The following is a 72089-nucleotide window of genomic DNA, read 5'->3' as shown; positions in this document are numbered from 1 at the left end:
TCATGCACATGTTTTATGATGGTTTGGTTATATTGGGCCATCATTAATATGATAACCTTTTATTCATTATATTTGCATCTTTTTATTACTTTGTAAATTTGTGGTTATATAACAAAGATCAGCTTATGTATGTATGGGTATGGATAATGTAACTTCTACAGGAAAACATGACCTTCCAGGTTGGTATTTTTGTTGGTATGAAAACATGCCAGGCTGGCATGTAGTGGCCCATATTAGCTTGGAATTAAAAACCAATTCAACAAAACCGGTCATAGGTAGAGCCATCCCATAAACACTAGTTATTGAAGTGGTATCATATTATGTGTCACAGTGTTTGATAAAAAAATGCTAGTTTCAATTGTAGAACCATTTAAAGGATGGTCTACCATATGTTGATCAAAATAATTTGAGCTCACATGCCAGTCAAGTATGCCAGCAACTGTTATCGTATTATTGGGTTCATTGTTGATATGATAGAGAGTAGACACCACAAACATGAAAACTTTCTTGAGCAACAAGAAACTGTTTATGGATTGCATTCATCTGCTGGCATCTTGTCAGAACTGGCGATTTGGCCAACAATAGAATGTGTGTAAGCCACAGAGCTGCCAACTCTCCCTCTTTTCGCAGGAGACTCCCTACTTTTAAACCTTAATTTTTGGTCATCTCCCTGAAAAGGAAATGGTTTCGTCCATTAAGATGTACACATTTTGACAAATCTCCCTGATTGCAACAGGAAATCTCCCTTTTTTCAAGATTCAAATGTTGGCAGCTCTGAAGCAGGTTGTGCCAGGGAATCGGTTGGGTTTTGAAGCCATTACACGACAGCAGTATGCTGGTATAGAAATCAAGGTATGGTACATAATGCCATATGCTTCCAGAAAGTGGAGAGTATGTGGTACAAAGTATAATTTGATGTAAGTTGTAATATACATGTATTATTTAGGACTGAATTATTTTCAATTGTATTCAAAATAAGTTACAACCTTTTCAGTCAACTGAACAGTAACTTTTATAATGAATATAGAAATGAGAAAGGTTTATAAAAGAATGTTTCCATGCGGCAGGTATACTGTCAGCATTTTGATAACAAGGGAGTGTGTTAATGCTTGCTGTTAGTTAGTATACAAATCATGAAGTAATTATACAAATATAAACTGAATTATATTTGTTTGTGTGCTGTGATCCAGCCAAGAACAGAACAAAGGTATAACTGCATGTACACAGGTAGGTAGGTTTCTTGGTCAATAAACCATCAGATGCAACTGCACTTATCATGTGTAATGATGCTGACTGTGTGTTGACATTGTCAATGTTGTGTAATTAGTTATGATCCCGCTCCACCAGTGGAGCACCATACTGCAGGGGATGTACCACTACCACAGGCCAATTTTAAAAAGAACACTGTATTGAATGAAAGTTAATTCACTATTCATATACTTCCCCACCATCTTATCCCGGGAAATGTGAGGCACTGGTGAGGATTGTAAGCAATTCGTAAACACTTGAGAATGTTCCTGCAATCTTATTGGTTCTTACCCATGTGATATGACACAATATCACACAGGTTAGCGCGTGTGCATCAACGCGATACGCGTACTTGCTATTTGAACCAATCGGAGGCGCATATCAACAACGGGACTGATCGATTTTAGGCCCTAGGTAATTCCTTGTAAAATGTAGGTTTTAATTTGATTAAAATTTGTAATACTTAGGATATTTTTATTTGAATTGAAGTGTTTAAGAATGAGAATAAAGGTATTGTTTTTTAGTCGCTGTTGTGCATCTATCGTCTCATATAACATGGGCGACATTATTTTTGGCGTAAAATAATGAGGCGAAAAAATAATGAATTCGCCTGTGTTATATGAGACGATAGATGCACTCCAGTCGCTAAAAACAATACCTTTATTCTCTAAGTATTTCATTAACCAGTTAATGCGTTACAGGGGTTTGCAGCATTTTGTATATTACACTGCAACCTGGAGATTGGATGGTAGCTACAACAGGATATAATTGTTGAATCCCAGGATTTGTATGTAGGGACTGTATTATTGTTTGATGCTGGGATATACTGTGTTATATACCTCATATATAGATTCCTGTCATCTGATTGGTTAAAAGTGCAGTCATTGAATTAGCTATGCCCTCCTTTTTAAGAATTACGTAAAAACTGAACTATTCCCGGGCAATAGTCGTTTAAAAAGACTATTCCCTGGGAATAGTCATTTTCACTTCATCAGTGTGCGTCCCGATCAAACTCTACGCACATGTTCGCGTTATGCACACGGCACCGACGCGCTGCCTGCCAGTTGCGGTGACGCGATCGGTTCATAACAAAAAACTTTCTTGGTAAATTTTACCATGGCATATGAACAATAATATAAGCCTTTTAAACAATCAGGTGACAAAAATCTATATTAATGAGGTATATAAAACAAATATTGACTGCTTTATTCGGGTCATGGTTAAATATATAGGCCCGCTCTGATCTCAAACCATGCTATGACCCTCGGCTGCGCCTCGGGTCATAGCATGGTTTGAGATCACCTTGGGCCTATAATATTCACCATGCCCCTCATAGCAGTCAATATTTGCATATTATTACTAGACATCAAGACCAGCCATTTTGTGTGCATTCTTATATCATGTTATTATCATTGCATATTATACTTTATTTTTTTCGGATTATATCTACTGTTTACATCACTCTGTAAAGACAGCTATCATAGAGCAGCGTTGTAGCTGTGAAATAAAATGCTTATTATTGTACAGTACATTTAACCTAAAATGCCACACCACGCATGGTGTAATTTAGACAATTGTGTAGCTCTGGCTCAATTATTGCCTTACTTTATTCATGAAGTGTATGTAATGTTGTATTGGCTTCCAAAGGAAAATTCACTTTATTTACCTGACTTGTTATGTCAGGATGCCACTCTTGTTAATGTGACAATCTGCCATGTACATGGGCGTAGCAATCGGGTGGACAGAGCGAAAATGAAATGAAGGCTGATAAAAGAGATGTTAAAAAGGCCCCGCACTGCTCCTTGTCAGCTCTTGTCCATGGGCCCGAGGCTCTTGCTGCGCTCCTGGTCATGTATCAAGGTGGTCTTTGTTTGGCTGCCCCCCTCCTCCTAATATTCATGTATCCCAATCAAGTAACACTAGGGGTGGTGGATGTTTTAAAAATACTCAACAGTTGATGAGTGTTATTTGTTGTGCATCAGTTGTGACATAGTCGCATTCTAATTATATATATATTCAGCAAGTACATGCATGCATGCAAATAAGAATCTATATGCCTATATGGCTATGTTGTGCATGTACACCATGTCCACAAACTATGAAGATTCATAACATACACTGTGAGTAGTTGCATAATTAGGGTTACTCCTTCATGTAAAATATCACCAAACCTAGTCTAGTGTGAAATCTTCATTGAGGGATTATAAGCTTTATTCCCTATCGTCCCTAGATGAAGTCTTTCATCATCATCATTATCAGTCGGCTGCGGAGCAGGCGATTACAAGCTTTCTACAACTATTGCGATCTTAGGCAAGCGAAACAATTTTGTTTGGCTGCAGCATCCTTTCAGTATCTCCCAGGAGGTGCTGGACATACTGTAAGTACAGTGTGCGCGGCCGTCCCGGTTTCCTCTTCCCATGTGGTGGAATATAAAGGGCATATTCTTTCACAGGCTCTTCGTCTTCAAGACACAGTCTTTACCCTAGTCTAAATTGCATGTCTTACATGAAGGAAATGCAATCAATGACAAAATTGTTAGACAAATATTTTGTATTCCTGTTGTACATAAAACGATCTTTTTTTTTTTCAATCATTTACAATAATCTTCTTATTACATTCATTATTTATAGTTGGTTAGTAAGTTATGCAAACTATTGCCTTCATTATGAAGGAAAGCAATTCTCCTGTATTAATAAAAAGTTAGTCCTCATATAGAATATAGTCAAAAATAGTTGATGTGATAAAATCACATCAACCAGAATAAATTTTTTTGCTCTATTTTATTGCCATTTAATCTATAAGCAGAATACCTACTATGCAGGCTGTATCAACATGATTGGCATTCATTTAATTAAAAATCCTATTTTCCTTTTTGACTAAATAACTGCATTGTACGTAATACATTGATCTTATAGAAAATGGATGAGTTAAGACCAATAATATATCAAAGTAAAAGTTTTGGATGCTTCTCCCTCCCAAAAAATCATGCTCATGGGGTGTAAATGACACCCCTTTATCATATAACCCATACCATTCCTCTTGTGTGTCTCCTTTATTTGTTTAAATATTAACGCACAAACACTGCAAGGTCATGTGAACACCTCTGACCCACCTTACAGATTAGTTTTTGGGTAGTTGTATATCAACGCAACTTGCATTCAGAGTTTAATTTTTATTCAGACAGTAAACTTACTGTGGTAACATCTGTGAGGGGGGGGGAATAATAATCAAGTGTACATTGATTTCAAGCCATAATGTATAATTTCGGTCTAATTTCGGTTTAATTTTGTTATTCTTTGCCAAAAATTATTACATAATATTATTAGTAACAACTGTCTGTGAGGGGAAAAATAATAATCAAGTGTACATTGATTTCAAGCCATAATGTATGATTTCGGTCTAATTTCGGTTTAATTTTGTTATTCTTTGCCAAAAATTATTACATAATATTATTAGTAACAACTGTCTGTGAGGGGAAAAAATAATAATCAAGTGTACGTTGATTTCAAGCCATAATGTATTATTTCGGTCTAATTTCGGTTTAATTTTGTTATTCTTTGCCAAAAATTAAAAAATATTACATAATATTAGTAACAACTGTCTGATCATGTTAAACTGAAATAATGTGATACAATTAAGAAAATCACTTAGCTGCTTAACTGTGGAGATCTACGTTAGTATTAGCGAATAAAACCGGGGATCCCTGATTTTATTATTAAAACTCTAAATTTTACTGTAATTAACACTCCAGGCTCAGTCTTTCACATGGTGTTTAGTAAACCATTAGACATTACAATCAAGAAATTCAAGAAAAATTGAGGGTGTCACTGTGGAGTAAATCACACATTATGGCTTTAACCTTACACCATGAAAAACAAATACTATTGTCATATATTACAATTTGCAAGATAATATATATAGCAACAATAACACATGTACAATGATGTTCTACAAATTTGTAATCTTTTTTAACTGCTGACAAGACAATTGTGATGTGATCAAAATTTTCATCATGTCCGTATACAAAAATAAATTAGTGAAAGTATCTTGGAAATAAGCACTTGCAGCTCAAATTTGATGCTAATTTTGGGTTATCTGGAGAAATATTTAGCCAAAAGTCTCTGGAATTTAAAATAGGGAGTGTGTAATGGAAAAGAGGTTGAAAAGAGGGTATTCAAGGATGGCGCTTACCCGTAGTTAAAGGTACATAATAATAGCGCCCCAGCATTTACTTTGATGACATCACAATGCATTGTAGTTGTTAATGCTATGTATTACTCACTGATTCCAGCACAAATACAGCACAAATTTGTTGGAATTAAAAAAATTATCTTGTTTTGCCAAATGAAACTAAATCATAATCTTTTAGTTCTAACTGGCAGTAAAAGTTAAATTTAATATTTTTTGTTAATTGGAGGGAAAATATTCCAAAAACATGGCAATTTAGCATGTTTTCTAACAATTATAGTCACAAAATTTGAAGACTTGGCATTCAATAAGTGGTTATGAAAAAGATTAGAATATTTGTTATCCAAAATTTAGAATGCTTGACTGTTACAGTATACGAAAAACACCCTAAAAACGCATATTTTTGGCTATTATTTCCAAAAATTGACCAAAAATTAAAATTAAAATTTTACTTTCATTGCCAGTTAGAACTAACTAAAGGATTAGGATTTAGCTATATTTCAATTGGCAAAACATAATATTTTTTAATCCAAAAAAATGAGTGCTGTATCAGGTAGCAAAGGATAAACATATGTTTTGCACAAATGTAATTTGTGTCTGAACATATATATTTGTAATGCTGATAGGTTATTATTATAGATATCATGCACATACTCTAATGCTTACAGTGTATTTTACGTGTAAGATATATTTATGATTTAGTTCATTAAAAGTCTGTAATATTATCTCTTCTTGTTATTTGTGTACTAATTATGACTGCTTTATAAATCGGATGTGTATCTAAAATCAACACTCATTCATACTTCTCATAGGAAACATGATCAAACAGAATCACTTATTATTACGATGTCCCTAAAACAACTGGACTGTCTGAAACTGGTCTTGCAGGAAATTGGGAAAGCAATTTGGTATCATTATTGTTTTGGTTTTGTTTTTCCTGAATGATTTTCAAATTTTTCTGAATAATTTTCAACTTTTTTTCTGGCTTTTCACAAAATAAATATACTTCTCTGCATGATTTTATGAACGTGGGAGGTGACCAGATACAACCCTATATTTGTTTGCCCAAAACCAAACATGACTGAATACTTGATGCTATTAGCTATAAGATTGCTTTCATATACTTCATATTTACTTGAAAGTATATTCTTGAAATATAATAATACGTCATTTTCAATCCGTTACATATATTTCTTATATTCAAAGATCAGTCTTTGTGTGAGGTATAATGCACCGAATATGAGATATGTGTTGTTCAGTAATTCTGTTCAGTTTCAGTTTTATTTACCAATTGAATCGTATAAGTCAAAACAAACGGTATTGCAATGGAGGGATGACCAAATAAGAGCACAAGGCTCGTACAAGTTTGGCCACCCTGAAAGAAATTTATAAGAGAACTACTAATACTTAAATACTACGTGCAAAGACGAGAGATATTACGAAGCGACAAAACTACAATGTGCAAAGCGAGACAGGACAACACCGGTGAGACAGACAAATATGTTGGCAATGACGCTATAATCATGATAATAAAAAGATGGTTACAAGACTCAAAGTCACGAGAATATTGATTGGAAATCAACATGATCTATAAGTAAAATCCCAGGCAATCTAATTACAACTCATATTGCATATGTTTGAACTCATGGAATGTAATAATAGATGAGGTACACAATTTTCAAATGTTACAATTCAAGAAGGTAGGGTGAATTATCGTAAAAACTGATAGCTGTGTGATTCAAACATTTAATGCCCTTAAAATGAAATTTTCTGATGGTGCAGTCCTTTCAGAGACACCCTATTTATATCTATAACACATGTCGTAAAAAGGCAATGTAGGTGACCTGTCCCTAAAATCGATGCTTGAAATAAGTATATCTATAACACCCAGTAGTAATAAATGCAATGTAGGTGACCTGGCCCTAAATCAGTGCTTGAAATAAGTATATCTATAACACCCAGTAGTAATAAATGCAATGTAGGTGACCTGGCCCTAAAATCAGTGCTTGAAATAAGTATATCTATAACACCCAGTAGTAATAAATGCAATGTAGGTGACCTGGCCTTAAAATCAGTGCTTGAAATAAGTATATCTATAACACCCAGTCGTAAAAAAGGCAATGTAGTTGACCTGGCCCTAAATCAGTACTTGAAATAAGTATATCTATAACACCCAGTCGTAAAAAAGGCAATGTAGCTGACCTGGCCCTAAAATCAGTGTTTGAAATAAGTATATCTATAACACCCAGTCGTAAAAAAGGCAATGTAGGTGACCTGGCCCTAAATCAGTGTTTGAAATAAGTATATCTATATCACTCAGTCGTAAAAAAGGCAATGTAGGTGACCTGGCCCTATATCAGTGTTTGAAATAAGTATATCTATAACACCCAGTCGTAAAAAAGGCAATGTAGGTGACCTGGCCCTATATCAGTGTTTGAAATAAGTATATCTATATCACTCAGTCGTAAAAAAGGCAATGTAGCTGACCTGGCCCTAAATCAGTGTTTGAAATAAGTATATCTATAACACCCAGTCTTTAAAAAGGCAATGTAGGTGACCTGGCCCTAAATCAGTGCTTGAAATAAGTATATCTATAACACCCAGTCGTAAAAAAGGCAATGTAGCTGACCTGGCCCTAAATCAGTGTTTGAAATAAGTATATCTATATCACTCAGTCGTAAAAAGTCAATGTAGGTGACCTGGCCCTAAATCAGTGCTTGAAATTAGTATATCTATAACACCCAGTCGTAAAAAAGGCAATGTAGCTGACCTGGCCATAAATGAGTGCTTGAAATAAGTATATCTATAACACCCAGTCGTAAAAAATGCAATGTAGGTGACCTGGCCCTATATCGGTGCTTAAAATAAGTATATCTATAACACCCAGTCGTAACAAAATGCGATATAGCTGACCTGGCCCTAAATCAGTGCTTGAAATAAGTATATCTATAACACCCAGTCGTAAAAAAGGCAATGTAGCTGACCTGGCCCTAAATCAGTGCTTGAAATAAGTATATCTATAACACCCAGTCGTAAAAAAGTCAATGTAGGTGACCTGGCCCTAAATCAGTGCTTGAAATAAGTATATCTATAACACCCAGTCGTAAAAAAGTCAATGTAGGTGAACTGGCCCTAAATCAGTGCTTGAAATAAGTATATCTATAACACCCAGTTGTAAAAAAGGCAATGTAGGTGACCTGGCCCTAAATCAGTGCTTGAAATAAGTATATCTATAACACCCAGTCGTAAAAAAATGCGATGTAGCTGACCTGGCCCTAAATCAGTGCTTGAAATAAGTATATCTATAACACCCAGTCGTAAAAAAGTCAATGTAGGTGACCTGGCCCTAAATCAGTGCTTGAAATAAGTATATCTATAACACCCAGTTGTAAAAAAGGCAATGTAGGTGACCTGGCCCTAAATCAGTGCTTGAAATAAGTATATCTATAACACCCAGTTGTAAAAAAGGCAATGTAGGTGACCTGGCCCTAAAATCAGTGCTTGAAATTAGTATATCTATAACACCCAGTCGTAAAAAAGGCAATGTAGCTGACCTGGCCATAAATGAGTGCTTGAAATTAGTATATCTATACCACCCACTCGTAAAAAAGCAATGTAGCTGACCTGGCCCTAAATCAGTGTTTGAAATAAGTATATCTATAACACCCAGTGGTAAAAAAGGCAATGTAGTTGACCTGGCCCTAAACCAGTGCTTGAAATAAGTATATCTATATCACTCAGTCGTAAAAAGTCAATGTAGGTGACCTGGCCCTAAATCAGTGCTTGAAATTGGTATATCTATAACACCCAGTCGTAATAAAGGCAATGTTGGTGACCTGGCCCTAAAATCAGTGCTTGAAATAAGTATATCTATAACACCCAGTCGTAAAAAATGCAATGTAGGTGACCTGGCCCTAAATCAGTGCTTGAAATAAGTATATCTATAACACCCAGTCGTAAAAAAGGCAATGTAGGTGACCTGGCCCTAAATCAGTGCTTGGAATAAGTATATCTATAACACCCAGTCGTAAAAAATGCAATGTAGGTGACCTGGCCCTAAATCAGTGCTTGAAATAAGTATATCTAAAACACCCAGTCGTAAAAAAGGCAATGTAGGTGACCAGGTCCTAAATCAGTGATTGAAATAAGTATATCTATAAAACCCAGTCGTAAAAAATGCAATGTAGGTGACCTGGCCCTAAAATCAGTGCTTGAAATTGGTATATCTATAACATCCAGTCGTAAAAAGGGTAATGTAGGTGACCTGGCCCTAAAAGGGAACTTTTTAAATGACAAATATATACGTGAAAATGCTGCAAACGTGCACAAAGTGAAACTAGCTTTATAATTTGTACATGTATGTGATTTTACCCTTGCTGTATTGTAGGAGCCAACGAATGAACTCATGCTCATCACAGGCAATTATACAGCGGCTATTGAATGGACATACGCCTTTGTGCTGCTGAGTCGTAGAGTTGTGAAATGAAAGTACTAAAAAGTAGTGTTCAACCCTGATTCTTTCTTGCGTGTATTAGATCTAACCGAGTCCAAAGTTCATTGTGTGTTTTGCACAATTTCCGTGTATGGTAAACGGAGAAAATATTTAGAATCCGGTTCTGAGACCTAGACATTGGGCATACATGCCTATGCAATAGGCCTATAGCCTACTATATCCTGGTTGTAAAACACGCGCTTGGTGTGCTCAGTTTGACTCGACGTTCAATGGTAATCCTTGTGAAGCAGGTATTGTCGACATTATACTGATCGTGGTATGTGGCTTTTTGTTATCATTATACGTTAAAATGCAATGAAAATGGCTTCAATTCAATTTGTTTAGAATACATATTGTCAACTACTACTAAAAGTAAAACTAGTAAAAAAGCTTCAGTATTTTAATATATGCCATGAAGTGGTCGAGTTTTTAATTGTCTTACGCTATGTAGTAGTAGTTTCACCGTTGTGTGTGTAATATAAAATTCTTTTTTTATAACCACTATTAAGGGATGGGGTATGAACGTTTGGACAGTATTTATTGTGAGGCATTAGAGCACATCAGACATATCGAATTGCATTCTGAATACGGAGAATGTTCTTCTGATATCAAATTATTTTGATTTTTGAAATTCGCAATGTAATACACATTTTATGGCAAATGATTAAAAATTGATATTTTTGATATTTAACAGTACTCGAAGTAAACTTTATAAATCTGATGATTTATACTTAAAGTGTATGTAGGTGGGATGCAAAGCCGACGATCAATTGAAAAAATTTGACCTTTCGTATTGAAGATATGGATTTTTTTCCCAAAACACCAAAAGAAATTAGATCTTTTGGGGAAAAAATCCATATCTTCAATATGAAAGGTCAACATTTTCAATTGATCGTCGGCTTTTTCTTTTTTTTACATACACTTTAAGAATATATCATTAGATTTATAAAATTTACTTCGAGGACTATTATATATCAACAATGTGAAAAATATCAAATTTTAATAATTTGTCATAAAATTTGTATTATATCGTGAATTTCAAAACATGAAAATTATTTGATATCAGAAAGACATTCTTCGTATTCAGAATGCAATTCGATATGTCTGATGTGCTCTCATGTCCCACAAAAATACTGTCGAAACGCTCATTCCAGATCCCTAACATGAATAAATGTTATAAAGTAGTTAGAAATCGGTATCTTGTGTGACGTTTTTGTTAAAGTTTGTTATCTATAAAAATTACATAGGATTATGTTTTCCTTTTGAAGTAAAAAGTGGAAAATGTGCTGCCCTATGCACAGGTTTATTAATAGATCTGTACTGGCTGCAAAAACAACCATTTTGCATATTATTTCAGAAAAGGAAAATAAAGTCTCTGAAGCTGAAACTATGAATTTTAATACCGTAAAAACTCGATAGTTCGCATATGTGCGTAATATGGAGTGCAAACATGAAGAGCCCCATCCACAAAAGTGTAAAAGGTTTTGAGCAAATCTTCGATACACATAGTTATATACTAGTACGAACAAGTAAACTTGTAAATGTGTGTCTCAACCCCATTAGCTCAGTTGGATAATTCAGATGTAGGGTGTGCAGAAGTTTTCATATTGTTGTTTCTATCTTACATTGAGGCCTACCATTTCCAATTGAGTTTGTTGATACGAGAAGCAAGAACGTGTACAACAATGTCCCATATGATAGGGTAGACCCGCATACTTTTTCTAAACGAACATATCTCGGGCGTTAAATTTGATTGGGGGATGAAGCCGTCGATCTGATCACACACCTACCTCTAAGACAGAGAACTCCGTAATTAGCAGATCACTTGGTTAGGGAAATCCATATTATCCCACTTTAAATGTTTAAAGAAACTATAATAGGCCTACAGCTTAGTTCATTTAAGTTCAATACAGACATTTTGTTTTAAACGACTTCAAATGATTTAATGATTCCAGTGTTCAAAAACTCGATAGTGTTCTATTTTTAATTAATTATAATTTGTTGTCTTTGACTCGAACATACCTAAGAATTGAAGGAAAAGGTGGAGCATAATTTATAATGATCTCAGTCAATTCTTTGTTTTAGGTCTGATAAATAAGACATGGCAAGCAATGAAGGCGATCCAAAAACCCTGGACCCATCTTCAGTCATCTTCGGAGACAAAATTGGAGAAGGAGGCTTTGCTGTAGTCTACAAGGTGCAGCTAACTACCAAAGATGGTGGTATAGTCGAGGCAGCAGCTAAGAATGTCGATATGCTTAATAACGAGGCAGAGATCGAGTATCTTGCCAAGCTTCAGCATCCCTATATCATCACCTTGCTGGGGTACTTCAGAGACGACTGGTCCCTAACAATCGTTACCGAATTTGCAGAAAAAGGAGATTTACAATCGTACCTGAAAAAAACGAAAGACGGATTGGGTACGGAATTGGAATCTAGGTGGATAAAAGAATCAGCAAAAGGATTACAGTATCTGCATCATAACAAAGTGGTGCATCGAGATATCAAGTCTGCTAATTATCTCATCATGGCAGACGATACCTTGAAATTGGGCGATTTCGGACTTGCCAAGGAGCTTGATCAAACCATGTCGACGGTAGGCGCGGGTACAACCAGATGGATTGCACCTGAGGTGTTCAGTAATTTGAAGCGCTCCAAAATGTCCGATGTTTACTCCTATGCTATCGTGATATGGGAAATTCTGTACAGAAAAATACCGTTTGCAGATTTGGAGAGCGAATTCTTCATCAAATGCGCAGTGTGTGATGGCGAGAGACCCGAGATTAGGGAAGACTGTCCAAGTCGATATCGCTGGTTGATGGAGAATGGTTGGCATTGGGACTATCAACAGAGACCTGACATGGATACAATTGCAGACGTTTTAGAAGCTGATGAAGGTGAGAATGTCGTTGTACTAGATTGGGCTACCCCCCCCCCCGGGCTACCCTCCTCCATAGAGGATATATCTTAGTTGATGACGAAAAACCCAGAAATCCGAGGCAAAATTTTGAGCATAAGCTGAAATTACTTGATGTTTTTTTTATAATTTCAGAATTGGTGGGCCAAAAAGTCAGGAATTCCAGACAAAAAGCTATAAAAAGATTGAATTCCAAAATCTTCTATGGGGATGGCATTTGTTCTGGAATATATCATTAATTTACTGTACAGTTTTAACTCTATGAAGCAGATCTTACCAAGATATATACAGCAGCTTCATTTCATTATTTTGAACGTAAATATTGGCTGCGTTTAGTGCCGATCGAGGTAGGCCTAATTAAGGCTTCGAGGCTATTCTAACTTACTCTGTATCTGCGTGGAGGGAGAGCATTTATAGTAATTATATGGTGACTTTGATAATCGGTAAAATGACATTGTAGTGTAAAGTACACATAGCATATACCATAATTGATATTTTAATGTTTACCTCGCACACAATACAAAGATAAAATCAATTCGTAACTCTAAGTTGCTTGCATTCAATTTAATTCAATACAATACACACACTGTTAATGCTATAGCCACGCATCACTGAGCTTGTTCAGGTAACGTATTGTTTTGTAAATATATTTTAATTTATTCAATGTCAGACACTTTTCTGCCATGATGCCCAGGGTACAGACAGTCACATGATGCCCAGGGTACAGACAGTCAAGCGTTACCCTGATCGGAACTGACTGCTGCGAGGTCTTAGTAACTGCACCTGCCTAACAATTCAATGCATGGTAACTTTGTAAGAGAGCAGATAATTTGCCTCCACCGGGCATTGAACCGGGGACTTAAAGCCCCTGAGTCCAAAACATTAACCGCAGGGCCACGCTGCTCTCAACCACTCTCTTCCTACCATTATAATATAATCGCCATTATATTATAATAGTGACGTATCGCGATTTTTTGGGCGATCTTTGTTATATAGGTTTTATATATCGTTCTCTTCAAGTCCCACGGCTAAAAATTATGTAATGAACTAGTAATTAAATAATTAAATTGGCGTATAGTAAAAAAGCATGGTACAAAAGGTAGACAATGTGCAGTATAGTAGATACGCCACATATGTGATACACTTTTACGAAAAAGGTTCATCACATAGTGGCGTATCGTGATCATATTTTTATGAACACACTACTATGATGTGATACACTTTTTACGAAAAAGGTGTATCACATAGTGGCGTATCGTGATTATATCGTTATAAACACGGCAGAGTGCCGAATACGCAAAATTGCTGTTCTGAGCAAACGGCGTTTGAAAATGTTGATACCATTCCATTGGTCCTTCTAAAAATTGAGAACATTCTATCATTTGAAATGTATTTTATAGAAGTGAATGTGCACGAATATTGCAATAATTTTATGTTCTGAAACAATCTATATCATCTCTCCAACGGATACAGCTATTCGGCTTTATGCTAAATCCAAAATGTCGCTACCGCTGCCCAAATAGTTGTATACGAGGTTGAATACGCATTCAACTACGTGAAAACCATTGCACGCATTCTTGATTTGGTGCGTTTGTGTAGTAATTACTGGTTGTTCTAAGGCTGTAGACTTTAAATTTTGATATGTATGATTTCTAAAAGCAGTCGCAGAATTTACATGCTAAGCAGACTGAAGCGTTTTGGAGTACCCGTGGAGGACCTTGTTTCTGTGTACGTGGGATATGTTCGTCCCACTGTTGAGTATGCTTCGCCTGTATGGCACGGCAGTATCACCATCCAGCAAACTCAACGGATTGAAAGAATCCAAAAAAGGGCCTGCCGCATCATTCTTGGTTCAACATATACCTCGTACACATATGCATTGTCCCTCACGGGTCTCCAATCGCTTGAAGAAAGGCGTCACCACCTTTGCTGTCAATTTGCAAAGAATTGTACCACCTCTGAGAAATATACTCACCTGTTCCCTTTCAACAAGAGTTCCCATGGTATGTGTCTTAGAAGATCCAGCACTTACCATGTCCCAAGGTACAGGACCAATAGATATGGTAACAGTCCCATTCCTTACCTCACAAGGCTTCTTAGCCATCAGTAATCAGTGTTTAAATCATCTGATCTTCTCTTGGTTTTTCTGATGTGTGTTGACTAAGTTGCTTTAATTTTTCTGTGAGGTGGGGGGGTTGTGCATTAGTGTTTTTCATTGGCGGTGTGTTTTAATCATGATTATGTAGCAGCATTTTTACCTAGTTTTATTACAATTTGGCTGGTCCAATCTATGTGCAATATCTTGTTTTTCATTGAATTGAATGTAACTTCATTGAATGAAGTTCTTAATGCCTGTGTTTATTTGTGTGTGAGGGCTGATAATCTGAATGTCAGAGTATATGAGCGTTGTAGAAATTCGATGGGTTGTGCGGAAGTGTGGGGTGTGGGGGTGTGTGTGTGTAGGGTGAGTCTATGTATGCACATGAGAGAGCTTATATTTGGAGTGTTTGCAGGGCCGTGTGGATATAATTGAGTTTTGTGAATTTTGATTTATAATTCAATGTAAATTTAATATGTGTTTGATGTATTCAAGTGCTTCAGTAAGTGCAATTAATTTCTTTTAATAATCCTATTGTGTTTTTCAATGTAATTTTTTATGTTTTTTATGTCATTATAATTGTAATATTTCATGTAATTTGGCCTCCGGGCCACGAATTGAAATAAATTTAATCTGAATCTGAATCTGAATCTGATCTGATATATAATTTTAAAGCAGAAATATTGGCCTATATTTTGCGTACAATTGCGCTGATGTTAATGCTTCTAATGCACCTCCCCCCTTCGGGACTCGTGCATTAGACGTATCAACATCAGCGCGCGTGCATTAGTTTGTCTAATTTATGTCCCAACAAGTAATACGCGTTCATTAACCTATAAATAGCGATATCATGTGGGGAATGTTTGTACTTATATTGGTATCACTGGATAGCAGATACCTAGCTATCCATTGGTATCAAATATAATAGTATAAGACATTTAATAATAGAAAATTCGGGGTTTCCATCTTTTAGAATACCCTACCATTTTTTACATTCACAGTGTATGTGTATGGGTCGTTCATAAACCCCCATTGAAAATCTACAGTGGTAGGGTATTCTAAAAGAAATCCGAATTCTGTAGACCAACCTGAGTTGTACAGCTAAGTATACGATTCGTCTTTTGGTCAAATTCGTATATCGCATTTAGGCGCGATTCGTCCATATCAAAATTCGGTATCTACATCAAGGAGTAAGATTTACCATTAATTTTGGTGGAAATAAATGATCACCTAAAACATAATCATAAGCATGCAATAACTCAATAAAAAAAGTACAAACAACAACTCTTTTCGAAATTGACTACGACTCACACATGTACATGACTGACTCTATTGGACTTATTAATATAGAAACAAGTGGTAGAATTTTCTTTTAAAAGAGATGCTGTAAGATGCAAGCTTGGTTGTCTTAATGCACTTCCCGGATGCACTTTGGTTTTACCGGTGTGTATTGGTAAATCAATTCTCAACTTTTAGCCTAGGCGCAACGCTGTTGTTAAATTTGTGATCTTCCTTTAGAAGATATTGAACAAGCGTCATGAAAATAACATCTCACGTTGAAAGGTAAAATATTTCTTATCAATTAATAGTAATTTATTCCAAATCAAATTAAACAAAGTGTTGGAACATGTCTATTTGACGTTTGCAGGCAAAAGTACATCGATGTCATGTATAGGTCGACAGTTCGCGTGTGTTTTAGTATCCAAATGGTTCACAATAATTGATGTATCAAAAACTTGTGACTCGATGTAATCTGACGAAACTTACTCGAATGCTATTCAGTACTGAACTCCACTGAGTTGCAACTGATTTTATACAGTGAATTTGTACAGTGGTTGACATGACTGGAGCTGGTTAAAATGTAAGCAACAGTTGGTTTATAAAGTGTAACCGCCAACATTGTTTGAAATATTATCTTAAGGGCTGGGGTATGAACGTTTGGACAGTATTTATTTTGGGACATCAGAGCACATCAGACATATCGAATTGCATTCTGAATACGAAGAATGTCATTCTGATATCAAATAATTTTGATTTTTTGAAATTCGCAATTTAATACACATTTTATGGCAAATCATTAAAAATTGATATTTTTGATATTTAACAGTACTTGAAGTAAACTTTATAAATCTGATGATTTATAGTTAAAGTGTATGTAGGTGGGATGAAAAGCCGACGATCAATTGAAAATTTTGACCTTTCGTATTGAAGATATGGATTTTTTTTTTTTTTTTTTTTTAAAAAATTAGGTCTTTTTGGGAAAAAAATCCATATCTTCAATATGAAAGGTCAAAATTTTCAATTGACTGTCGGCTTTTCCTCCTGCTACATACACTTTAAGAATATATCATTAGATTTATATAATTTACTTCGAGGACTGTTATATATCAAACATTTGAAAAATATCAAATTTTTATAATTTGTCATAAAATTTGTATTATATTGTGATTTTCAAAAATGAAAATTATTTGATATCAGAAAGACATGCTTCGTATTCAGAATGCAATTCGATAGGTCCGAGGTGCTCTCATGTCCCACAAAAATACTGTCGAAACGCAATAAACGCTCATTTTAGATCCCTTAACCAGCCACTGTGTTGTTCACCCTGTATCAATCAAGTCACATTTTAATAAATGTGTTAAATGTATCAAGCTTTGCCTTTTCAACCAATTTTCGTTTGATGTGACTAAACAAGATCAAATTTCACACCACAAGCATTCTGGGATTCTCTTTGGGTAAGAACTATATCCTTCTCTACACTCACAAAATATGTTCACTTATCTTCTCTCATTTAAAAGGATGACTCCGGCAATCACACCATTATCATGATTATGCCTTTTGTTATTAATTCAGCAGAGCTACGAATCGAGAATTTTGAGTAAATTGAGTTATTGTATGCTTATGATTATGTTTTAGGTGATCTTTTATTTCCACCAAAATTAATGACAAATCTTACTCCCTGACGTACATACCAAAATTTTGATTTGGGCGAACCGCGCCTGAATACGATGTACGAATTTGACCAAAAGACGAATCGTATACTTAGCTGTACAAATCAGGTTCATCTATTCTATAGGATTGTGTAGCTGGAAACCCCGAATTTTCTACTATGATGATATCGCAAGTCCGCTCTTGTGAAATCAAAATTATACGCTAAATATAGGCTAGTATTGTTATTTCTGCTTTAAAATCCTGAAGTTTTTACTAAATATTACAGGGATGACTATTTATAACTTGTATATCAAATTTAAAGTCTACAGCCTTAGAACAACCAGTAATTTCTACACAAAAGCACCAAATCAAGATGCGTCTTCAGTGCTATGGTTTGCACGTAGTTGAATGCGTATTCGACCTCGTATATACAACTATTTATCATGTTTATGCAGCGGTCATGGCGGTAGAGACATTTTGGATTTAGCGTAAAGCCGAATAGCTGTAAATACGTACCCGTTTGGAGAGATATCGATTGTTTCAGAATATAAAATTATTGCAAATAATTGAAAATTGCAAATTTGCAAAAAAAAAGTGCACATTCACTTCTAATATATATTTCAAATGAGTTGATTGATTGATTGATTGATTGATTGATTGATTGGTTGGTTGATTGATTGATTTTATTTGGTTTCCTATAAAACAACATTATAAAAATACAAAGTACATAAATATATATTATTACAAATTTAAAATACATTACATAATTATGACACTTGACAAAATAAGAAATACAAAGATACATAATGTGAAGATAAGAATACAACAGGAACCAGGATAACACATAAAGCAAGTGTTTCAAGCTTATTTCCAATGGGGTCCTTAAAAGAAAGATTTTGGCAAAAAAGGCAAAGCATAAACAACAAATGAAAAAAGAAACACACAGACCCCACTAGAAATTAGCCGTTACTGAGATGTTTTCTTATTGAACCCTTGAATTGATTAAGATTGGGGATGTTTTTGATATCATTTGGAAGCATGTTCCAATCCCGTAATTCATGCGAGTATTGGGGTTTGGGGCGCCAGCCCCGGGGTAAAAAGCAGGGGCGGCCAAAATGAAGGGGCGGCGGAAGAAGAAGGGGCGGTAAAAACAGGGGCGGCAAAAACGAAGGGGCGGCAAAAAGAAGTAAAATATATAAATAAAAAAGGGCGGAAAATTTGATAAAGCATAACATTTTTTGAAAAAATGGTACTATACATCAACATGTGCTCTTTTTTTTTTTTTTTTGCTCTTCACTTTTTCAAACGACCCGAGAAAAAAATTGGGTCAACCTTTTCGGGCTGTTGAGGAAGGAGCGGCAAAATTGAATTTTCTTCAGCCCCCCGGGGTTGGGGCGGCCACGGTACGCCACTGCCATATTGTGTAATAGAAAGTAGTGCCAACTGAACTTTTGATTTTAGGCACATGGAAATTAAATAGCCGCCTTCTAGTTGTGAATTTCAGAGGTTTTAGTAAAAAACTGGCACAGGTAGGGGCACTTGACCCAATAATGTTCTCAATTTTTAGAAGGACCAATGGAATTGTACCAAACGCCGTTTACTCAGAACAGCAATTTTGCGTATTCGGCACTCTGCCGTGTTCATAACGATATGATAGAAAATTAATTATCAAGCACGAATCACGTAGTTTTATTTGAAACAAACTCATATTTACCATAAAAACGAATTAATACAGCCGTCTTTCAACACGCGATATTCAAAATTCCCGGACGCCGAAATTGTCCAGTGCAATGACGTCCCAGTAATACACGTACAATGAAGGCTGACAACAATTAAGCACAACTTACCATGGCGTCATTGCACTAGACAGTTTTGGCGTGGGAGTTTTGAATATCGCGTGGTGTATGGCTAATATGAGTTTGTTTTAAATAAAACCATGTGATTCGTGCTTGATAATTATTTTTCTAACATATCGTTATGAATTCGGCAGAGTGACGAATCGAGCATTTTGAGTAAATTGAGTTATTGTATGCTTGAGATTGTGTTTCAGGCGATCTTTCATTTCCACCAAAAATTAATGATAAATCTTATTACTTCCCGACTTAGATATTGAAATTGTGATTAGGACGAATCGCGCCTAAGTGCGATTAATGAATTTGACCAAAAGACGAATCGTATACTTAGCTGTACAAATCAGGTTGATCTATTGTATAGTATAGCTGGAAACTCCGAATTTTCTATATTACATGTCATATACCGTTATATTAAATTTTGATACCAATGGGTAGCTATAGGTATCTTCTATCCAGTGATATCAAAATAAGTACAAACATTCCCCACACGATATCGCTATGACGTAATTATGTTAGAGCGCCGTTGCAAAATTGGGAAATCACATAAATTTATACACAAAATATAGGTCAATATTGTTATTTCTACTCAAAAAATGGTGATGACTAATTATAACTTATAAACCAAGTTTAGAATCTATAGCCTTAGGACAATCAGAAATCTTTATACAAAAGCCACAAATCAAGGACGCGTGCTATAGTTTACACGTAGCTGAATACGGATTCGTCCCGTTAGGCTAATGAAAGTCGATTCCTTGTTTTTTAAGTTGTTTCCCGTTACCCTACTCCACTCAAAACCAATTGCTGGCCAAATATTTCATTATTTTGAATAAAACATTGATTTCTAACAAACTTTAACTAGTACCAATAAAAAAAAATGTGGTTTTAAATATATCATAAATCACTTTCTGTTGATTTTCAGGGATTTCTTTGCAGTAGGAGCATGGCGTATGGTTAATACTGAATTAATAATGAATACCTACTCACTTCTCTGTCCCGCACTTTTTGAATCTGCTCTGATCTCATCCCGTAAAAAATATTGTGAAACTTTTGATAATAGTTGTACAATGACCTTCATGTGGTTGTAAACTACATCTGTAAACTACAAACTGTGTCATGTAAACATGGGTAGTTATTGGTTAACACCTGTAACAGATGCAATAATGAAATGGTATAAAATATTGAATAATGAAAAATGAAATGGTCACCTACACAGTGATGAAAAATTGTGTGACGGAAAACAAGGAATTGACTTTCATTGGCCTTATGTAACTCTTTGCGCAGCGGTTGACACTTTTTGGATTTAGCATAAAGCCGAATAGCTGTAAATACCTGTTTTGAGGGATATATCGATTGTTTCAGAACATGCAAGTATTGCAAATGATTGGTGCACATTCACTTCTATAATATACATTTCAAATGAGTGTTAACGAATGTTCTCAATTTTTAGAATGACCAATGGAATGGTACCAAAATTTTCAAACGCCGTTTACTCAGAACAGCAATTTTGCGTATTCGGTACTCTGCCGTATTCATAACGAATTATAAGGCATAATGTTGTGATTGCCGGAGACATCCTTTAATTATTTCTTGAAGAATTGCTTGCTTCACAGTCTCTAATTGTGACGAAGTACACACATAGCCAAGTCATGGGCAGGATTTGGTCGACTGGGTCTCCGCTTCACCAAATGGGGGTTGTGAATGCCCAATTGGGTGGATTAAAGCCGCTGAAAATTCGATGTTAGATTCTTTTGTGTTGTAAACTGTCATCATACTTTTGCCTACGTGTAACACGGGTGATAGAATGCAGTTTAAAATACCCTCCAAGGCCGCATCATTCCACATTTTAGGTGAGATGGAGCCGACGGGGACCCAGCTATGGCTGCCATTGAGGTGTAGGAATGGGTGAAATTGGTTTCGTCCCCGGGGATTCGTCTATATCTGAACTGTTCGCAAAGAGAAGGGAACCATCTCCGGTTCTGATACCTGCAGCTACGTCTCGGGGGTTCTTCTTGGTTGAATGTGTTCGGAGATGTGCCATGGTTATGGGGTACCTTTTCAGCAATTGCCGTATATCGATGAGTGGGTTTCAGTGGAGACCAATGCGCATTCATATACGACATTTGATTAGATCCGGGTTTGGATCATATCGGCAACAATGTCATATTGTTTGATACTTGCATGTTAGCAAGCTCTATTAATCCAGCGATTAGGCTTGACCAGTTTTCTTACACCATGTCTTGTATCATACTAATTATGTATGTATTTCTTTAAATTTACAATTACATATTTCACAGTGAAAGAAATTGAAGAGATTTTGAAAGACAAGGATGTGAAAGACTCGAAGCCTCGACAAAACAAGTTGGTAAGAGAATAAAATAACGAAAGCGAGGTTACTATTATTATTATTATTATTATTATTATTATTATTATTATTATTATTATTATTATTATTATTATTATTATTAGTGTTATTATTATTATTATTATTATTATTATTATTATTATTATTATTATTATTATTATTATTATTATTATTATTATACGTTAGTTCAAAACAACGGAGGTAAAAACTGAGTTGACATACTATTCGTGTGATTCAATACAGGAACAGGACGTTTTGCATCCAGAATATCTAACTGAACTTGACGACACCCAAGCCGCGATTGAAACAAGGGTATGATACATTTCATGCATTTGTTGTCATGTATAGCTTTCATGGTCTAATCGTACACGAAACGCTTTAAATTACTCTCATTTAGCTTCATCATGCAGTGGAAATGAAATCTAAAGACTTCACAAAAAGTAACCCAGTCGTTACGAACACGTCTTAGCTTCGGAACTATTTCATATTCACAATGTTTTAACCTATAATCGTATTCACAATATTTTAACATAGATAGACAAGTGGCAGAGTGGTTTACGATGTATGTAGGCATAGGCACATTTTGACACCACATTCGCCAAATTTCATTCAATATTTACAACACAGCAGCATTTGAAGGAAAAAACGAATTTAAAAGTTGTACTTACAGCGATCAATGGTTATTAAATGTAAGCATGGTAAGTATTGAGGCATGTATATTTTTTTCTTTAAAAATACTGTTGTGTTGTTAATATTGAACAAAATTGAACGAATGCGCATACATAAACTACCTGTCTCTCTTTGTTAGCTACCCAAGTTTAAAAGCCGTTGGAAGGTCATTTCAGAGGGGTCTTGGTTCTTAGATATTGGGTCTTAGGTTTTATTTATATAGACACCCCACACGCATGCATATTGATCAATGACGATTGTAACCATTACTCTATCTTGTCTGCAGACAGAACGTTACAGTAAAGAAATGGACGAATTGGAAGAGTCAAAACAGCGCATGAGGAGATTGGTAAGGACACATTTTGTTGAATGATAATTTAAAAAAGATATACCCTTATATTACCTGAAAATCAGCAGCACATCTTGATTTGTATCATTGACTTAATTCCTATCGGAAGGAGTACAATATAAGCCAAGTGTCACGGGGGTTACACTATTACGCGATTTTTGCAGGATTTGGCACCATTTTCTGTGGATTACCATATTATTTTAGCAAAGGTCATTATTATTGTTGTTGTTGTTCCTCAGAATGTGGCGCAGGGTTTGTAGGAATATGACGTTTTTAAACATTTTTCTCATAATTTTGAAACGTTTTAATGGCATTCAATGTCGGATATTAAACATTATTATTTATATCAGGCTTTTGAGCGATCAATAAAACTGTATATTGTACAATATTTTCAAAATACCCGGATGCAATACAATATTTCTTGAATATTGTACGCGTAACGCGTACGCGTCGCGCGTTACCATGGTGACGGCAGCAATACGGGTCATGATACAACAGCACAACAATACACAACAGACATCGTAACGGCTCACAGGAAATTTCGTACTGTATAAACAAGTAAAATCACAAACTTAATTCGCGGCAATTCTGGATGATGATAACCTTAGGAAATATAATCCACATCTACAAATAAACCTATATATAATTATTCCAAAATTGTCTTTGGAGAGTAAAGAGCAGAAAACAAGAAGGTCAAAAGGTAAGCTTACATTACAATACACATTGATTAAACCCGGTGGCTAGGTAAGCTTAAATTCTCATTTTACCGCATAGCAAAAGCCTGATATAAATAATAATAATAATATTGAATGGCTTATTTTCGTGTGATACAAGAATATATTGCACTCGATAGAAAAATATTTTTCCATCTCGTGCAATATATTCTTGTATCACACTCAAAGCCATTCAATATTATATAATTCTCTATCAAAAAGAATATCATCAAAATGCTATTGAAAAAAAATTGTCAACACTCATATATACATGTAGATACCATTATGCTTAAATATTTTGCGGCAACTTTTAAAAATGATTTTTACGTTTTATAAAATTTACATAAACCGACTTTTAAAAGTTCTCTGGCAATCATTGTACAAAACGTTCTGCGTGGTTGATATATTTGTTTGTTTGCTTACTTATTTCATTCGTCTCATATATAAATGTATCTGAAATTAATTTTTATAATTCTTTTAATTTCAACATAGGCTCGTGAAAAAAAGGCCAAGAAAGCTGAAAAGGCGGCAGGAAAGTGATGTGCCAAGCTACATCTGACGAATAACTACCTGTTACATCTTGATGTGGTGTCCATCCACTTTAAAGGGTAACAATCTGTTCTGCCGTAAAGGCGTAGCCAGGATATTTGTAGGGAAGATAGAATAGAACAATTAACTCACAATTAGCCTAACAGTGGTATGCAAAGTGTATGGGTGTGAGTGACAAATACTCACCTATATTCAGGCAGGATGGGAGGCAACAAGAAAAACAAGGAAAAGCACATGTAGATAGCAAAACAGCTGCTAACCTAAAGCATTGTGCACAAAATATTATAGACTTTGGAATGGGAAAACTTTATACATAAATAAGTTTCTTAGAGAACAAAGGCCTGCTCCTTTCCTCGAGTAGTAGAGCACTGTTTGAAAGGACCGAAAACTACTACTAACAATTTTACATTTGAAAAAAAATCTCCCTCCCTCATCAATTTATGAAAATTCTCTGGACGAGAACCACAACATTAATTATATATGGCCTATCTATGGGGAAGCCTTTGTGGTTTTTAAAACCATCTGAAAAAAGATTGGAACAACCTTTTCGGGCTCTTGAAGGGGCGGTAAAATTCACCTTTTCTCCAGCCCCCAGGGTAGGAGCGGCTTGGGTACGCCACTGCAGACAGTCGTGCAGCCCAACAAACTTGCCATTTGAATACAAGGCTAGAGAGTACAAACCGGTCTCTACCAGAGTGGAACCAACCAGGGGCGTTGCCAGCTTTCTTGGTGTGGGGAGGGGCAAACATTTCGGTGGCAAAGAAGAAAAATATTACCCGGTTGCATTATTTTGACTCGGTATTATCGGTGTGATATACGAGCGTACATATACCAGGTGTTTTAGAGAGAATGTAAGTGTTTTTAAACACTTACACTTACACTTACACTTAAAAACACTTAAAAGTCTTCGAGCTTCCAAAAGGGCTTTATTGGGACAATGCCCACGAACTTGCGCTATTTTGTTCCGTGATCGGGGCAAATCTTACCACCTTTCTTTTCCTTTGTCCTCCCGATTTTATCTTTCGGGTTTTGTCAGGGGGTGGGGACACTTTTCTCTTTCATTTTTGACAAGGGGACACTAATTGTGTCTTCAATATACCCAACAAACGCAAAAATGTTTCATAAAATGTTATAAATGTGTTACTATAAACGCATTTTGGTTTTGATCAAAACATTTTGATAACATTTAAATATTGGGTTATATAAAGATCATAAATACGTTTTATATGGTGAATGTGGTCAAAATATTATTGTAAAATATTTTTTCGCAAATATTTTTGGAAAATATATAGCATTTATGTTTTCAAAAATGTTTTCTTAATGATATTAAAATGTTTTATACCCTTTAGGCATCACATCTTACTTGGTTCTATTCATTCATTCATTCATTCATTTTATTTTTTCATCATCATCAATACATACATAATCAGCATAACAGATATAAACAATGTTGAAAATAATGATGTGATGAGGTAGATGCATTACAAAGCCAAAGGCCTGAAAGACAATGCATCACCTTTACATTAAATAATATATAAGTTTAGATATTTACACAAGAAAGAAAAAAATCAGTATAAAAACAGAAAAAAAAGAGACAACACGGAACCCATCTTGAATATCACTTATATACATTAACCAGGCAAATTAATGCTTTTTTTAAAGAGTGTTTATATGTAACAACTTCAGTAACTTGTATAATAGAGTAAAAACAGAATCATTACATGAATGCGATAATCAAGAGTTAGTGATCACCTTTAATGATTCTTATAATACCAGTTTTGAATTTGGAGATGCAATTTGCTTCTTTGACTTCCTTTGGTAAGCTATTCCACAGCCTAGGGCCAAGTGACAAAACATTATTAAGTCGATGGACCTCGGCCCGATAATCATTTTTACCTCTTGTATCATAATTGTGGATAGACTTCATATTGATGAAAGTATTATCAAAAGATCTTGGTAATAGACACCTGTGGTATTTGTACATAAATAGACACAATTCCTTATTATAAAGTTCATACACATCAAGAATATTAAATTTTTCAAACAATGGCTTTGTATGACACAAATAGGAGCTGTTAGAGATGACCCTTACAGCTCTTTTTTGAAGCTTTACAATTCTATCCAAAATATTTTTATTGGCATTGCCCCACAATATTATACCGTAAGTTAAGAATGGTAAGATAAGGGTACAGAACAACTGGTACATGTTGGGTTTTGGTAAGAAATGTTTGAGTTTGTTTAGTACACCAATATTCTTACAGCATGTTTTACATATACTATTTATATGCGACCTCCATGTGAGGTTATGATCTAGAGTAATACCAAGAAATTTTGCATTATATTCACGTGTCAACTTAGGGAACAAAAGATCGATGACGTCCTATAAACGAAACTAGTTTCGTTTAGGGGGGAGGGGGTAAAAATACTCGATTACGTTTGTACAAAAACATCGGTCTGAAGAATGTGTCATTGTTATTATTATGTCAAAATTTTCAACATTTCATTATTACGTTTCTGGTAGGGAGGGAGGGGGTCGGCTGAGAAACGAAACTAGTTACGTTTATAGGACGTCATCGATCTTTTGGTTTGTTCCCTTACATCCATCAAGATATATTTGATAATCATTGGTAATATCATTAGTCTGATGAGGTGTTCCAAAGAACATAAGATTTGTCTTGGTGGCATTTAAAGACAGTTTGTTACATTTGAACCAATTTACAACCTCTTTTAACTCTCCATTCATAGTATCACATAATCTTTGTATATTACTATCAGAGTAGCATACTGTTGTATCATCAGCAAACAGTATAAATGATAACAATGTTGATGTGTTACATATATCATTCATATATATAATAAAAAGAAGAGGACCAAGGATAGACCCTTGTGGCACTCCACAAAGTACATTTTCATATGATGATTGAGCACCATTAAAGGATACAAATTGCTTTCTGTTTGACAGGTAGTTTTCAAACCATTTATGAGATACACCACGAAAGCCATAATGATATAGTTTGTGTAATAAAATTTCATGGTTGATGGTATCAAAAGCTTTCGATAAATCCATAAAGATACCAGCAGTGTACATATTATCATCAATAGCATTATTTACATCTTTAATAAAATCCAATACCGCCATATATGTTGAATGATTATGTCGAAACCCATACTGTCTGTTGTAAAGAATATCTTTGGCATCTAAAAAGTTACAACATCTATCATGTATAATTCTTTCTAGAATCTTGGAAAAACAAGGCTACACAGATACAGGCCTGTAGTTACCAAATGATTCAGGAGATTCTTTCTTATAAATTGGCACCACCTTTGCTATTTTTAAGGTATCTGGAACAATTCCATCTGAGAGCGACTTATTGAATATTAATTTAAGCGGATACACAATCTCAGCTGCAACCAATTTTACTAAGTCAGATTTTACAAGATCATGACGCGGGCTTTTCTGTTACCCAGTTTTTGATGATTTTCAAGATTTCATTTTCATCTGTTGGTTGGAAAAAACATGTAGAGTTACAACTATTAGGTAGGTACTGGTTAAAATCTTTACCTTGATGTTTGATTGATCCAGCTAATGTTGGTCCAATACTGGCAAAAAAATCATTAAAATTGTTTGCAATTTCTTTAGGCTCAGTATAGGTCTTATTGTTACTTACAAACTTTTGACATTGTACCTTTTTTGGACTTCTGAGTATTGAGTTCAGGATTTTCCATGTATTGCTCATGTTGTATCTTTCTTTATCCAGTTGAGAACTGAAGTAGTTTTGTTTTGCTCTCTGTAATAGGGAGTTTAATCTGTTTCGATACATCTTATATTTAGATACATTAGTTTCAGTAGGTTTTTGCATAGATTTTTTATACAACCTGTTCTTCCTGCGTATACATTTCAACAATGAGTAGGTTATCCAAGGTGCCTTTGGCGTCTTGTTTTTAGCGTTATGTTTTTTAAGCACTTTTTTTGGGGATACATTCTTCAAACACTTCTTGGAATTTATCTATAAAATTGTTGTATGATACATTAGCATTTTCGTTTTCACACACATTATCCCGGTCAACCTGGCTCAGTTTGTCTTTAAGTACATCTATATTATGTTTACTCATGTCCCTGATTTCTATATCGACAGTACTGGAATTTCTGTCATAGACACTTACATCTGTAGATACAAATATAGGTGATCACTTATATCACTTATTAAGATACCAGAGGTTTGCTTAGCATAATTGTTGGTATATTATCAATAAGAGTTGTGACGTACGTGTTATCCTAGTTGGCTTGATGATACTCGGATACAAGGAATATGAAGACAAAGTGTCTACAAATGCGCCAGTTGATTCATGGACGTCATTATTTAACAGGTTTATATTAAAGTCACCCATTATATACAGAAGCTTATTTTCTTGACCTGTGATTTTAGACAATATCGTATCAACACATTTGTTGAATTCTTTCATATTCTGGTCAGGTGGCCTATATATCACACCAATGACAATGTTTTGTGATTTGTGCTTTTCAATTTCAATGAACAGAGATTCTGTGTCTTTGAGGCAATTAAGCTCATTGATATCATTTCTCATATTATAAACAATATTCTCCTCAACATGCATACACACACCACCGCCTTTCTTATTAATTCTGTTACATACTTCAAGGTTGTAGCCTTTAAGATGATAATAATCATGAGGCTTGTCTTCCAACCAAGTCTCAACAAGTCCAATGACTTGAAAATTGAGCATTGAACAAAGCATTGTTAAATTGTTACTGTTGATACCAGCAGTATCATTTAATTCATCAGTGAAATAATATTTCGAGTTACTATTACAATCAATATTTTCAGGTATACCTACATTGTCATCGACAGGATTAAACTTCATGTTCTCAAAGTGAGTTTTTACATGGTCAGTGTTTAGATCACCATTTTCAAAACACCTGTATAGTTGAAGTTGGAATTCACATTCATTGGTTATATGATTAAAAGGTAATGTAAGACTTACGTTACAATTAGCACAATGTCAATATTTAGTAGTGTCACTAGCACGATCGTTGTGTCTATAGCACGATCGTTACCCGGTTAGGCACCGGGTATTTAGTAGTGTCACTAGCACGATCGTTGTGTCTATAGCACGATCGTTACCCGGTTAGGCACCGGGTATTTAGTAGTGTCACTAGCACGATCGTTGTGTCTATAGCACGATCGTTACCCGGTTAGGCACCGGGTATTTAGTAGTGTCACTAGCACGATCGTTGTGTCTATAGCACGATCGTTACCCGGTTAGGCACCGGGTATTTAGTAGTGTCACTAGCACGATCGTTGTGTCTATAGCACGATCGTTACCCGGTTAGGCACCGGGTATTTAGTAGTGTCACTAGCACGATCGTTGTGTCTATAGCACGATCGTTACCCGGTTAGGCACCGGGTATTTAGTAGTGTCACTAGCACGATCGTTGTGTCTATAGCACGATCGTTACCCGGTTAGGCACCGGGTATTTAGTAGTGTCACTAGCACGATCGTTGTGTCTATAGCACGATCGTTACCCGGTTAGGCACCGGGTATTTAGTAGTGTCACTAGCACGATCGTTGTGTCTATAGCACGATCGTTACCCGGTTAGGCACCGGGTATTTAGTAGTGTCACTAGCACGATCGTTGTGTCTATAGCACGATCGTTACCCGGTTAGGCACCGGGTATTTAGTAGTGTCACTAGCACGATCGTTGTGTCTATAGCACGATCGTTACCCGGTTAGGCACCGGGTATTTAGTAGTGTCACTAGCACGATCGTTGTGTCTATAGCACGATCGTTACCCGGTTAGGCACCGGGTATTTAGTAGTGTCACTAGCACGATCGTTGTGTCTATAGCACGATCGTTACCCGGTTAGGCACCGGGTATTTAGTAGTGTCACTAGCACGATCGTTGTGTCTATAGCACGATCATTACCCGGTTAGGCACCGGGTATTTAGTAGTGTCACTAGCACGATCGTTGTGTCTATAGCACGATCGTTACCCGGTTAGGCACCGGGTATTTAGTAGTGTCACTAGCACGCTCGTTGTGTCTATAGCACGATCGTTGCCGGTTAGGTACCTAGGACTCCTTTTGTCATACCCTGGTGATGTAATAAATCAAGCATGATAATTAACATTTGCATAGTGTTGTCGTTTTTCATTTCAATAAAAACAAAAGCACCATACAAATGTTCAGGAAACGATAAAAGGAGCCATTTAGTACCTACCGGGGCACCGATAGTGCTATGGGTCCGAATTAGATGTTGCGCCTTATAAATTCCAACTTTTAAACATTTTCTGTAAAACGTTTTGTGTTTGCTGGATAGTCTACCTAAACTTATAATCAGCATCAAAATTATTTAATAATTATCTTTAAAATGATCCGATTCTATATCTTTGCCAACCTTTTTGGAATCTCTTTTGAAAGATTGATTTGATATACAAGACTAGTGTCATTTTATACATTATTTATTGCGCGAACGAGACAAACATATATCACGCCCAATTTCATTTCTGGAGGATATTGTTGTGGAACAGAATCCTTTTATTTTCATTAACTATTACATGAATGTGAATTATAGTAAGCCAAAAAATTAAGGTACCAGTTACGTTCACCAACTGTATATCCTAAACAAAAACAGATATGTCATAATTGGAACCAATAGCCAATATCTGCATCTTTTAGCTTGAATTTAAGACCTCATTTGTTGAAATTTTTCAAGAAATTAAGACACGACGATCCAAAAGTTGCAGTTCCCCCATTGCATGCCCTATTGATGTGTACACAAAGCGTTCGCGAACAAGAGAACTAGCACCGTGCCATTAGCGTGCTTTCATTGATTAGAACACAAAAGTGCAACTTTTTATTTCGTATCTTCATATACAGCCTGTCTCAAAAACAATTGTGCAAGTGAAAAGCGCCCTCTGTGGCAATTAGAAAATACCGTTGTGACATATTTTTACTTCAACGTCAAGGGCATAGTCTTAGCTCTCAAATGCCGTTTAGTCTGTTCAATTGGCTTGTTTTAATCTCGAGATATGCTTACTTAACAACGAAATGGTAAAATCACAATTATGCCACTTTTACTAGGGAAGAGGGCTGTACATGTAAAGCAATGATAGCATCAAGTTTATCAAGAGTTCCTTCGTGAAATTAAACGAATGCATCAATTACACAACAATACAAAATTGTTTTCAATGTTTTATCATGATAATGGTATAATGATTATCTTTTTCCACTTACGACAAACTAAACGATAAATAAATACCGTAACTAATGGCGCACCTGGGCTCCTTTGCCTTGGGGTAAATTTCATGTACAAATAGAGAGCTCCCTCCTCTAAAAATCCCAACAAGAATTAAGGGTACATGCCCTTATTTGCTGGTGGGATTTTGATGGGAGGGCACTTTTAGTTTGGGTCTAAAATTCCAGTTATGTCAAGGGAGCCCATAGCGCCATTAGGCGAACGTTTACGGTATTTCACATTCTCCTGTAAAATTAAGGGGGTACTACACCCCTGCCCAATTTTGTGCCTATTTTTTGCATTTTTCACAAAAATTATAGCGCGTTGGTGACAAGTAAGATATGTATATTATAGGGGCAAGGACTACAACTACTGCACTGAAAATTTTATTTCAGTACAGACAACAGTTGTGGAGTTACAGTCAAAAATAAGGGAAAACCAATATTTGATCAATAAATCAATAACTACTTGACTTGAGTTGCTGAATTTTCAATGCAGTAGTTGTAGTCCTTGCTCCTATAATATACATATCTTACTTGTCACCAATGTGCTGTAATTTTGAGAAAAATGCAAAAATAGGCACAAAATTGGCCAGGGGTGTAGTACCCCCTTAAATACATGTGCATGTCAATGATTTTACCATGGTAAATAATCTTTGTCATTCAAGACATATTAAAAGACAAACAAATATTGCACACTTATAGGTTAATGAACTTTGACAAGTTTGACAAATTAATGAAATTAGACAAAATAAGGCACGCGCGTGAGTGCATTAGACGCATCAACATCAGCTATCATTGATTTACATGTTCAGCCCTATTCCTATAAGTGGCACAATTGTGATTTTACCCTTTTGTTGTTAACTAAACATATCTCGAGATTAAAAAGAGCAAATTGAACAGAACAAACGGTATTTAAGAGTTAAGACTGTGCCCTTGACGTTGATGTAAGCATCATGTCACAACGGTATTTTCTAATTTCCAGAGAGGGCGCTTTTCACTTGCACAATTTTTTTTGAGACAGGCTGTATATACCAAAATAATGAGCGGTTTCTGTCTGTTAGTCTGTGTGTACGGCTACACATAGATGGGTATCAGGTGTGCTGTTTAAGGGGTTGTTAAGGTCATCTGAGGTCAGAGGTCATGGAGGATTCCTTGTTGAGAAGTATTGCGAGTTAATTCATGTTTATTCAAACGAAGTGCCCAATGTAGATTATTTTGTTTTGAAGTGTGACTAATAACCCACTTGACCAAACAAGAGGGAGACATTTTGATGCAGACGCTTGCAACCTCTTACACATACCCTTCTTTTGGTTGAACATTGATATACATGTCCCGAGTTTAAGCGCCAAGATGCTGTTGGTACAGTAACCGATCAGACGATCGTGTTGAAGTAAATTTGAGTCAGAAATCCAATCGATATTTCTGTTGTTGCTGTTGCAGTTGAAGTAAATTTTGAAACTTCATTTCGCAAACTCTCTAATATTGTTAATATAATTCGATATTTCGATATTTTGGATATATGTGACCCGGCAGCACAAATGAGCCGTAAATTCCCTAAATTGTATTCTGAGTTACGGTGTAAAATGTGTATGAAGGTCGTATTCATCGGTAACTTAAGCTGGCCCGACATCTGTCTTATTTTGATTTTCAATAATCCTATTGTTGAAGATAATAAGCTTCTACCTTAGATGGCTATAGAACTTTTAATAGCTCTGGTCTTTGTTTGCTTTTGCTAAATCCTGTTCAAGTGATGGGTTACCAGGCATTGTATTGTGTACAGGTATGCATAACCAACAATTAACAATGAGAGAACTTTCTTAAACCTCGTTGACTTGGGGATGATTTGAAATGACCGCCAATTATGACTGTTTGATATTTATTGCCAACAATGTGGAAAAAGAGACACATGTAAAAACGTAAAAAGCTATAATTTTGTTGAAGGAGCAAAGTTTAACAAACCATAACCCCGCTTCTGGATATCGTTTGAAGTCAAATGATATACCATTTTAAAGTTTATGATGTTTATTTCTTAAACACGAAATAAAACAAAATTGACCGGGGGAGGAATTTACGGCTCATTCGCCGTGGACGGTCACATATAGATGTTCGAATATTATAGGGCTATTGAAGGGGTGCTTTTATAGGTCATCGATCATTGGAGCTCAAAATTGGTGGGTGGAATCCTTGTTATGAGGGAATATATGTAAAAAAATAAAATCGAGGTCATCCGAGGTCAAAGGTCATCATTCTATAAGCTAAATTTAAAACTTCATTTGATTGTGCTTAAACCTGGGGAAAGGAAATCGAGGTAATCTGAGATTAAAGGTCATCTGGAGATTAAATTTTAAACTTCGTCCGATAGGGTTTTAATTTGGTTACAGTATGCCCGATTGGTGAAAAGAATCCTCTGTATAACGTGAGCATTCAAGTGGGTCGTCAGCGGTCAAACAGTGCAGTAACAGGTGCTCTCACAGGTGCCTAATAGTGTTAATAATAATAATTATGAGAAGAGGAGGGTACATTATATAATTTGACCAACACCCCGTATCAACTACGTGTAACTCTTTCTGATTGCGACGTATGCTCCACCAAGTCAACAAAATGATCATTACATGAGATGCTATACGCTAATGTTCTCAATAATAAGTTCCATGAAGAGATTCCATGTGTATGCCGGTGTTCTCTGTAGTCCACTTGCCCATCGTGCATAGTTTAGCTATTACATCATATAAAACATCAATTTTTCAGAGACCATACTCCCCCTGTTTGCTAGCTCCCCAAATGAGTTTTTTTTTACTCGGGATTTCGTGATCGATCGGTAAACTGGTAGGTAAACGAGGTCTCATTATAAGTATGCGAATATGCTGCATAGTTTACTTTACTCTTGATTATCTGTGTATAGTTTCGAGTTCAACTGAATGTGTCGACTATGGCACAATCTCTGCTGCGTGAATAGCCTGCCTTTCAAAAGCGTAAACGAAATTATGAAAACGTTCAAATATTGGAATCACCAGAATTTAACTATGTGTAAAGAGGTTGGTAGTTCGACAGGATGGCGCATCAGCCACAAAGCTATTGATCTATGCCCAGCAGATTGCGTGTGTGTAAGACAGTTCGACCTATGCAGAGAATTAATAACTTGATATTGTCATTATTGTTCGACAGTAAAATGATATATAAATCCACGAGGTTTTTTCAATATAAACACAAGATAGCACGTACGGTATTTTTTCTCTATCAATTCTACAAAGTTAGTGTTCAAATAAGTATGACTATAAACACGAAACATGACCCAGCGATCCGTGTACTTGTATTCGCTGATCTTGATTGTAGAGCTGTCCTAAGACACCTGCTTATCAGAAGAATCCTTTTGATCTGAGCAGAGCCAGCGACAGCAGAGGACTCTGGCGGAGGCTGCCTTGAAGACTGGATTACCAGCTGCGTAACAGAATGGATTCAACGTGCTCGTCAAATGGGAAAGCACATAAAGATTCTGAAAGCAAATGAGACATACGATTAAATACAAATGTAAAATTGGATAGTCAAATGTCATGGAATATGGCTTAATTAGGAAATGAGCTTAAAGCAAAAAGAGGTAGAAAATTATGGTTCTATACAGTACCGCTTTTCGTAATTTAAACGTATAAGTTGAATAAAGTCAGCACAAAACATATGGTAGCGGATGCCTGGCTTTTAAATTTCGACTTATTATGAATTTATTATCTTACTTCTATATGTTTGAGATCTTTCTAAAGCTATACAGGGTGTAACAATAAAATTTATACAATTGCATTTTGACTTCTCAGGAAAAAATTCTTGGCTAAAAGAAGACGTTTAGTTGGTTTCTTTACTAGCTTGAGTTCAAAAGTTATGTCCAATTAATTAAATCATCCAGAAAACGTGTTGGGCCACTTTTGCCATGTTTGCGCATATCAAGTTTGAGATATGCGTATCGTGCATTAAACATCAAAGAACTGACACAAAAGAATTATAAGTGGTGTTTCTTCATATAATTAACATGAACTTAATAATGATATGATATTTCTTTAAAATAAAGGAAGTCATGAAATTTCTTATAAAGTAATTTCTCATATCCCTGAGGTATCATTGGTAAAACTGAGGACAGTTTTTGCATCCATAAGTACAAAACAATAACATTTTGAAATTAAGTTTAGCTGGGCTTCTATAACTGTTCTGGGGCGACCACTATTGCCAGCATTTCTGTTAACAAATTCTACATACTTCTCGTAGTTATATGTAATTGTATGCCTTGATGGAAGTAGTGAGTTTGGAAACAATCGTATGAGCTATAAACAATCGTATGGTTTCTGCTTGACTCCATGTGCTACCGAATGTCACAACCATAAAAATACGCTCTTCCAACGTGAATTGGGGTTGAAGTTGTTGAGCTGCAGCCACGATTTCTAGTAAATGAGGTTGGTATGTCAGTGCTTAGTTGTGACTTTCAAAAACTCAAGGAGATATTCTATTGTTTAATCATTTCTACCACTTCGAATAAACCATTGTTTAAAACTACCTATCATAAGAGCACCGTCCAACTGGTCCATGGTTCAACTCTATTCCGTCACTTTTGTAACACTTAGACAAAAGTGGCCCAAGCGGTTTTTAGACTAGGTTACATAATTGGCCATATCTTCACTTGTATACCATCGATTTTATTGGAACAAAGCTTATCTGGTGGCTAAAGAAATTATCTTGATAGACATATAAATATCAAACCAAAACATAAGCGGCATACTTGTGTCATTCTATTATCAAAATTGTACAAATTTTATTGTTACACCCTGTATGTACATTCATTCAAGCGATGAACGACAGGCGATTGCTGATTGTATATCCAGCTTTGCTCTCTTGCAAACACACAATGTTTTACAGAAAAGGTTTAAATATCGGGTTATATAACGTTTTAATAACATTCATAAAACATTTTTGAAAACATGATGCAAAACATTCTAACATAATGTTATTTAACTGTTGACAAAATATTTTGCAAAAATGTTTGCCCAAAATATTGTACAATAGCATTTTAAAAACGCATTCATGATTTGTATATAACCCGAAAATTAAATGTTATTAAAACGTTTGAATAAACGTTTTAAGGACGTATTTGTGTTTGCTGGGTCAAACTCAGGAGAAAAAAAACATGAATCAAAAGTCATCTTTCAAACAAAAATTGCACTTAAGGTTTCTGTAACATAATACATATGAGCATTCTTGCGCGTCGAGGTGTGTGTATGTGTTAAGATGCGTTACGCCTGCTATGTGTTGAAATCTTTGTATTGGAGTGCACCAAAGGAGTTAGCTGTCACCTAATCCATCGACGTAAATTCGTCATATGGCGCCGAATATTATTCAACAACTATAAAGCACAGGGTGCCCTTAAAGTTCTTTTACTGAATTATTTTTAAAGTGTTATAACTCTATACATACACAATTCTTTTACAAGTTTACTCTTTGCACAACTATCCTATGAACTCTTCTCAAATTATCTTACGAATGATATGAATAGATTTGTACCAAGAATTTGTACAAAGAGTAAACTTGTACAATTATTTATGAGAAAGGTGTTTTTACACAAATCTCCACATGCATAAATGACAGCCAGTGAACAATTATTGTTTTGATTCCCAATTTGACTAGTTTACTTTATATAGTTTACTTGTCAATGTTAGATGCAACATAAAAGAAAATCATACATTACAGCATGCCACATGTAATTCGTTACTGGTTCCCTCACAAATATCGCCAACACTTTGACTCCTCTCTCTTACAATAATAATCTAGTTTTAATATTGTAGGTCACAATACGATGATTACAATGCTATTGATATTACGAAATCGGCACCATGTTAAACAGATTCTTAATTTGTATGTTAAAGTTTCAAATCTTAATATCGCTGTTGGGAGTACAAGATTGCATAAATAGGCAGGGCAGCTTTTCATTGCATCGAAAATGGCTCATTTGTTTTTGCTACGATTTTCCGCTCTGTTGCAATGATTGACGGTGCAGAAAAACAGTCGCTTTAGGGATTCAATCATGTTTCACCGTTGTTCATCACCGATTAACAACGATGCGTCCGCGTAGAGCCCGAGCGAAGTAAACCACGCAGACTGCGCCGGACGCGAGTTGTTAAACATCTGTCACACAGGACGAATGCCCGCAATATAATAGCTGCAAGACAACTACACTAAACTAATGTTCTTACCTGAAATAAATTGAGGGTACACCACATCCACGCCCACAGATTATCTGCACAATGGAGAGAATAGACCATGGTAGCGTGATACAAACATTACAGCGACGATCAGTGATAATACTCTTGTTGCCTTGATGTTCTGCTTGTCAATTTGTTGTCGTCGTGCTTTCGTTAGTTCTGCTGTATCATGTCGACGTAAAGCATTTTGATTTTCGGTTACAATGTCTGCGGAGTTCTGAGCGTCTTGTATTTCAAGTCCTGGATTATCTATACCAGATTCTGTTGTTTCCTTTCCACCATTATCACCATTATATCGACTAAGAAGTAAATTGTGCTTTTCAATAGTTGCCGAAATTGTCGTCATTTTCTGTTGTGCTGCGCGTAATTTCAAATACGCATCGTGTTCGTTTCCTTCAATGAGAGCCGAACGTTGTTGTAGAATTCGGAACACTCGCAGATACATGATGCTGACTAGGAGAAGGGGTAACCAGGCTATGTATAAGTTAGCAAATATCGCGAATGGTTTGACTCTAGTGTAATGAGGGTAACATAGCAGAGTTGTGTATTGAGGAGGTACTCTTTTACCCACGCGAGGCCAAATAATCAAAGGTCCGATAAATGACAATATTGCTACTGCCAAAGTCGCGGACATGATCGAAACCGCGCGAAGTTTGGATCGCTGACGTAAATGTTTAAATGGCTGCGATAGGGCTTGGTAGCGATCGACGCATATAACAAGAATAAAATATTTGCTTGTAAAGCCTATGACATGATTGATGAATTTGTAGGCTTCACAAAGTTGCTTTGAGAATGGCCAAATTTTAACGATCCAATAAATTGAGAATAACGGCAGCACAATGGAACCATCAATGAGATCTACGAGAGCCAAACCACAGATAAAGTAATTGGCGTAAGTGCGTAATTGCTTCGTTGTGGCGTAAGAATAAAGTACGATCAAATTGCCCACGACTGTCAAGAGCGTTAACAATCCACACAAAATACCCATGCTAATTTGGACTTCAATAGACCATCGCTGAATCTGAAATGGTGGGCGCTGAGGAGGATTCTGTGCGTCGGAACTCAAATTGGTAGAATCAGTCATATATTCAGATGACATTTCGTCGCTATCCCAGTTGGTCGTGTTCGCCATTATTTCGATAAAATATATTCAACTTCTGCTAAGTTACAGACAATCAAAGTATTTTGGATTAGTGAACTAATCTTGTATAATACACATTGAAACTAACTGAACTAACTGTGGACGTTTTTGACGATAAGTGAAACATATCTATTCAATTCGTTTATTTTATTCCACGTATACCGGGCACTGCGCATGCTCCAGACAGATATCTCAATCCAGGGATTCTAGACTGTCACGTGTTTAATTCACACAAGTATACTATTCAAAGCAACGTATTTTCGAAATATCCGAGTAATAATTGACCATTATAATTAATCAGATGCTTTGACAAATGTCTTTCAATGTCTTGCCAACTTACTCAACAACAGAAAAGAAGCTCGGGTCGTCTGCCTTGACATCAGCAGAGCTTTTGATCGTGTGTGGCACCCTGGTCTGCTTGAGAACCTTTCTGCACTGGGGTTTTCAGGTACTCTTCTTCTTCTTCCAATATAGTACAGTCTGCACATAGCGTATATTCGTAGATAGGTGCAGGAAATTAACAGTGCTGAACTACATCTAAGGTGCGATAAAAACTGGAAGTCGTATAGCGGAGCTGGACGGACAGCACCTGTCCTCTGAAGCATACCAGGGAGGTGCTGCAAACAACCTGCTGGGGGAAGCGCATTCAAGAGCCTGATTCCATCTGGGTAGAATGAATGTTGGTAAACAGTTGTCCTGGCAAATGGCACATGATATTTCATTGAGTGCCCACGTAGCACCATGCTCTTCATGCTTGGCTAACGACTCAAATATCTCAAAGATAGATCACTGAATGGGAGGGAGTCCGGATTGAAAAGAATCAATGCTGGGCTACCTCAGGGCTCCATACTTGGCCCCTCCTGTTTATCATCTTCATTGACGACATATTACAAGATCTAAATAACCAGTTCATCTTAAATGCAGATGATGCCACCATTATGTCCTTCGTCAAATCCAAAGAAGACTTCCTGCTGCAGCATCTCTCAATCGGGATTTAGCCAAGATGGAGACATGGGCTAAGACATGGAATGTTCCCAGGGAATGTCCTGTTTGGTGCTGCCAAATGTAAAACCATTGAATATGCTAGCAGTGCTTGGACTGGTGCAACTCCCACCACACTAACTTAGCTTGACTCAAACCAAAATAGAGCTAAGCGTGTCATTGGTCTGCCAACGAATGAGTATGAAAATCATCGTATTCAGCCATTGAGCCACCACAGGGCAGTTGGAGCAGCCACCCTCTTCTATCGTATGTTTTACAAGGAGGCTCCTGAGTTGTTATGCCAGCTGATGCCAGACATCCATGTCCATGACTCCAGGTCTGTGAGATCCCATGACCTAGCAGTGGAAGTCCCAAGATCAAACCTTGTCAGCCATGAAAGATCAGTTCTACCATCTACAGCCCAATTATGGAATTCTCTTCCTGCCCAAATTCCAGCTATTAGATCGAGGGCCAGCTTCAGCAGAGATGTTAATCGCTTTCTGGGTGCTTCCTTGTCAGCAGCTTCTAAATGATTTTTTATCTCTGCTGTACGTTCCCAGTTATGCCATGTCATAAAAAAGAGGAATATAACATTCATGGTGAACTAATCTGCATTCTGTTGCCTGCAAAAGCCGACGATCAGACTGAAATTCTAAAAGGAGCATTTCCAGATATCAGCGTTAATTTCATGGTAAGCGTAAAACGCATTGAAAACGATAAATTGCAGTCACAAAATATTATAATATTAGTAAGTCACCAAAGCGTAGGTATGTGGAAAAGAAGTGTATTAACAACAACAAAGTATGTGCCCAAAGATTTGTCTTTGGCATGTCTCTTTATTGAAATATCACCAAAAATATCAAATTTTGGAAAAACGTCCCAAAATTTAAAACATACATGAACCTTCCAAAATAAATACATATTCGCACTACCTGCCGCTGTGATCCGGAAGGATGTTGGCCAATTAACGCTCAGGTGTGGCAACATTTTCCGCCAAGGTTGTAGGTGCATTTTCCCAGACTGGGTGCACTTTCCCTCGACTGAATGACGAAAGTGACCCCTCCCTTTGTGTACGCTACTAAAGGTAAGTCATTGTTGCCAACTTGTACTTCAATGGGCCATCGCTGAGTCTCAAATGTTCTTTATATTTGGTGGCCACTGGGGTGGATTCTGTGCTACGGCACTCACACTGGGAGAACCAGTCACATAATCAGATGACATATCGTTGTTATTCCAGTTGGTTGTGTTCGCCATTATTTCAAACAATAAAAAAGTGGCCCAAACTCGCTTTCTTTCTTTGCGACCTGCTGCAAATTCCATAAACATAATTATTGCAGCACCTCTTGCTATAATGCCGCTTCGTGGGTTCAAGTAATGCTTAGTATCTGGATGTTGTGTCAACAATTATAACAACAAGCAATATAAAGCATTGTTATTGAACACGGCACAGCGTCATCATCCCTATTTCTTCGTGTCAAAAATTGTCGTGATAGTACGGCGAATCCTCTCGTTTTTCAAAAGCTACGCATGGCGATTTTGTTCGAGATAGACCGAGCGACTCAGGCTAAGCATACCATTTACACGATATGAGATACCACAGAGCCTGCCGCAGAGTTTCTATTCTACGATTTGCGCATGATCAGTACCACATATGGTGTTGCCATTCAAGAAAATTCGATTTGTTTTCAGGTAAAACCCAGGTTTTGTTTCCAATACACTAACTCGAAATACAATACACTAATTAGCGGGGAATGCTGTTTGCTGTGGATATATTTTACTGCATTTTATAAGTAACGATTTTGAAATCAAAAGTCAAAATTGTGATATATTCAACTGTTTGAGAAATGAATTATATAAAGGAACCCGTGTAAGATCCAGGTGCTGTATCTATAATACAATGTACATTATCGACACACTGTACCACTTTCTTTATCTGCGTCAATAATAGAATATTGATTTCAATCGAATTGAATACATCTCTCCATTTTGAGTTTGTACTCCACCTCTGAGCGATCTAGCGATCGATTTATAGCCAATCAGATAGGACTCCTTTTCTTGCGTTCGGTGATACCAATCGCCCGTCGCTCACCAACGGAGTATTAAGTTTATATTTATAATACTGGGTGTCGACACTGTGCACGGCAAATGAGCGGATGCACGACTTCTGTTCAGCTTTTCAATTTTTGCCAAGGTCGCTATCGACTTTAGCTACAGATTTCATTTGGTACACGTCGAATAGGTTGTAGTAAATAACATTTTCTATATGCAAATCACTGACAATAATACATTATAAAGAAACTATATGTTGCCGTACACCACGTATGAGCCGTAAAGTCTGTCCGGTCAATTTTGGCCTCTCATTGTTAATTGTTGGTTATACATACCTAGACAAAATACAAAACTTTGTAACCCACCACAGGATTTAGCCAAAGCAAAGACTAGAGATATTTGAGAATTCTACAGGCATAGGTAGAAGCTTATTATCCTATTCAACAATAGGATTATTGATTAGTTTAAAAGGTGTTTGACTAGCACTATCAACATGAGATACATGTAGCACTAACTTGATTTACTTGAGGTACCTATGAACACGACCTTCATGCACATTTTACACTGTAACACAGAATACAATTTAGGACATTTACGACTCATTCGCGGTGTACGGTCACATATAAAACTGGCCATAATGAATTTGCTGAATTTATATGACAGCCAGTGGGAATTTTTAGACATTGTTTGGTATTGTATCTTTAAAAGTAATGATGATAAGTACATTAATGTATACATTTTCATAAGGTACATGGTGCAAGAAATTCAACTAGCACAGTAGATTTCTGACAAATTTAGCAGTTTTTGAGTCAGAGCCGTTTCTTATAATGACACTTTGGAAAATGTCGAGTTGGTGTCTTCTGCATAGTCTATACAAACTTATAATCTGCATCAAAATATTCAACAATTATTTAAAAGGGCATATCGTGATCCACAGCCTCATCCCCCACTTTTCTAAAAGGTTGAAACTTTTAATTTTATACCACCAAAACCTCTGCCTACGTAATTTGTGTGCAAAATATTTCTTGCAGATTGCTTTGCTTGTTAAAAATATCGTTGAATTTGTATTTATGTTTCCATGTGAGTAGTAGAACATGCAAAAATACATCAGTGGGATACTATTCAGCATCTAATGTGTAGAATGGTGCAAGAGTATCTTCTCTCTCTGGTACATGTTAATTTAAGGCTATTTATTGCTTTCTGTGCCCCCCATTATATATTGGAAACTGCATTGGTTGCATTCTTGAATGTGGGAGTGTGACGGGCTGGTGCCCAGTATCAACAAAACAAATCAAAGCCAACAGCATGCAGGGTTGAGGCCGGTAACTCCAATAGTGAGGACTTGCAACTAATTGAGTTCTAATATATAATGGCCCCTCAGGGCAAGAAAGCAATGCGTAACCTTAAGTTATCGAGAGCTCGTGTTTTTTTTTTCTGTTTTTCTTTGTACCCTTCATGTTTTTATTTTTTTAATTTTCTTTTTGGTGAATTTTGGTAGACCATTTTTCAACCTCAACGCTATTGATCTCTGACCAACGAACTACGACATAGATTGATGTGCAAGACAGTTCAACACTAATTGTGCAGTGACTTGATATTTGACGCGTCATAAGTATTCGATAGCAAAATTAAATATAAATCCATAAAAGATATATCGTCGGCAGAGTGCTACATTATCGTATGTGCAATAGAATGTTATAGCTGCCATTTGCAACATTTCAATAAATGTACTTATTTGTAACTAATAACACTAGAAAAACACCCAACTACATGTAAAGGTGATATCTTGGGGTTAGCTTAGTGGCCATCAGGCAAGTAAAATAGAACATCAACACTTTACAATGAGCATGATGAGGGGATTGTGCTGCAAACAATAGGGGTTTTACAAAAGGCAGCTATTACATTCTAATGCACTTACGATAGTGTAGCACTCTGCCGACGATATACGAGTCATTGTATAACAAGATTGTACAGTACATATGTCATCTCTTATTAATTCTACAAAGTTAGTGTTCAAATAAGTATAGACTATAAACATGAAGACTTGACCTAATGCTCCTTAGTACTTGTATTCGCCGATCTTAACTGCAGAACTCCCCTTAGTCACTGGCTTATCAGAAGAATCCTTTTGATCTGAGCAGAGCCAGCGACAGCAAAGGACTCTGGCGAAGGCTTCCTTGAAGAGTGGATTACCAGCAGCGTAACAGAATGGATTCAACGTGCTCGTCAAATGGGAAAGCACATAAAGATTCTGAAAGCAAATGAGAAATTCGATTAAATAGAAATATCAATTTGGTTATCATGGAATGGCTTAAAACATAATGAGGTAGAGATATATGGTTGTACATGATGCACCGTATGTTCATAAATCAAACTCTTTTGAACAAAGTGACCACAACACATAAGGTAGCAGGTGCCTTACAATATCAGGCGTTTACATTGTCACCTTATCATGAAGTAACTCAAAAAGGGTTATTACAAGATATTATCGAACTATTTTGAGATACTGCCAAAAGTTGAATGTAAAGTAAATCGCTGAGCAAAAAATGGTTGATTTGGATTACTCTATCGCCGACTGTAAATCCATCTTTGCTCAAACCTATTCGCTCAAACCCGGGAGACATGAATACAAACCCACAGTCACCTTACAAATAAAACTGGCTCTTTTTTTGTCTCTGCCACAAATATCGACTGCTCAGTGCCAGAAGTGGGTAAGTATAGTAGCTGCCATGTGTAGACGGGTACAATATATTGTATGCAAATTGCTAAATGAGCTCAAATGCTTACAGGGCAGCTATGACACAGTTGACACTTATCCAATTCTGGCAGTCGATATGTATAATACTGCTATATTCATTTTATAAGAACGATAGCGACTGCATAATGTCTAGCGCCAGCAGTGTCAAGATGCATAACGTTTAGCGCAACTACAGGGTGTCCCTGAAAGAACTGTATCGTCGGAAACTGATTTTGTGGGCATTTTAACGCATAAACAAAAAATAACTAAATAACTAATGTGATTGAGGAATATGTCAGCTATGACATACTTTTTGAATTTTGACAATTGACCGCTCCGTTTTTGAAATAAAAGAATTTTACGAAACTCTCTCATATTCAGCCCGTTCCACGGAGTCAAATATATCAATAACAATAAATGCATAATGATGCGCAATGAATACAGATCATCGGTTGATATTTAAATATGTGGATAGGTTTGAAAATGAGGGAGTTTTGAAAAATTTCTCGAACGGTGTAGTCAATTGTCAAAATTCAAAAAGTTTGTGATAGCTGATTTATTCCTCAACCACACCAACTATTTATGTTTAGTTGTGGCTTTAAAATAACCAAATAATTATGTTTCCGACGATACAGTTCTTTCAGGGACACCCTGTATGTATGGAGTGCACCAAAGTAAAGATGTCAGCTGCCACGTAAACTCTGTTGTTTCATTTCCACCATTATCATGATTATATCGACTAAGTTGTGCATTGCGCTTATCAATAGTTGCCGAAATTGTCGTCATTTTCAGTTGTGCTGCGCGTAATTTCAAATACGCATCGCTTTTGTTTCCTTCAACGAAAGCCGAACGTTGTTGCAGAATTCGGAATACTCGCAGATACATGATGCAGATTAGAAGAAGGGGTAGCCAGGCTACGTATATATTGGTAAATATCGCCAATGGTTTGACTCTACTGTAATGAGGGTAACATAGCAGAGTTGTGTATTGTGGAGGTACTCTTTTACCCACGCGAGGCCAAATAATCAAAGGTCCGATAAAAGACAATATTGCTACTGCCAAAGTCGCGGACATGATCGAAACCGCGCGAAGTTTAGATCGCTGTCGTAAATGTTTGAATGGCTGCGAAAGGGCTTGGTAACGATCAACGCATATAACAAGAGTAAAAAGGTAACTTGCAAAGATTATGACGTGGTTGAAGAATTTGTAGGCTTCACAAAGTTGCTTTGAAAATGGCCAAATTTTAACAATCCAATAAATTGAAAACAACGGCAGCACAATGGACCCATCAATGAGATCTATAAGAGCCAAACCACAGATAAAGTAATTGGAGTAAATGCGTAATTGCTTCGTTGTGGCGTAAGAATAAAGTACGATCAAATTGCCCACGACTGGCAAGAGTGTCAGCAACCCACAAAAAATGCTCATTCCAATTTGGACTTCAATGGGCCATCGTAAAATCTGAAACGGTGGCCGCTGAGGAGGATTCTGTGCGTCGGAACTCAAATTGGTAGAATCAGTCACATATTCAGATGATATATCATTGCTATCCCAGTTGGTAGTGTTCACCATCATTTCGTTGATTTATAATGCATTCAACTTCTGCTAAGTTACAAACAATAAAACTATATTTGATTAGTGAACTAATCTTGTACAATAAAAATTGAAATGAGTTTTAGCAGCAAGGTACACTAACAGCGGACGTTTGCAACGACAAGTGAATGATATCTGTTCAATTCATCTATTTTATACTTTGCACTGCATTGTCAGATCTCAATCCGGGGATTCTAGACTGTCACGTGTTTAATTCGCATGTATTTTAATAATCATATATTCAAATCCACATATTTTCGAGAAACTGAATAATGATAGACCATTGTAATTGATTTTAAGTAGTAATTGTTTTCCCATCAATGCATTTTGGTATTGCACCGTAAAATTACTTTGATTTTATGAATTATATTTTGATGACCATGATCCACACAGCTATACTGCGGCTTAAGGGTAATATCCTATGGTGGTAGTGACCAGTAGGTCATTGGATTTGTTTTTGTCCTATCTTTTATCATATCAGAATGGAAAGTAATCTGTTTTGCACTTCATAATTATTATATTTTTAAACAATGATATCAGCACACAAGACAAGACGCACCTCAAACTTTGAAGAAACAATCTTCGGCAATTACGGAGTCAGAGTTTGCTTTAAACATGTTAAAGGCATTCAAACCCTGAGGCAGCTACTTGACTCACCCAAAGACAAAACTGTGAAGAAAGACATTACCGGACTAGTATATATTTCCTTTGTCAGAGTGGTCCGTGTTCAGAATCATATATTGGTAAGGGATGCACCATTTGATTCTCGGAGGGGGAGGGTGCATGGGTGTTTAGGTCAAGCAGAATGTTTTTTCGCCGCTAATTTGGAAAAAAAAATGTTTTAATGTTTAAAAAATAATGTTTACCTTTACACAGAGTTCGGTGGGGTAATTTTTTTACCCTTCAGTGAGGTTTTTTTTCGTCTCACTAGTCATGGGCAAACGTTTTCTTCGTCTCACTGGTGCGCTACTAAGACTGATAGATCATTAAAAATAAGAATCCTAGAACACCGTTGTCTGTGTACCACCTTGTTGGATGTCTCCCAACACGTCCACATATAATTCACCGGCCACCAAGTTAAAATCCTTGGCAAGATACTTTTTTTAAAAGGTTTTTTAGGATTGCAGGTTTTATTTCAAACTCTAATGGTGACCCGCAGGTCAAATTGCTAGAATTTACATTAAACACACCTAAACAAAAACAATGCAATTTGAAGGCAGCAGCTTAATCAGCGCCAATATTGCAACATCGAAACAAACAACTATACAAACATCCATCCCCACCATACCCCACCCCGTAGGCAATGAGGATAAAGTGCCTTGCCCAAGGACGCAACACGTTGACACAAGTTGGGTTCGAACTCGCAACCTATGGATTATGAGCCGAGCGCCTTATCCGCTCAGCCACACGTGCTACTTTGAAGGGTTGTGAATTAAAGGAGTCTATTTACATCAGAAATGACCATCACTCAACTGCGACAGGCAGATACAAGTTACCAAGAACGCAAAATCGCAGCCGACAACAAGTTATCAAGTGTCCGAAAGATCACTGATCCCTAACTTGGGTTGCCAGTCACCTCATGAAGGTCAAGTTGTGACCAAAAAAGTTTTGAATAAACGTTTTAAGAACATATTTGTGTTTGCTGGGACACACCTAAATGGAACCATCCAAGGTCGTTGTGTTTTTCAGATCAACTGAGCAGAGTAATTATGTACATAATATTGTTATTTCAACTTAATGTGCTGAAACCTTTTTAGACAGATCAGTACTACTAATATTATTTCACCATTTTGAGCAAAAGAATAATAAAATTAAAATTTGCAATCGGATATTATGGCTTTACATTCAGTTGAAATCATAGGTTAAAACACTTAATTATTTGTATCATTTCAATATTAGTGTAGTGTGTGAATAGTTAGAACTATCTCCGTTCGCTGACCGCGACTCCAGCTATCGTGAACATACGACTGACCTAATCATCTCAGAGGATCTGAGATGGCAACGAAAAGTGCTAGTGAGCCCGACTAAGCACCATAATCAGTTGATAATCATCTCTTCTTAAGATTGCTTACTGTTTTCATTTCAGTGTAGAGGGGCGGCATCCCAGCAAACACAAAACGTTTTCGACATCATTTGCAAAAGGTGGTAAAAGATTGTCAGAAAACGTTTAAATGTCGGGTTATATAAAGGGTATATAAAGGGTATGAAACGTTTTCATAACATTCAAAAACATTTTTTGATAACGTACTGCAAATATTTTAACATAATGTTATTTAAGTGTTGACAAAATATTTGACAAAAAATGTTTGCAAACAATATTTTACAATAACATTTTGAAAACATGTAAAAAATATTTTTGCAGTGTATTTTCTTACGAAACGTTTTACAACGTTTACATGACCTTTATATAACCCGACATTTAATGTTATTAAAACGTTTTTGCCTAAACCAAACCCCAAAATATAACTTGTTTAAAACGTTTTAAAAACATTTTTGTGTTTGCTGGAATGGTTCACTCTATCATAGTAAAACTATTCAAAGAAATCAAATACGTCAGTGTACGTTTTGGAGTGAAAATCGTAGTGTAATAATGACTGACATAACCAGTGAAATTCAGTATTTGTGTGATCATAAAAGACAAACATTTTAACAATCACTTAGTCTCGTCCAATATTTTAAAATTCCTGGCGAGACCAATAAATATTGGGCGTACACTCACACACTTGAATTCATCAAAACATAATAATGAATAATATTCTATTCATATTTTGAACAGGACTTGCTATTTGACCCGTCATTAGTATTCGACAGCAAATTGGAATATAAATCCACATAAGATATATGCGAGGGTTTTCTCAATACTAACACAAGGTAACACGTACGTTATTTCATTTCTATCAATTCAACAAAATTAGTGTTCAAATAAGTATGGACTATAAACATAAAACTTGACCTAGCGATCCGTGTACTTGTATTCGCTGCTCTTGATTGTAGAGCTGTTTTTAGCCTCCTCGTTATAAGATGAATTATTTTCATCTGAGCAGCGCCAGCGACAGCAGAGGACTCGGACGAAAGCTGCTTTGAAGAGTGGATTACCAGCAGCATAACAGAATGGATTCAACAAGCTCGTCAAATGAGTAAGCACATGAAGATTCTGAAAGCAAATGAGAAATACAATTAACACACAACATATTTAAAATTGGTTAGTCAAATGTAATGGCATTGCTTCAGTATACCAGTTTAAAAAGAAAAAAAAAGGCATTAGGGTTGTACCGGATGTTCTTAATTCAAACTCTGTCGAACAAAGTGAGCACAACAACATATAAGTTAACATAAAGCTTTACCGGCATTTTAACATAATAATGATTAAATTGGTTGATTTACACTCAATTATTGGTCTCGCTATGAGTTTTAAAATATTGGACTCCACTTCGTCTTGTCCAATATTTTTAAAACTCATGGCTCGACCAATATGGGCTTAATCGATCCAATTTTATATGAAAATTGCACTTTTGGCTCTGTCACATTCATGTACTGTCACGTTCATATTTTCATATGTGATGAGTTGCATATGCATCCCAGCAAACACAAAAAATGGTGCTTTTTAAACACTATAAGCAGGTTATAAACGTGTTTTAGGTTTGGTCCAAACGTTTTAATAACATTTAAATGTCGGGTTAAAGAACGTTTCATGTGAAAAACCATTACAACAACATTTTAAAAATAACTGTTTATAACGTTATGTTTAAAACTGATTTATTTGTAAATGTTTTGTGTTTGCTAGATAACATGTGTTGTTATCATTGTGTAATAAGTGCACCAAACAATGCCAAAGTGGTCAGCTGCCGAGTACACTAGTGATATAAAATTGGATCAATTGAGCCCATATTTATTGGTCGAGCTATGAGTTTAAAAATATTTGACGATGTTTCAACATATGAGTTTAAAAAAAACTCATGAGTTTTAAAAAACTCATAGCGGACCAAAAAACAAACAAACAAACAATAAATTGGGCGTAAATCATCCAATTTTATCATTATTGTGTTTTTGATCCAAAGATGTCGCGTTTTCGCGCCGATTTTCAGTTCTCAGCTGCAGCCGTCTGTTTTTAAGGGATCTAAAATGAGCGTTTATTGCGTTTCGACAGTATTTTTTGTGGGACATGAGAGCACCTCAGACCTATCGAATTGCATTCTGAATACGAAACATGTCTTTCTGATATCAAATAATTTTCATTTTTTGAAAATCACAACATAATACAAATTTTATGACAAATTATAAAAATTTGATATTTTTCAAATTGTTGATATATAACAGTCCTCGAAGTAAATTATATAAATCTAATGATATATTCTAAAAGTGTATGTAGCAGGGAGGAAAAGCCGACGGTCAAGTGAAAATTTTGACCTTTCGTATTAAAGATATGAATTTTTTTCCCAAAAAGACCTAATTTTTTTTGGTGTGTTTTGGGAAAACAATCCATATCTTCAATACGAAAGGTCAAAATTTTCAATTGATCGTCGGCTTTTCATCCCACGTACACACACTTTAAGTATAAATCATCAGATTTACAAAGTTTACTTCAAGTAGGCCTACTGTTAAATATCAAAAATATGTGTATTAAATTGCGAATTTCCAAAAATCAAAATTATTTGATATCAGAATGATATCCTTCGTATTCATAATGCAATTCGATATGTCTGATGTGCTCTAATGTCCCAAAATAAATACTGTCCAAACGTTCATACCCCAGCCCTTAATCTTCCTCGACGTTTTCTGCGCATCATATTTAGTTCAGGGCTCGTGTTTTAAAACTCCCGCCACATCACAATAAGGCAATTGAACAGTGTAGTGGTTGCACGGGGTTCACTCATGCATATCGATATACCAGTCCCTTGCCTTTGTTGATAAATATTGAGGTCAACTCATCTATACTATGCGGGAAAAAGTCGCTGCGTCTAGCTGTAGCACAGGACAATTAATATCCAGCAAGAAGCTGCATGACAACGTAGGACTCTACACTGGCCTTTAGTATTCTTACCTGATATAAATTGAGGGGTACACCGCATCCAAGCCCACAGATTATTTGCACAATTGATAGAATAGACCACGGTGAGCGTGATACAAACATTACAGCGACGATTAGTGATAAAACTCTGGTTGCCTTGATGTTCTGTTTGTCAATTTTCTGTCGTCGTGCTTTCGTTAATTCTGCTGTATCATGCCGACGTAAAGAATTTCGGTTTGCGGTTATGGTATCTGCAGTTGTCGGGTCGTCTTGTATTTCAAGTCCGGGATTGTCGATACCAGATTCTGTTGTTTCATTTCCACCATTATCATCATTATATCGACTAAGTTGTAAATTGCGCTTTTCAATAGCTGCAGAAATTGTCGTCATTTTCTGTTGTGCTGCGCGTAATTTCAAATTCGTATCGCGTTTATTTCCTTCAAGGAAAGCCGAACGTTGTTGCAGAATTCGGAACACTCGCAGATACATGATGCAGATTAGGAGAAGGGGTAACCAGGCTATGTATAAGTTAGCAAATATCGCCAATGGTTTAACTCTACTGTAATGAGGGTAACATAGCAGAGTTGTGTATTGAGGAGGTACTCTTTTACCTACGCGAGGCCAAATTATCAAAGGTCCGATCCAAGACAATATTGCTACTGCTAAAGTCGCGGACATGATCGAAACCGCGCGAAGTTTAGATCGCTGTCGTAAATGTTTGAATGGCTGCGAAAGGGCTTGGTAACGATCAACGCATATAACGAGAGTAAAAAGGTAACTTGTAAAGCCTATTATATGATTGATGAATTTGTAGGCTTCACAAAGTTGCTTTGAAAATGGCCAGAGTCTAACGATCCAATAAATTGAGAATAACGGCATTACAATGGACCCATCAATGAGATCTAAAAGAGCCAAACCACAGATAAAGTAATTGGCGTAAATGCGTAATTGCTTCGTTGTGGCGTAAGAATAAAGTACGACCAAATTGCCTACGACTGTCGAGAGCGTCAGCAACCCGCAAAAAATGCCCATGCCAATTTGGACTTCAATGGACCATCGCTGAATCTTAAATGCTCTAGTTGGTGGCCACTGAGCTGGATTCTGTGCGTCGGAACTCAAATTGGTAGAATCCGTCATATATTCAGATTCCATATCGTTGCTATCCCAGTTGGTTGTGTTCGCCATTATTCCGTTGAATTATACTACATTCAACTTCTGCTATTAAAGTTACAAACAATGTTTGATATTATAATAGTGAATTGATGTGTTACAAGAACAATTGAAATGATTTTGTATAGTAAGGTTGACGTTTGTGACGATAAGTGAAACATTTTTTCAATTCATTTATTTTTATACCGTGCACTGCAGACAGCATTGTCATATGTCAATCCGTGGATTCTAGACTGTCACGTGTTTAATTCCCATGCATTGTGATGTTGAAATATTCAAATCCATGTATTTCTTAGAAATTTGAATGATAGAGTATTGTAATTTATTATAAGTAATAAATGTTTTCACGTCAATGCATTTGAAGTTTCACCGTAAAATTACTTTAATTTGACGTATTACAAAACATTATCCCCACAGTAAATCCTATGGTGGTAGTGATCATTAGGTCATTGTCTTCGTTTTTGTACTGTCTTGTATCAAATCAGAATGAAGGATAAAGGTCCGTTCATACTACGCCGCAAGCAATTGTTTTGCGGTGCGGTGTGTTGCTCAGGTGGTGTATGACGTGCAGTCCCTAAATTCAGTAAATGTTCATCGTCAACCGTGTAATTGAATGGGATTATTTTGAAATTTTAAAACGCTTGAAATATCACAAACAAATAGGCCTATGTTGATAAATAATATAATTACAAGCTAAAACCGTTGGGGTTCGATAATGAACCCCACAAAACTAACCGAGTACATGGAAAATGCCATACGGCCGGGCGGTTTCACGAGTTGCCGGCTCGATCATGTCATCCGCCGCCTGGTGTTGCCGATATATACCGTCGTTTTATCTTTTCAGTTTCTGTTTCAGTATCCGTATCTGTTTTTGTAAGTCATTGTTATTCTGAAGTGACAGTCTCCCAGGTGTGACCAATCTTTTATTCTAGCCTTTTGTTAGTTACTGAAAATTTGAAGCTCGTGAATTTCAGTTTTCGTTTTGGTAAGTTAAATTGATTTTTTACATAAAACCTTGAGATGTGCGGTTAGGTGCTAATCTAGACAAAAGAAGAGTCTAAATTTTACGGTACTAAATTCGCGGCAAATTGTACGGCTTCAATTGACTTGTGTTTGGTGTATATGCACTTACGCCTAGACGTAAGTGGCTCTTTAAAAATTGTCTTGCATTGAAATATACCGTAAAACCCCGTCTACAAGCATATAGTGTGCTTCTGATGAAAGCTACATTAATCCAGTCGCCATTATGGAGTTTGAGCAAATAAATTACGGATCCAAGCATATACAAACAAGTATTATTTTAAGACCGATCTATTGTATTGGTATATTAACGCTTGCTTCGAATTAATTAAGCTTTTATAAAAAAAACACCATATATGCTTGTAGACGGGGTTTTACGGTATACTAACCATGTTGCCAAGTTATAAGCAAAAGTCTGTCATATTGGCGATGAAACGAGCGTCTGAAATAGTCAAATATCTCCCAATGAGGCGCGAACAAGTGGTGATTTGGTAATCATGTTTTATATTGAAATGCAATAAAAAATAATTATTGCATTGGAGCAAATATAATGTATTCTATTCATTCGTACCAATGGCAAGCTAATCTGATAATTGGTTGGGCTATATGCAAGACTCGGGTTTATTTTATATGTTTATTTTTGCAGAGCTTATTTTCAGTCATGGATCATACTGACAAATTTCGCAAGGGAGGGGGAGGGAGGGAGGGAGATACTTGAGACTGAACAAGTGAGAGTGGGAGGGGGTGAGGAAGAAAGAGAGGAGAGGGAGAGACGCAAAGACTAGAAAGAGAAAGCTCGAGAGGAGAGAGTAGGGACCGGGGAGGCAGTGGGGAGCCTGATCACGGGGGGGGGGGGGCCCCAGGAGGAAGCAAAATAGGGAGATATACATTGATACGAGGGAAGGGCGACACTGTGGCCCTGCACAAGTGCATTGGGGCGCGACAGGCTCATAAGCGGACCTTTTGTGATTTAAGGGCTTATTTTCAACGTTTTTACAGAAAAAAGTGGACATTATCATTCGGATTGGCGTACATTTTGTCAAATTAATATAGATCAATTTAGTAATGCAAAGACGAGAGGGCGCTAGATCATTAAAAACATCGGTCTTGTCTCTCCCGCTTTTATTGACATAGGCATCTGCCTCTATACGCCGTAGAAGTGACGTCATAATCGGATTAACTACCATAGCAATAGATGAATACAATTTTTGAATAGGTTGCCCTGCACTACAAGCAGATTGCACTAATCACCTGTGTATGTCAGCAAACATAGAATGAATACAATACCGCTCTTTTCAAAAACACTTATGATACAGGTGCGAGTGATCAGCCTTTCTTTGACATCTATGGTTCAATGCATCGGTACCGCGTGAAAGTTGTAGTGCAGGGCGGTATAGTCAAAATTGTATTCATCTATTACTATGGTAGTTAATCCGATTAACTACGTCACTTCTACGGCGTATTGAAATAAGCTGATTGGTACTTCAAAGTTAGCAATGAAGTCAGATTACAGTAAATTTACTGAATCACTTGCGTTTTCGTATCTGAACAATAGACTTACGGAAACTGAAAAAATAAAAAGACCCATAGATTACTTTTTGTCGCAACTCAACGTAACTCGTCGCATTAAATATATTTAACTTTATACGCTGGCGAAGTTATGTAATAATCGGATCTACCATAGCAACATGTGAAAACAATTTTTGAATATACCGTGCTACACTGGTACGTTCACGCGGTATCTCTACATTGAACCATGTCATGCTGAAACTCGCACCTGTAAGTAAGATTAGTATCTTTGAAAAGACTGGTCTTGTATTCTATCTACGATTGCAGACATCCACACAGGTGATGAGTTCAACCTGCTTGTAGTGCAGCACGATATATTCAAAATTGTTTTCACCTATTGCTATGGTAGTTAATCCGATTTATTACGTAACTTCGCCAGCGTATTGCGATACCGCAATGCAGTATTTTGCAGTACGGTGCAGTGTGGCAACGCACCGCATCGCAAAGCAATTGCGGCGTATAGTATGAACGGACCTTGTGGTTCGTTCATGCTTCACTGCATCTGCGAGCGTTATATTACCGATATATCGATCATATTCTACCGCACTGCATATCCTGTTAAAATGAATTTAACTTTATACGATATCGCAAAGCTGTAGTGGGAAGAGAGTAAGAGACTGAAAATTATACGGGCATCGCAACTCACCGCATCGCGGCAGTGCGCTGGAAGTCTGAACCAACATGTGTCGGGGACACTTATTACAAATGACCATACGAGTATGCTCCCCAGAAAGACCCCTGTTTTAGGACAGCGCAGCTCAGCGGCGGCAGAACGATTTTGAAAGTAGGGGGGGGGTCAGTGGCGAATGTAGAGAATGTAAATGATGGCCGCAAATGTTGACCGCGAAGTAGCCATAGCGTCTGAGGGGTATGTGCCCTGAGAAGTGAGAAACCTTTGTAAACTGAAGGCTATTGAAGCCATTTGGTGGACTATTTTGGCACTATTATTCTGTACAACCTTAGTTAAAAACGTTTTAAACAAGTTATATTTTAGATTTTGGTTTAGGTTAAAACGTTTTAATAACATTAAATGTCGTGTTAAAGGTCAACATGCTACAACAATATTTTTTTTAATCTTTTCAAAATCTTATTGTACACTATTTTTTAAAAACATTTGTTGCCAAATATTTTTTTCAACACTTAAAAGGGCCTTTCGTGATCCACAGCCTCATCCCCCACTTTTCTCAAAAAAAATTGAGATTTTAATATCACTGGAAACCTCTGGCTACATAATATTTATGTACAAAAAAAATTTCTTACAGATTAATTCGTTTAGCAAAGATATCGTGAAATTTGAATTGCGTTCTGGTATACCAGAACGAACGCATTGTCTATGGAGCAGTGTAATACACATAATCATGCATAACTCGCAAACGCAAAATCGGAATCAACTGAAATTTTGGGAATAAGCTTTTTTCGTGGATATTTACTAAAAAATGTCATAAAAAGAGGATGCTGGGATCACGAAATAGTTCTTTAAATAACATTATGTCAAAATATTTGCAGTATGTTATCAAAAATGTGTTTTAATGTTATGAAAACGTTGTATACCCTTTATATATATTTTTATAACCCGACATTTAAACGTAACCTTTTATATTAACCTTTTGCGATTGGTGGGATTGTCGAAAACGTTGTGTTTTTGCTGAGTTGTACTGCGTTTTGGTATCACGAGTCGCTATATTATGTACAGTTAATATTCATTATTCTTTTATACATAGGAATGATAGGATGCTTTCATTGAAAACCCTCCCACTCAGGGCTATTTCAAAAATGTCATCAGGCTTCCTAAACCAAAAGCATAATGACCTGATAATGTAAGAAGCAAGTTAGAACTATTTAGATCGGACATACGACTGAGCTAGCTAATCTCATGGATCAGACCGGCACTGAGAAAGTGCTAGTGAGTCAGTAAAACTCCATAATCAGTAGATAATCATCTCTTGTTAACGTTATCACCATAATCACAAAACTAAAAGTATAATGACATAGGATTAGGCTAGTCAAGGTAAGATAAAAATTCCTTTAAAAGGAATAGGGCGGGCAAATGAAAAATTGTCAAGAGAAATGAAAGAATGAGTAAGTCAAGTTCACAATTAAAAACAGGGAAATTGGAAAATATGACACAACATCGATTTCCAATGGGGGAATAACACAAAACGTATAAACAAAGTTAAAAGAGTTTTTAACTTTATACGTTTATACGTTTGTTATTCCCCCATTGGAGGTTGTGTCATATTTTCCTTGATTTTAATCTTATCTATTGCTTATCCTTTGTTCTCTGCTGGTCAGTTGGAACAGATTTTCCCTGTTTTTATATTAACCCTTCACATCATAACAGAAGACGTTATGTTAACATTTTATATAAAACATTGTTATAAAACTTTTGTAGATAATAGTTATTTAAAACATTTTCGTAATCATCATGATTTTTTATCATCATATAGAAAGACTTCTGCTCATCTTCTCTGGTGAGACAACAGGGCTGGGGTATCTTTCCATATCAAAGTTTAAAAATCTGTCATATCAATTTCCTCAATATGTTGTTTTGATACAATTTATGAGGGGAAAAGTTTGATTTTACAATATTTCGATATTATTTTTTAACTTTGTAACTTTATTATGATTAACATAACTGTATTTCAAAGCGTCAAACTATATCATTATTTTGTCCCAACAAAAATAATCCAGGGAATAAAATATTCATTCATATGTTTATTTATTTTATTCAACCTGGGCCATTTCTACTGGTGCACATGCATTCTAATAATTTGTCTATAATACCTTATACAATCATCAGCAAGCACTATTTGTCACAAGATTTGAAAAGTAAATTCAAATGTACACTATGTACACACTGAACACAATGCACATACAAGCTGTATTTAAGTACATGCCGAAGCTATCAGTATATGACCTTCTCGATGCTATTAATGTAGCCCAAAGATTAGGAAAACTAGTAAAACTGGTGAACTGGTACTGTTCAAATAAAAACATCTGCAAATCTTGCTGCAATTTCCAAATAGTATTTCTATTACTTAAATAATTATTTTTGTTATTTCTTTTAATACAAACACATTACTGCCTATGACGACTTTATCGTATTACTTACATATCAAAATAAGTAATAATTACAAAACTCGCCGTAAACTATCACCTCTGTGGGTGTTTGGGATATAACCGGCACGAATATTTTCTCAACACTGCGGCATGTGAGAAAGTAGGTCAATAGTCAGAGAATACAGGGCAGGTGCGGCACGCCGCACCCGCCTAAAGCTTTTAAGGTGGTACTGCACCCCTGATAAATTTTATAACTAATTTTGCATTTTTCTCAAAAATAACTTACACTGGTAACAAAAGTAATGTATATTAGAGGGGCAAAGAATCCAATTAGGCCCTACTTCACTGAAATTTCAGTGATTCAAGACAAGTGATTCATTATATATGTTAAGAAATGAGGTACATTCTAGTGGTACCTCTTTTCTTATCATAAATAACGCACCGCTTGTCTTGATTCCCTGAAATTTCAGTGTAGTAACTGGATTCCTTGGTCCTATAATATACATAACTTTTGTTACCAGTGTGTTTTTTTGTTGTGAAAAATGCAAAAATAATCACAAATTTATCAAGGGGTGTAGTACCACCTTAACGGAGTTGAAAGTTGGCAGACAATAAGGATCTGAAAATGACATGACAAAGAAAAGTTACGAAAGTTTAGAAAAGTAATGAAATTGCGGCTGTGGGAAGAGCCGTCGAGAGGCACATGTTTTGTTGTACCATTGCCAAATGCGGTCAATTTTCTACATGTAACCTTTTTATGGGACACCCTGTATTTGAGATTTGACCTAATTTACTCTATTATAGCTCATGAACTAACGGTGCAATATGACAATTTACATTTTTATTCCTAGCAATGAGAGTAAAATTTGAGGACAACATGATACCAGACATATTACATTTTGGCCCCATTATGACCTTTGACCCCTCGTGGAGAGCATGGGGAGGGGAATAGAAAAAATTGAACCAATTCTACTTTTATCATTTGAGATGTAAGGATGCTAAAATCATTGGACAAACTGCTTACTCAAATATCACCACATAGCGTCATGTACTATATTATGTACTATGTTATACCTGTTATACTTATACTTAAAAGAGTATTTCGTGATCCTAGCATCGTCTTTAATGACATTTGTCAGTAGATGTCCTGTGTCCACGAAAAAGGCTTATTCCCAAAATTTCAGTTGATTCCGATTTTGCGTTTGCGAGTTATGCAGGATTATGTGTATTACACTGCCCCATATGCCACTGTTATAAATTTCGTTCTGGTATACCATGCATAACGTATAATTCAAATTTGACGATTATTTGCTAAACGAATTAATCTGCAAGAAATGTTTGTACATAAACATTATGTAGCCAGAGGTTTCCAGTGATATAAAAATCTCAACTTTTTTGAGAAAAGTGGGGGGATGAGGCTGTGGATCACGACATGGCCTTTTAATCATAGCAGCGCATTTTAAAGGATACAAAAAATGTAACTTAAGGGGAAATTGTAGGAAGCTCCAAACCGGATATGTAATATCCATGCACTGACCGTGTATGGTTTGAAAGCAGGCCAAGGATTCATGTTTTCAGAATCAACGTCAATTTAGTGTCTGAGTAGGCCGAATGTACAGTCAAAGATCAAATGCACATCCAAAATTCTTGATAGGCCTATATGCGGGAATACAAATACCCTTAAACCATTTTTCTTATTTTTCAAATAAAAAGGTCCAAAAGTCGGAAAAATTTTAACAATAAATCCGCCTTTTGGTGATAAGGCATTCAAAAAGTCCAAAATAGGCAATTTTAGGGGGTTTGCAAGCGCACTTTTCTTTCGAAATAAATATAGGCCTACTTTTTGGATGTCCCGCATAAATAACTTCTGTTTCTTTCCAGGATCTGTGGTATGGCCCAGGTTACATCCATCATTGATATCATGTTCCCTTTTGCATGTTTTGGATTTTGACGGAATGATGCCCAGGCATAAAGAATGAATTGTGTTTCTTGACATGAAAACACATTAGCTTATTCATGGTAGGGGTTCGTTATTAGACAGTACAAATGCAAGCAAACAAATGTATATGAAATAGTCTAGGTTTGACGGATTATCCAAATGCCCCTTTCGTTGCAAAATGCATAGCATAGGGCCTAATTGTCATTAAATTTCATAGGCCTACTTAAATTTGTACTGAAGTATAACATGTATACGAGTATAAGCACTTTCAATTGGCTCTAGCTGCAGCATGCTTGCACCAACATAGGGCCTACTGTCTAATAATTGTATTTGATGTTTTATCGTTTCAAAATGGCTGCTGTTTATATAAAATGACCTGTTATATTTAAACTCAATATACATGTGCTCGTCTGTAAAACTCAATATACTTGTGCTTGTCTATAAAACAACTATTCGTAAAAGAACAATAGCAACTGACAATTAACACTTTGATAGCATTATGTCCATACAAAAACATGTATATAGATTGAATCTTTCATTTAAGTGTAAAAGATAAAATAAAGATATCCGTTGCGTGGATCCGAAGTAATTACATGAACTAATAAGTTCTTCCCGTTGAACCCCGGATAAGAAATAAGCAAGCTAACTCAGAGTCTCTTTCCCCCCAGAGCTGCCATGGCTTACACGTGCCTCTCGACGGCTCTTCCCACAGCCGGAATTTCATTACTTTTCTTAACTTTCGTAACTTTTCTTTGCCATGTAAATTGTGTAACTTTTTCTGATCCGGATAACGCCTATTCACAGTACTTGCCTAACTGGACACCCGATGGCCGACAAGGGGCATCTTTTAGATTTAAAAGTGTCCGCAGCGATGCCTTACTTTTGCTTCACCATTTTAACAATAGATCCTCAGGAGAAGCGGTTTACAACTTTTGGATTGAACTAAAAGGAGCTAAACTACAAGCAACACATGTATTTGAAACATTCGTCGAAACGTAAGTACCCAAAGCTAGTAAAATCCTACTGATTATGAAAAGTACCTCGGTGCACTTGTAAAAACGCGGGCGTTAAATGAACGTGAAATGTCGGGCGATTCGCTAATTTCATAGTGCAGTTTGTTAAAATAAAAGCCATATGCTTGAAAACTTTAAATTGAAGAATGCTCCTAAAAAATTAAAATCAAAATTACGATGTTACTACGCTACGTTGTAATACATTTTAAACGAGACATTCTTCTCGGATTCAAAATATCCCACAGGTTACAAAATCAAAATGGCGGCGATGACAGGCCTTTAGAAAAAAGCACGTTTTTATTTCACACAGACCGCCATTTTGAATACACGCGCCTTCACTGAAGATGAATGCGTAACTTTATTCATAACCCCATTTTACGATAAGAAATGCGAAATTTGCATAAGTCAAACTTACGTAGTTGGCGAAAATTATATTGATTATATCCATAAAACTAGAAATAAAACAGGGGCCCAAATAATGAATAAAATAGTAGCAATTGAACACTATGTATTTTCTGAATTCATGTAAAATACAAAATAATACGGGTTTTTTTTTACTTAGATCTTTACGCACATTCATTTCCTATAGGCCTAATTATTGCTAATTAGGCCTATGTTCTGTCCCGGATGTGACGTAAGCAAATTTCTAGAAACACAAATTAAACATGTTATTTACATCTGACATGAGTAACATAATTTCACCGCAAAGAATTATATACATGTACTCTTTGTGCTTGTATATGCTTTAATCCACGATTTTACATTTTCTGGGAAATACTTATAGATTCTCTGATCTGGCGCAGATTGTACGTTACTTATCTTTTTTTTTACAATTGTTTCAAAGGTTCAAATTATATGGTTTGTTTTGATGAAATTAATGTTATTGTTAGTTTACTGAATAACTAAAATAACATTGCAAAAATTATTTGTAATCGTTATAGTTTAGGAGTCATTCTCAAAATGTGTTTGATGTGACCAGCATTTATGATCATGGCAGTAGGACAAAACAAGACACATAATATTTTTGCTCGGCGTCAGATTTTAGAAAGGGCTTTAAGTTCCATTTAAGGGACTGTTCAATAATTATGAGCCGGGGGTTAAAATTTCCAAATGGAATGCCAAAAATCGCTTGCCCCCTCCTCTCTGCCTGCCAAAAATTTTTCCCTCTCGGCCTGCCAAAAACTCGTTTAGTTTATTATAATTATTATTAATAATTCCCAGGGTAATAAAAAATAAAATTTGAACTGAGCGCAAGGTCAATGTCAGTCAGCTAGTCAGTCAGCTAAAGCCGTGGGTTGGTTACACCGGTAGCTCCATCAGACCTTACTCATCATAACTAAATAAATTACAAAATCAATTAATTCCGGTATGTATAAGCAAATATGAACTTGTACATACTCACTAGTTAGCATGACTGCGTAGACCAAATAATTTGATGGTTTATAAGTTATGTAGATCATGACTTATTTCATAAGTGTTCTAAGCACGATTTAAGGTGGCAGGAAATTTTAGATATTGTTTTACTTTGTATCTTTAAAAGTAATGCTGATAAGTACATAAAAGTATACATTTTCAGAAAAGAAGTGATGCAAGAAATTAAAATAGCACAGCAGATTTCTACAAAAAATGAGTAGTTTTTGAGAAAAGCACCAAAATTGATTTTCCATGCCATTTTTTCGGTTCGTCATAACAGATACCGTATACCCTAAATATCCAAATCGACGAAAATTGCTAATGTGTTTTAAAGACATAAAACTAGAAAGGGGTTTCTCAGTTTTTTCCTTCGTTTTAAAAATATTGCCCCCAAAAGGATCAAAAAATGATTTTTTCCAATTTTGATTAAAACTTTGGATATTTAAGGTCAAAGATCGCATTTTTCGCTCCACAGAGGTCTAAACCTAAACAAAGCTATGATTTTGATCAACATGGTTTCAAATTGTTTGTCTTGCAACAAAAATTCAAATTAAAAATAGTTTGAACCTCCTAAAATATATTGTTACATGTAAAATCGCCAAATAGGGTAAGGTTAATACGGTTCAATCGGTATTTTTTTAAACCATGCACACAAAAGTATTCCTCTGATAATATCGATTCAGAAAAAATACAGTTTGGCCTATATCTGCGAGGTATAGTTTACGATTATAAGCAAAATATGCTTTCACCCGGTTACCTATGTAACGAGACATCCTAGATGATGCAAACTATTCTTTATTTAAATTGGTATAAAAAATTGTACAATTAAAGACAATGTTTATGAAAATCGGGTCTTTTTAGGTTTTAATCGTTTGTTAGCCCAACATATGACCTTTGATGACCTTTTATAACTCTAGAACCATACATCTCAGCTAGGTCAAACCATAATTTGTCTGAATTGTTATGATCAGAATGCATGATTTTGAAATTTGACCCCTGTATGACCTCAACTCTTTCCTGAACAAGGTGCATTTTTGACACCAACTAGACCTTAATCACAAAAACTGTATGGGATTTCCCTTGCTTCTTAACTATTTAACTAATTTCAACGTTTTACTTGGATCTATAGGCTTGGATATGTAGGGTTTCGGCCGGGGTACTATGGTATACATTAATATCGTCATGATTGGTTATTGCGATGCGTATTGACCATTGCAAGACAAACGTTTACCTGTTGAAATAGACAGAATTTGAAGAACCAACATTGCAATAATCAATTTACACCAAATAAAGTTCCTATGCAATCTCAGATGTGACATCTCGACAGGGTGAAGCATATGGGTCCTTATAATTTTATGCAAAATTAATAAACAAAATTGGTTGTCATCCATATCCTTCCTTAAAATGAGCAAGATGTAAGGCGTTCAGTGAACTTCTCTATGGATGGCGGAAACCTTCAAAATACGCCTAAGAATACGCCTAAGAATACGCCTAACCTTAGACGTCTAAGATGCAACCTTAGACGTCTAAGATGCATTCTTAGGCGTCTAAGATGCAATCTTAGGCGTCTAAGAATTTCGCGGTAGACTTAAATCAACGAATCACAGGACCAGAAATCCCAAACAACCAATCATCTAAGGCGTATTCAATTATTGACCAATGAAATCTTAGACGCCTAAGATTTTACACGCCTAAGAATTCTTACACGTCTAAGATTGACATTTTAGTGATGGACGGTATCACCAATGTGATAGCTCTTAAAAGCACCTTGGAAGACTACTAGCAGCTCGTATTACAGATACCATGCGCAGTGATCGAAAGTACCACGGGATAATCAGTTCCGTCATCTCTGGTTCAGTTCAGGTTATCTATAAGTTTCGAATAGAAGTGCCATTTAATCCGGCAGAATGGCAAATCGCCGCCCCATTTTGTACCGGGTAGTTGTAAATCTAGTAACGTATCGAAACGTATGGAAACGTATGGAAATGGATGAAAAGGATGGAAATGGATGGAAATAGGACAGGAACGGATCGAAAAGGATGAAAATGGGTCGGAATAAATCAAAATATGACTCGAACATCTCAAAATGAGTACAATAAGAGCTCAAATTCGTCAAAATATGTTTCACCCGTCGGTCAAAAAACAAAGCTCGTCACCACTAGCTAGTGCTAGGCGATACGTGATACCAATAGCTTCTCGCATGCTTCTCGGCATGGAAAACACTACCAAGTTTCTTCAACTTCATTTAATTATTCAATCAATAAACTCTCTTTCCAGTGGCGGCACTGGGGGGGATGGGGAAAATGCGTCCCCAGTCAGAACTCTTGTCCCCCTGTTTCTCCCCTCTTTATTTTTTTTCTTTCTTTCTTTATTTCTTTCTTTCTTTCTTTCTTTATTACTTTCTTTTCTTTTTTTCTTTCTTTCTTTCTTTCTTTCTTTCTTTATTTCTTTCTTTCTTTCTTTTTTTTTTTTTTTGTCTTTTTTTTTTTCTTTCTTTCTTTCTTTCTTTCTTTCTTTCTTTCTTTCTTTCTTTCTTTCTTTCTTTCTTTATTTATTTCATGGGGGTAATACCTATGTTAATTTCTTTCTCATTCTTTCTCTCTCTCTCATTAAATTTTGATTCATATTGCTTTTTTTTTGGCCTTTTCCTTTTTCTTTCTTTCTTTCTCTTTCTTTTTTTTTCTTTTTTCTTATATTTGGTATTTTGTCTTTCATTTTTCGTTTTCTTTCTTTTCTTATCCTGTGTCTTCATTTATTTTTTTTGTCTTTCGTATTTTTGAATTTCTTTCTTTCTTGCTTTTTCTTTTCATGCAAATAAAATTCAAATAATGGAAGGAAAAAAGAACAATAAGAAACTTAATAGAAAGAAAGAAAAAATCAATTTTCTTTTAATTAATCAATTAACGCATGAAGGAAAAGAAAGAAAGAACAAATTCTTCTTCTTTAATTAATATTAAACGATATTAATTAATTAATTAAATAAACAGTTGTACTTCATTTTTCTCAATGACATTACCATGTGTTGTAATTTCGTTCTGGTGCACCAGAACGAAATTCAAATTTCACGATATCTTTGCTAAACGAATTAAGCTGCAAGAATTTTTTTTGTACATAAACATTATGTAGCCAGAGGTTTCCAGTGATATAAAAATCTCAACTTTTTTTGAGAAAAGTGGGGGATGAAGCTGTGGATCACGAAATGCCCTTTTAATAAACTCCACGCATTCTTTTACCGCCCAAGTCTAAAATTATAAAATGATGACCTCGGTGACCTTGACCAACTAACCAAAACAAACTTTTGCATAATGAAAATCCTCCGGTCACAATCAACACACTCTCCTCCATGCAATTAGCTACAATTACTCGATGCATATTAGGGCTCAATGCTATGTACTGCTTGGGTGACGTGCTCTCCCTATGCGCCGGTGATTTGAAAATTTCTTCGTTTATTTTGTACGTTTTTGCGAGTACCTTTGCATCAATTTCGATCCATGTTGGAATATTTTGACCCGTTACCATCCATTCTTACCCATTTCCATCCGTTCCTACCCATTTCCATCCTTTTTCATCCATTTCCACCCGTTTCCATAGGTTTCGATACGTTACCAGATTTACAGATACCCATTTTGTACCAGGTTATAGAGCAGGTTGCCAACATAGCCTTCAACATCATCTACAGGGTCTGTGGCGTGGTGGAGGGTCAAATTTGCGTCGGGGACATTTTTTTTTATAAAACAGGGTGGGTGCAAACAATTTTGGCAGGTCGAAAAGGGACAGGGCACCTTTTAAATAACCACAACATGCTCTAAATTCAGTGGCAATGCCGGGGATCCGGGAGCGTCTTGGGGAAAATTATAACCCTCCATTGCTATGGACATTGGCGCCAATCCAGCTTGAAATGTGTGGTAGAGAATCCGCAACAACATTTCTTTTCAAAATAGCTCAATTCAGCTTAATGTAGCAGTTGTCATGGTTGTGTTTAAATTACAATTATACGTTTAAATAAAACACGAATTTAAATATTTGTATATTAATTTTCTTTGAACTTGCAGCAAAATTGATTAACTGTTTTGATTTTATTTTCGGTGTGCTGTTTTGGTGTGGCTAGTAGTAGTCAGGTATTAAATGTTGATGATGATGATGAAGACGACGACGACGACGACGACGACGATGATGATGATAAATGATGATGATGACGATGATGATGATGATGATGATGATGATTATGATGATGATGATGATGATGAAAATTAATACACAAACAACAAAGTGGAACAAACATGCCAAGCATATATTTATATACCTCCATGATTCTATTTTTAACATAGACAAATTTGACCTCTTGTCTTCTTGCAGACTGAAATTATGCATATCTGATCTCTTCAATTATAAAAGACGATTTGGCCTTGGCCCGGGGGCCTTCGCGAAAATATGTCACATGCTGTTCGAATTATAAAGACATAGTTGGTTGACCTTATAATGTGTGTGCACCCATAAATTGACCTCTGAACGTATTGGATGTAAACGCATCATACCCTACACCGTCAGGTTAACTTTCTTGTTGAATGGAGGCATCGAGGTCTCTTAACTGTGTATTTGGAGATGATGTCCTTTTGGCTCAGTCATAGCACACGAGTTAAGAAAAAACATATACATGAAAAATGAGCAGGGTACATGTATACACCATAGACATGTGCTCTTTGTTTAAACATTACAAGTAACATGAGTGGCAAACATTAATGTTTCATATTGCTTGCAACCCCCTCCTCCCCCCAATCAATGTTGGAGCCAATAGTAGTCCGTTCCTATCTCAGTATCAAAACAACATTGACTAGGTGGGTGCGGGGGTGAAGATAATTCATACTAAATAAAATTAAATCCTCATCACTGCCATCATCATCACCACCACGACTCTAATAATCATCTGACATCATTTGTATTATCAATCATCATCATCATCATCATCATCATCATCATCAACAACAACAACAACAACAACACCATCATCATCACCATCATCGTCATCATCATCATTTACACTATAGCCACAGAAATAGAAATCTTACATTAACTGCAAGTCATCAGAAAAACAAAATATCACTGCTAGATTATGTGCAAATGAAAAAAGTGGGCCATTGTGCCGAAAGATGGGAGAACATGTACCCTACCCCATCACCCCTTTCTCTCTGGGATTGACGCCCATGGCTATGGAGAGAAACGGAGTTGACTAAAAACACCTTCACCACCCAGCCGAAGTATTCTCTAACGCACAGCGTCCGTCGTACGTTTTGATCGAATTTGCGATACCGTCCATCACTAGTCACGGTCAAATGGTCAATCTTAGACGTGTAAGAATTCTTAGGCGTGTAAAATCTTAGGCGTCTAAGATTTCATTGGTCAATAATTGAATATGCCTAAGATGATTGGTTGTTTGGGATTTCTGGTCCTGTGATTCGTTGATTTAAGTCTACCGCGAAATTCTTAGACGCCTAAGATTGCATCTTAGACGCCTAAGAATGCATCTTAGACATCTAAGATTGCATCTTAGACGTCTAAGGTTAGGCGTATTCTTAGGCGTATTCTTAGGCGTATTTTGAAGGTTTCCGCCATCCATACTTCTCACGTATACAAAGTACCAGAAATTGATGTTGAAACCTTGAGAAGTGTACGTGACCTTGACAGACCAAATATGTAATGCTCCTTGCAACCAGTACCTAAATGAGAAGTCTAATCACACCAGACATTATTCCAATGAACGCGTTATCAGTAAAATTTTGCTAGATGATAATAAATGTATACTCTTAAATATTTTAAAATAGCAACTATTAAAAACTAAAGCTTCTTTTTTTAAACCTCTAACTTCATGCATACAACTAGTTTGCCGCCAAATGCCAAATGGTTTGGTAACATCATGGCATTATTCAAGACAATAACGGTTTCCAGCATTGTCTTGAAGCTAAGAGAATTGTCATTTACTGCACACATAGAATGAAGCTATAGAATATGGTTTGCTTTTTTCAAGGTCAAACTATTTCAAAATGCATTAAACAAATTCATCATCATTGAAATCAGAGACAAACGTGATTTCTTATAAATATTCAGTAGTTTGTAAGCTGCATTACAAAATGTATTTCTAAAGCTATTTAATTCTTGTTGTAAAATTGTCTCTTGAATTATATTTTTTGGATGTCCAATAAGAACACCTGTTTTATATGGTACGACGTAACACATTTTGGGATCATCCAATGAGAATACCTGTTTCATTCCGAGATTTGACTTGGCACACATGGTGTTACATTAATATTACGGCTTTGTATTTTGTGTTTCCCTTTTGGAACTCGCCAATCTGTGGGAGCTAACTGACATGTATGAGCCGGAAACGATAGTAGATTCTTAGTCTGTGTAATAAAAAAGGCTAAAGATAGTTGAATACATTCTTTAATATGAATGTGATTGTAGAATATAATCAATTGATATTGCCTTATCTGCTCTTCTGCGAAAAAAATAAATAGATACATAAAAAGTAATAATTATATCTCAGCGAAATATCCCACACACTCCCATGCACAACACACCAAAGTCGACATTAATCTCAACCACAGATCTTGGAGTTGAATTTAAGACAATACTGAATATAAAAATGAAAATTTGTTAAATGTTATTTGTAAGTTAAATGTTATATGACACTTAGGGGTGGCGCAATAATTATATGCACCTGGAGCGATGAAGTATAGGTGGAAATATGTTCTGGCATGCCCAAAGAGGTGGGGGGGGGGGCAAATATTTTTAGGCAGACCAAAAGGCAAGGGGCGCAAAGATTTTGGCACAGATATTTGGGCACCGTTTCGACATTACACCCTAAAAAGTTGTACAAACCTGGTAAGAGAGGTTCAAATATACAAATATTTTCTGCTCACTGCGATCACATCACATGATTAACAATTTTAGGTTTTACACATTTTGGGGTTCCCCAAAATCTGGCATGTGTAATGTGGGGGAGGGGGGGGGGGTAGGCCTACCATATTGAAATAATCGACACAATCGAACGCAATACGGAAGAGACTAAAACCTCTGACGCTTAAATCGTAATATCAACCAGCCATACCTCAAAATAATTGTTTACTAGACAATATACGACTAAGAATACAAATTTTAACCATTCAGCAGAATCCAAGCGTCATATTCTAATATGAGATGGGATATCCCTTGCTTGAAATACGTGCTTGAACCAAAATAACACCTTAATGGTTGGCTTCTCTCAAGATTTTTTAAAATTGAAAAAATACAACTTTTGGGTCAAGAAACGAATTATTGCAATCTCCTTTGTCGTGGTTCAGTGACTTGAATCCTAAACTTTGAACTGTTACAAACTTTTATAAATTTATAAACCCCGATACGCTATTGTATTCTTGAGGAATAAAACTCGTACCCTGCAATACTGGGTCATGTTAAAAACTTAGTTCGATGATCGATGAATGTTATAGTTCACGAACTTAGACGTTGCAAAGGCGAGTGTTTGAAGTGACAGTGACATGTTGCACCGTCAATGGTGAGTTGGTTTGAATAATCCAATAACGGTACAGGAAGTCGCGTTCACGTTAGTCATCATATCTTGCTTACGATGTACTCTTACACCCGCCCCCTCGTATTATGTTAAATATTGAAAATACAACTCAGTCTAACTTTGACTTGGCCTTTACATGCACATGTCATTTTTGTGTCACCTTGTTAGATCAAACCCATCATTTATTGAAGATGATTATAATATATATTTAATAGTGTTAAGAATTAGGCCAAAATGATTAAAGTGAGATATTGACCTTCTTATATCTTGTTCACCATGCATCACGAACTCCCGTATAAGAGTAATAGGCTAAAGTGTGTTATGTAAACATCTCAAAAAAGTAACTAACCCCCTTAGATAATGGCCATTATTCAAAATGGCGCTATTGTATTACAAATCTGTAAAGTGCGTTGGAAGCAGAATTTATTTCTGCGCATTTGATACGATAGCCCGGAAAACAATAAAATACCGGTCAATTTAATGTAGTGAGCTCCAGATTTGAAAGTTGCACTTACATATAAATGTTACAATACAAAAACACTCAGATATCATTACACAGATTTCCTTCCATTACACTGAATGCAAAATCAATAGAATTTACTGCAACTTTCAAATCTTGGGCTACATTGATTTAAATGTACGCTGTGACGTCAATATTTAGTCAATTGCTACAAATGAGGTGTCAAAATATGCAGAAATAAATTCCGCTTCCAACGCATTTTGCAGATTTGTAATACAATCACCTGTTTTTGAATAATGGATTGGTCATTATTTAAGGGGGTTAGTTACTTTTTTTAGATGTTTATTATAGTTTGTAAAACAGATGTAATTGATATAAAACAGCTATCACATACTTTGTGAATTTTGACAATTGCCCCCTATATAAGAATTTACGAAAATACCTCATTTTCAAACCGATGCATCGGAATAGTAATCTTACTCGCTGCTCATGAGGCGTTAATTATCATTGACTGACACTTGAATCCGAGGAACAGTTTGAAAATAAATGAGGTATTTTTGTAAAATTCTTATTTCAAGAATGAAGATGTCAATTGTCAAAATTCTTGTTGTAACTGTTTTATTCCTCAATAACCATCACATAACTATTTAATTATGTTTGGTTCAGGCATTAAAATACCTAAATATTTAAGTTTCCGACGATACAGTTTTGTCTAAGACTCCCTGTATAGGCCTATATATGATTGTTTTTAATGAAGTAAAGGCCTGATCGCCGGCAAGGTTTTGCATACTGCCTAATCGGCATTTGAGTTTGCGAAAATAAAAAATAAAATGATTCTCGAATCCAATTCGGTGTAGGCCATTGACAGTGACAAACATTGTCCTATGTCTAATTGATTAGGGTCAAATTGTGATATTAAATGTAGACTGTATGAGGTCAGCATGCACGGACGCATAATTAGAAGGTCAGTTTTAGCCTATGTTTTAGTCACTGTGGTATTAGTTATGTCAGTTTTCAACTAGCCTTTGAAAAATAGCTTTCACCTTAAACTCACATAATAGGTTGACATAATAGGCTACTCTCTGCCCGCTCTGCCAAATTTAGCTATTGCATAAACTGGGCCATCTATCTCTAACTGGAACTCATATTGCAATTTTACGTAGTGATTTGGTGTGAATACGACATAAAATCTAGCCAGTAAATTACTGCAATGTTGATACGTACGATTGCAACGTATCCGGTTAAAGCCTTAATGTACGATCTTTTTAAATTTTTAGATTTTTCTTTTTTTCTTCCAAAATGATATTTCTTCCAAATATGCAATCATAATGAAAGTTCCCAATACATTTGGACGCGAAAAACATTGGAAATTTGCAAAGAAACAACATCATAAACTTCACCTCTATCACTCGAAATATCTCGCACTTTTTGGATTAGGACGCCGAGTGCGGCCTCAGAGTTAGTCTCCTACGTAGCCAGTTTGGTTACGCTTCCTCCACTGGCTTCG

The 72089-nt window shown here is 36.1% G+C and overlaps 2 protein-coding genes across 7 annotated transcripts in view; both read left to right on the top strand.

Moving 5' to 3' along the window:
- The first annotated feature begins 12015 nt into the window (after positions 1–12015).
- Positions 12016–25230, top strand: LOC140138147 (mitogen-activated protein kinase kinase kinase 7-like). Its single transcript, XM_072160079.1, has 5 exons — positions 12016–12825; positions 22022–22089; positions 22333–22401; positions 23045–23107; positions 24313–25230. Exons 1-5 carry the CDS (start codon positions 12030–12032, stop codon positions 24358–24360), a joined length of 1044 nt encoding a protein of 347 aa, XP_072016180.1. The 5' UTR covers positions 12016–12029; the 3' UTR covers positions 24361–25230.
- A 35546-nt stretch (positions 25231–60776) lies between these two features.
- LOC140138146 (axotactin-like) overlaps positions 60777–72089 on the top strand; it is a 44888-nt gene continuing 33575 nt past the window's right edge. For 4 of the 6 annotated variants that reach the window (XM_072160076.1, XM_072160074.1, XM_072160073.1 and 1 more), the window contains exon 1: positions 60778–61127. In XM_072160076.1, coding sequence (XP_072016177.1) covers positions 60808–61127 — 320 coding nt within the window. In that variant the 5' untranslated portion in view covers positions 60778–60807. Of the gene's footprint in view, positions 61128–72089 lie in introns of all 6 variants that reach the window. The other 2 variants (XM_072160078.1, XM_072160077.1) reach the window with 1 other exon arrangement.

The sequence above is a fragment of the Amphiura filiformis genome, chromosome 17 (genome assembly GCF_039555335.1).
Source record: "Amphiura filiformis chromosome 17, Afil_fr2py, whole genome shotgun sequence".
Taxonomy (NCBI): Eukaryota; Metazoa; Echinodermata; class Ophiuroidea; order Amphilepidida; family Amphiuridae; genus Amphiura; species Amphiura filiformis.
The sequence above is the reverse complement of the archived record's forward strand: the minus strand, read 5'-3'. Positions and strand labels throughout refer to the sequence as shown.

Bases quoted from the DNA above. Each gene is read 5' to 3' on its own strand.
- LOC140138147 (XM_072160079.1), top strand. From the start codon at position 12,030: ATGGCAAGCAATGAAGGCGATCCAAAAACCCTGGACCCATCTTCAGTC. The intron at 22,090-22,332 runs GTAAGAGAATAA...GATTCAATACAG, and splicing joins AGCCTCGACAAAACAAGTTG to GAACAGGACGTTTTGCATCC. The intron at 22,402-23,044 runs GTATGATACATT...TCTTGTCTGCAG, and splicing joins AAGCCGCGATTGAAACAAGG to ACAGAACGTTACAGTAAAGA.